We start from the raw sequence: 72,089 nt of genomic DNA, 5'->3' as shown, positions 1-72,089 counted from the left end.
CTCTGGATAATCCCGAACAATCGGAATATCATGAATACTCTTACTCTTGTCTTTCTCCTCGGTGACATGTGCTAGAAAAGCAACATATCCTTTTCTCAAATAACTCTGGGCCTTTGTACACGACATAAGCTTCAAACCGCCAGATGGCTTCTCGCCACGAACTTCCAAAACATCGCCAGACGGAAGAGGAATACGAACAATCTTATCGAAACAAACCACCTCAGCGTGGTGTTTGGTTAACCAATCCATTCCAACGATAATGTCGAAGCTCCCCAGTTGCATTTGCGTGAGGTTAATAGGAAAAAGATGGTTATCAAGATTCAACTGACAATCACGAATAACAGAGTCGAGGACAAGAGGTTTACCAGTAGCAACTTCGACAGATAAGGGTTTCCTCAATTTAGTTCTAGGTATCGCAAGCAAAGGTTCAAAAGATAATGAAACAAAACTTCTATCGGCACCAGAATCAAAAAGAATAGATGCGGGTCGATTGTTAACAAGAAACGTACCATTGACAACAAAGGTACCACTGACAACAAAGGTACCACTGACAACGAGGTTTTCAACTCGAGCCTCGTTTGCATTCAATTTGTACGCTCGTCCACGGGCGGGATTCACATTCGCGTTTGCATTCGGATTTGCATTCGCGTTCACCAACCTTGAGCAGCTGTTGCAGAAATGACCCATTTCACCGTAGTTGTAACATGAACCAGGTGGGAATCTAGCAGCATTCCCCTAAACTTGTGCTGGACTCTACGCAGTGACAGCAAAATTTTGGGAAGCCTTGCACTTCCTCGACTTCTTCGACAACTCACCTTTCTTACCCTTGCCCTTATCTTTGTCTTTCGCAGAATCGGTCGATTTCTTCTTATCACCCTTGCGGGTGAGTTTACCCTTCCTGACTTGAGACTCAGTCAGGGTAGCAGACAACTAGATCGTGTGACGCACAACGACAAATCAAAGCAAATGGGTCAATATAGTGTATCGCCGAAGACATGCTCGCCTATAAGTGAACACTCACCCCAAGAGTTCCCAGGTAAGAGTGACTGGTCCGATTATGTGGATTTGTACGAACACTCTAGCCTTAGATAGAAAACTCAGGGTACAGGCATTCACTCTTCCAGTTTGCACGTGTTCACATTATTTAGACCCAAACTTTGACGAGATTTTGAAAATTCAAAAGGCACTAAGCCAAATATGAATCAAACTGGAAGGGTTCAAAACCATATGACATAGGGTTCAAAACCTAGTAATCAATCATCCTAGAACGGATGATTAATTTTCGAAGCAGATTCGGATTTGTGTTCTCATTGTGGTTATCACCTAAGGATAGGTGACGGTATTGTTTTAAAATCTAAACACAAGTAAACTTGCGTTAGGGTCCTAAAGTTATAGTCTAGGTCAAAGCATTACTAATAACCTAATTCCCTATAACCATTGGCTCTGATACCAACTTCTTCTGTCACACCCCGACCACGTAGGACAACAAACTGTGGCGGAAACATCGGGGAGTGTTGCAACAGAAGCTATTCTTTCACAACCATGGATACAAAAAGTGCTTCGTTTTATTGATAAAATTAAACATTGCATTGTCTTAACATAGAATAAACAAGTTTACATCGTCTATCACTATTATTATGTCACTAAGGCCTCGTCCAGATCCTATGTGATGCATGCATCCTAGAAATCATCAAGCATCAACACCTGAAACATATGTAAAAACTTAGTCAGCAAAGAAATGCTGGCGAGTACATAGGTTTTATAGGAGTGTTTGATTCATGGCTAGTTTAAACGTTGCAATACTTTATTAAAAACTTAGTTTTAAAAAAAAGGGTATGATATTGCAACTTAAGTAACCAACTCAAATCAAGTTGATTATAGTTTATAAAATCTCGTAGCCATGCTTCTTAACCCCAAAAACATTTGTTTTAGAAAACCAACTTGTAAAATATCTTGTAAAAGCTCGTTAAAAACTCGTATAGTTTATATCTCTTAGAAAAACATCGTTGTGTGACATTGTTTCAAAATCGTTTACCCAAGTGAACTAAATAGCGCCACGATATGTAATATGATGAAAACACTTATATATAAGAAGTATCAGCGGCGTATCTACCATGTTTTCACCATATTACCCCTGTCTCGTTATCTATACACTTAACCAAAAACCAATCGTTTATTGAAATCGTTTAACATCGTTTCCAAATCGTTTCCATATCGTTCCCAAATCGTTTACTCATTCCCAAATCGTTTACTCGTTTAGATCGTTTAAATCGTCCTCGTTTTAATTGTGAAAACTTATATATGGTCGTCTCGCTAATAACATTCAAACCTTTGTGACTCGTCCATCGTTCAACTCGTTCTCCTATTAATAAACATCAGATTCAGTCGCTACCCACAACCCCCACACATAACCATGGGTGTAGTAAAGTAACGGGATTTGCAAGATCCTATGGTACCATAACCTAATACTGGTCTGCTTGATCAATGCTAATGAATGTCATTCGTTATGTAACTACAACCAACAAGTTCGTTCACTTTATCGAAATCGTTCTTAGTTTAGTAAAAATCATTTGAAATCCTCGTTTAAACTGTGAAAACATTTCGTACAAATGAATCACCCAAAACATTTAAAAACAGTAAAATAGGGGAACTATGTACTCACATGTAGTGCAAAGTATCCTTGATCAAATAGAATTCCAACAAACTCAAGCAAATCAGAGAAATCAAGTAGCACCTAGTAATCGAACCACTAGTCAAACAATAGACGCCTAAATCAGAAGATCGGACAGAATGAGGTCTTGTAAACCAGGTGAGTGTTGGAACTCATGTGATATGGTTTGACAAAGCCTACATTCTAAATCGGAACCTAACCTAAGTGCTTTCGACCCATCGCGACCTATTAAGGTAGCTTACGCTACTTTAACGCGTCGTGCACGCAAAAGCGCGTTCGAGACGTCTAACTAGTCCTATGACAAGTATTATATGCCCATACATGTTTAATTATGTTACATAATTAGTTACGTGTCAAAAGTTTAGGTTACATATGCTTAATTACCAATTATGTATGAAAAGGGTATTTTGGTAATTTACCAAAGGCATATAACTACCTATCATGCGACTAATTAAACCTAAGTGACCATAAGGTATAACCTCGAAAGGTTATTCCCTATGCTGCTATGGTCACTAAACATGTTTGGTCGGATCCTAATGATCGACCAAACGGGTCGTGTTCGAAAGTCTAAGCGGGTGTTTAGTCCGCTTGACTTACGACTCTACACAAGCACTAAACTAACAAGTGACGAGCTAAACATGTCGAAACATGTTTAGTTAAGTTAGAAAACAGGTTTTGATATCAAAACAAACGGTTTTGACATCCGACAGTAGTTTGGTTACAAAATACGCGAGAAAACGCATTTTGGCCGAAACTACGACTCGTCACTGAGCCTAGATAACGTGGTAATCCGTAGGTATAGTCACTAGGGACTATAACCATCGTGATTACGCTCACGTTATGAAGTTCAAACGAACTTCGCGTTGACCATAAACTGGTCAAAGCAGAAAATCAAACACAGTTTGACTTTAACGATAGAAACGAATGAAAAGAACGAAAGAATACTTACAGAAGGTCCCCGCAAGCTCTTGATCCGATTTACTCTCAGGTATGAAGCATAAACTTCAACTTAGAGAGCCAAAATCAGATTCAAGTGTGCTTTGGGAGTGAAATGGGTTTGGGTATTTATAGGAATTCAAGAACCGTTAAGATCGTTCGTCGAAAAATGTGCTTTGATCTAGACCTTACATGTGGGCACATGGTTTTCAAAACCATGGGAATACTTAAAACCATCAAATGGTATTGCAAAACAAGGATCAAAACCATCCATGTGTGGCACATTGTTCTAAAATACCATGGATGCCTAAAAAAATGGACCAAGTTCAATGTATCTGCCAGAATTTTCAAAAATGGTCCATGCACTTGTAAAACTTGATTTTTTTGGCACTTTTAAACCCCTTTAACCTCATTTCAAGGCTCTAAAATGATATTAAAGTATAGGGAATTTAAAATATGCTCAAAGACATCACGGATGTCGGTTCGTTTGGCCGTACGGTTGCGTTATTCGGTTAATTACGACGGAAGTCGTAACGAACGCAAAAACGATCCAAATTAAGCGACGAATGGAATTTTATCATGCCAATCACTAAAATAAAATATTTTAATGATTAAATAAATTTTTGGATGTCCGGATATATTCAGAACGTAAGATATGCGCAAAAATGCAAACTTATGCACTTTTGACGCTTTTACTCTTTATTGATCAATAAAGTTTATTTTAGCATACCGAACCCTTCAAAGCCTATTTCTAAGCTATGTAAAGGATATTTATGGTATATTTAACTTATGATCAAGTTCCGGAGTGTTCGTTACTATACAAATCGGTGTAGTTTCGCAGTTTGACCCAAATAGTCCCTGCGATCGAACAAGGTTGATTTTAACACACCAAACCATCCAGAACTTATTTATAAGTTATGTGGAGGTTATTTAAGGTATGTTAAGCCTATGTCACTATTCCGGAATGTTTGTCGCGTTATACTGACTGCGTTTACGCACCAGTTCGCGTATAAATTTCTAGAAAGCGATTTAAAGCTTGAAATTGGAATCGAATCGAATTGTAAAATCACCAAACACAAATACACACAAAATAACACCAAAACACATTGATTTAATAATCAACATTGTTTTACATCATACAGAGATTACAGAGCACAGTTGTCACACATTTCCTCTTTTTCACAACAAAACTCATTTTTAGATTTTATCATGTTTTTGGCTTTTTCAAATTTTCTAATGTTTTTGGATTTTCTAAAATTTCCTACTCCCCCTAAAATGCAAACACATTAAAGAAATTTGAAAAATATCTAAGCTCTAGACACACTTGAACACAAAACAAACTGTACAAAACTTGACAACCGATATCGAATTGCATCAAGCCATTCACTAGCGCATAAACAATCAGAATTCCCCCTATCAACAAACTATTTTCCCATTTAGATTTCAAAACACTTAAGTTTGTTTTAATCAAAATGGTTTTTTCGGAAAATAAGTTTGATTGATTTTACCACTTGTAGATTTATCAAACATAGATTCGGGGATGTAGTTCATCATCTTGTCTCTCAAACACTTGTAGGAAAAATCAAGTACAAATTAATGTCCTTGATTTACCATATGCAACCAAGCACCATCAACTCTCCTAACCACTTGTAATTGTAACCAACAAATACCACTTAGAAAGCAAACACAAACAAAACTTTTACCGTTTGAATGATTGACATTACCGAATAAAACTCAAGAAAGATGTTGATTCATGCTCCACGCTTACCAACCTGGGAGCTCCGGCAAGTCCTGAAGCTTACTGTTCATAATATGTACCATCCCAGTCACAAACCAGGGATGGTTCAACCTTTTCTTTCTTTGTTTTCTTTTCATAAAATTCTTTATCCCCATTGACTTTTCGATCAATCATTTTACCAAAGATATGTTGAACTTTGGGGTTAAAGACCTTCTCAGCATCAAATTCCTGTTTATCATTATAAAATTGGTTAGAAATTTCAACTTTACCAATTTTCTTTTTATAATTCTCAGCCCGAAGTGATGGAAACTCCTCATCATTCACAATCGGAACTGATTTTTCATCTTTTAAAACAGCTTCACATTTTGAAACATCATGTGACTCAACTGATTTTATGGAATCAGTTTCATCGCCAGAAGATAGCTCCTCGGATTTTGACCTATCAGAATCATCGCTAGAGCTTTCATCAACCTTCTTAACAACCCATTTCTGGTTGTCAGATTTAGCTCTCTTCTTGTAAAACTTGTTCGAACTCTCACCAATTTCAAATGTAGAATCTTTAAACAATTTAGTTCTATCAATTGGTGGTTTCAACTCAACTACTCTTACCTTGAATTTACGAGATACTCCCTGTTTTGATTGTATTGCCTTAGAACAATCTCGGGCAATATGTCCTACAGTGTTGCACCGGAAACAGGTTCTCGTATCTGTATTCTCCTCAGCCATCTTCTTCAATTCATCTTGCTTCTTTGCAAGGAATTCATTGTTTGACTGCCTCCAGAAATCTTTCTTTTCTTCTTCTTCAGATGACGTTCCTGAAACAAAAGTCATTTTTTATTTAAAATTACGAACATATTTTTCATTTTTCTGTTTTTCTGTAGGAGTAAAACCAAGACCTTTCTTTTTGAAATTACCGTTATGGTTTGATTTCTTTTGGAAATCTGAACCAGAACTGTAATTCTTTTCCTTGTTTAATCTTTGTTGTACTCTTGAGGTGTATTTTTTAGGTTTTTCATTAAGACATAAGTCTTTTATTTCAGAAATATTAATTTCTGTGAGTTTGAAAACCTTGTTTATCAATTCAGTTTTGACACCTCTTATTGGAAATTCCTCATCAGAATATAATTTGTCAGAATCATTCAAAGTGTATGCAACTTTGAACAATCCATCATCCAAATTAGATTTTGATAACAAAAATTTTCTATCATAAACTATTTTGTCCTGTTTTTCTGTTTGACATGGAGTGCTTGACCCAGACTTTGACTCTAACACGAACTCCGACTTTGACTCCTCTATTTCATCGTTTTCTAACACATGATCCACGACTTTCTTCATCAATTGAGACTGTTGATCAGTGTCAGACGATGTAAACACAACATCAATACTATCTGGCAAATTTACTGACGACTCTGACTCCCACTGTAAATTTGTTGCCTTTTTGACTCTTTCATCGTTTGGATTTCTAGCCAGATATCCATTTTCCAGCGGGGGTGGGCATCTGTTGTAACTGACACCTTGGTTCTTACCAGATGACGTCTTTTCAGTGTCTTTCTTCTTTTTAATCTTCTTCACTGGAGTCTTTTCTTCAACCTTTTCCTCAGAACCTTTCTTTTCTTCAGTTACATCATTGTCCTCAAATGCCTTCAAGCTTTCAGCCATCGGATAAATCCTGTCAATGACATAAGACGAACATGAGTAACTCTTTAATAAACGGTTAACTCATTCAGTTTCAATTCTTTGAAGTTCCAGTTTCTGTTCGAGTTCAGCACACTTCTCAATATAGTTGTTTACAACTTTTTGCTTGACCATGAAAGCTCCTTGAAGTGTTTTCATTGCTGTAGCCTGCTCTTCACTTGTGTCGTTATACATGTTCATCGCTTTGTTGAGCACATCATAAGATTCCTTTAATCTGTTGATATTGTGAATCAAAGAACTATTTTGTTTCTTTACAACTTCACAATTTTCACAAATTATTAGACTCTTTTTAGCAACAGCTTCTTCATCAATCTTGAACTCTGGAACTCTCACTTTCTTTCGAATCACCGGAGTTGTTTCATCATCACTACTCAATGGTGTTTTCACCTTCTTCTTTTTCTTCTTGACTTTCTCATCTTCACTATCAGTTTCTGCCATTTGTTTCAAATGTTCAGCCATTCTTTTTGCATAATACTCAGTGCCATCATCACTATCACTGTCATCTTCAATTCTGGCAGTTGTATGAGCTGTAGCTTGATCAGGAATATAGTTATCCCAGGAGAAATTTTCCCAGCTAAAACCCTCTGGTAGCTTTTCATCTTCTTGATCAATCAAACAAGCTTTTGCATTATCTGGAATATATTTATCCCAGTTGAATGACTTCTTTTCATCTTGATTAACCACACATGCTCTTTTTCCAGTATCTTCAATCACATCTCTTCCATGTGCAGTTTGAGCTTGATGTTTATGTTGTTGAGATGATTGTTGACCAACTTGGTGATAGATGGCTTTTCGATAGTAATCATTGTTGTTGTTGAAAGGATTCTGAGCTCCACTTGCTTCACGGTTAGTGCACTCTCTCTTGAAGTGACCTTTCTCCCTGCACCGAAAACAAGTAACTTTAGATTTGTCAAAACCTAAAGTAGAAACATTAGCCTCACGAAGATCATCTCTCCCCGTGATCTGCTTGAATTTCTCAGCTCTCCGTAACACGCTAGCCAAACACCACTTTATGTCCATCAGCTCCATTTCTTCAGCATCTATCTGGTCGTAATCTTCCTTGGTTAGCATTGGATTTCCGATATGACCTGCAACAAAACAACTATAAGATTCTAAAACCATTCCTAACAAAGACATTTGACTTTTTGCAACTTCCTCAGAATAATCTTGATCACTCTCAAGATTTAAAACAATATTGCACTGAAGTTTTCTCCCATTTTCGTTGCTGAAATGTTTGGATCAAAAGACGGAAATGATGTGAAACTTGTTTTGCTGTTTGATCCTGATGATGAACCTCCAGGAGAATTCTTGTCATTGAAAGCAGTCTCTATTTTTGGAGATAGATTTGTAGGTTTCGCGCTCACCCCTGCTTTGTAATACAATCCAATATCTTGTTCACCATCAAAATCTTTCATTCTAACAATCTTTCTCTGCTCCATTTCCTGAGCTTCCAACTTTTCAATGAATTTGCTCAATGTCAAATCATTAAACCCCTTTTTGTTTCTCAACATCATCAAAAACATTCCCCAAGTTTCATAGGGTAATGCATCAGCCAATTTTTCAATCAGTTCATCATTTGTTTTTGTGATGCTTAATCTTTTCATGCACATTACCAAATTACAATATCGTTCAATGAGTTCCTTTGTAGTTTCATTCTTCAATCCACGAAATAAATCAAATTCTTTCTTTAGAAGTGATTTCTTGTTTTTAACCATCTCTTCACTTCCTTTAAATTTTGATTTTAACGCTTTCCAAATCGAATATGAACTCCCATTATGCTGCAATAACACCAAAATATCTTCCTTTATGGCTTGTTGTAGCAAACTTAGCATCATTTTCTCGTTTTTGTATTTCTTCCTATCATCTCCAATCAAATCTTTAATCGCAACTTCCTCATCATCATCGTTCTTTGGTCTAACATACTTCGTTTCCACACATTCCCAAGCATCCAAGTAGTTTGCTTGTACCCAATTTTCAAACCGTTCTTGCCATCCTTTATATTCCTCGATATTCAATAGTTTGGGCGGTTTTTGCATTGTTCCCGTTTCATTTCGTTTTCCAACATCGTGTTTTGAACAATACTCATTTGGGTAACTGGTGTAGCAAATGCGTTGAAAAATTCCTCGTCCATTTTCAAAAATTTTTAACAATTTTCACAACAGCCCTTATAAGCGAACCAGATTGTTCACAAGAGCGGAACTGAAAGTTGTTCACTGAAGCGGACCTACTTGTGTTTAAACAAGAGGATCTAACTGTGAAGTGTACACAAAAGCGGAACAGTTTGAACTTTGGAGCGGACCTAGGATGTTTTTGAAGCGGATCTCTTTGAACTTTGAAGCGGATCTCTTGAACTTTGAAGCGGATCTCTTGAACTTTGAAGCGGATCTACTTGGTTCAGATAAGCAGAACTATTTGGTCCAAATAAGCGAACCTGCCTTGACACAAGAGCGAAACTAACTAAACTTGTGCAACAATAAGCGGAACTAACACGTTCACTCAAGCGAAACTATGAAGTGTCCGTATAAGTGGAACCAACACGGAAGTTCATTTGACCCATTTTTAATGCGAATTTTAACACCAAACTTTCCAGGGTTTGTCTATATCCTATTATGCACAATCCGTGAAATTTTGAGCTAATTTTGACCGGTGAAAATTTCTGAATTGAAGAAAGAAGGTGTAGAAGTAAGAAAACTTGATGAATTCCAGCTATTTTCTTTAGAACTCCTCCTCCTTAAGCTCTAATACCACTTGTAGGATCGTGTCTTGACCCGAACGAGTCGTTCAAAGGAGTTTTCGTTAATTACAGGTGCGGAAAACAAGTAATCAACGTAGAAACAGCTTGCAAATCACTTTAAACATCTTTTTGTATTGAATAATGACAGTTTACATCCAAATCTCGATCCGGCAGCACTTCGGTACGAGTTACACGACTTTTTTTTAAATATTTCGCTTATGGGACTATTTATAGTTGCTGAGGTTCGCTTGTTTGTACATGTCAAACAAGCGAAACCTTTAGCTGACATCCAAGCAGAACTATACAATGACAGATAAGCGAAACCTTCCTATGTCACTATAAGCGAAACTATTTCCTAAAATACATACATACAATCTCCTGTTTTCTCGTAAAACGTGCCCTGATCTAACAATCTAAGACTAAGACTCGATACAAGACGAAGTCGACAGATGCATGCACCAACAAATAGTGTCCAGATGGATGTTAATTTCCATCTGTTTATCCATGACATTAGATTTTAACAATTTTGTGGCTTTATCATTTTCAAAACTTTCTTGTTTAATCATCTTGATTGATATTGCCAACGTGTCATATGTTTCTTTTATCTCACTGAGATAAAATTTTGCTTCATCAATAAAATTTTTCAATTCTTAAAATTTCTTTTCTTTTTCAAGACAATCCATGCATGGTTTTGAATAGTTTTTTCATGGAATTTCAAGAATCAAAACAACCTCCTCAGAAACCTTTTCTTCTTGATCAAATTTAATATATGTGTTACCAAAACCATCAGACTCTGACTCAGACTCGTTTCCTGATTTGATCTCCTCATATTCAGATTTCTCCTCAGACTCCATTTTGACCTTTTCGACAAACATGCTTTCAACTGACTCGGTTTCGACAGACTTTGATTCAACAGATTCTGTGTCTACCTCTTTCAGTTTTCCCATCAATGCTTTGTCAGCAATCTCTTTAAGTGTCTCTTCATTCATTTCTTTTGAGACGTCTATTATCTCTTTGACTGGTTCTTTTTCAACATCGTATCGTGCACAGAATCCAGTGGTTGGCTCATTGAAAAAACCTGCAAAAGATTCAAACATATTAGGAGGCATAATTGATTTAAATGAACTAGCAATAACCTCCTGTTCAGACTGGTAATAATAGACTTCTGCAGCAATTTCTTCAAGATCAGCTAAACTTTCTTCATATGTCACTTCACTGACTTCTTCTGTCTCAACTATGCATTCTGGTTCTTCCACAATTTCTGCCATCAATGCACTACCGGGGATATACTTGTCCCAGCTAAAACCTTCAGCAACCTTTTCATCATCTTGGTTGACTAGGAGAGCATTTTCTGGCTTATTCTCGATCTGAGGTCTTTGGGTGAAAGGTTGTTGATTTGTCTTATGGTAGATCGCTTGTTTGTAGTAATCATTTGAGAACGGGTTTTGATGACTGTTGACTTCTCGATTAGGACATTCCCGTTTGAAGTGACCCCTCTCTTTACATTTGAAACAAGTGACTTTCGATTTATCGAACCCAAGCTTTTGATCTGGTCCTGACAAACTGTTCCGACCAGTGATTTCCATAAAACGTTGAGCTCTTCTCACCAAGCTAGCCATTCCCCATTTGATGTCGATCAACTCCAGCTCCTCTGGATCGATCTGATCATAATCTTCCTTCGTCATAACGGGATTTCCAATCCTCCCTGCAACCAAGCTTTCATACGACTCAAGCACCGAAGCAAGAAGTGCTATGTGCTGCTTTGCTGAAGATTCAGTAAAGTCTTGAGCATTCTTTATGTTCACTGCAATGTTACATAGAATTCCTGGACCCTAACTTTGACTGTTTGATCTAGATGAACTTTGAGTGTAGGATTGATCAGGTGAATTTTGCACTTTTGGATTTGGCTCAAAACTTGCGAATGGTGAGTTGTTGTTGCTTGATGTGACAGATGATACTCCAGATGTTGAATCTGCACTACAGGCTGTCTGCACTTTTGGGCTTAGATTTGAAGTTGCTGGAGTACTTCCTTTGTAATACAAAGAGACATCTTGTTGAACATTGGAAGAATTCATCTTTCTAATCTTTGTTAACTCAAGTTCATGTGCTTCGATCTTCTCAATGAACGAGCTAAGGTTGAATCCAATATACTCTAAATTGTTCTTCAACACCAGCAGATAAGTATCCCATTCATCGTACGGCAATACATCCGCCAATTTATCGACCCATTCCTCATCAGTCTTGGTTATACCCAACCTCTTCATCTCAACAACTAGATGGCAGTATCTTTCAATCAATTGTTTTGTAGTTTCACCCTTTATACCGGTAAAGATGTCAAACTCTTTCTTCATCAAAGCAGTTTTGCTTTTGATCATAGACACGCTCCCAAGAAACTTTACTTTTAATGAATTCCAAACGGACTTTGAATTGTCCTCATGCTGCAACAACACCAAGATATCCTCTTTAATGGCCTGTTGTAGAATACTCATCATCTTCTTTTCTGCCTTGAAATCATCTTGTTCCATTGGAGTCAAACTACCAATTGCCTTCTCAATTCCAGAACCATTCTTTGGAGGAACATATTTTGATTCTATTTTCATCCAGCACTCGAAATGGTTTCCTTGAACCCATGTCTTAAACCTTCCAGACCAACCCGCATACTCGTCAATATTCATCAACTTAGGAGGTTTCTGCATCGTGTCGAGTTCATTCTCCATATTCACATTTTGCACGATACTAGTTGGGTTTTATGCTGTCGTCATTCCCCCACCGGCAAAGAAGTTATAAAACTCTTGATTGTCCATTTTACGAAAACAGTTTACCGAAAATTTTTCAAGTTTTGAAAACAGGTCTTTTCAAGCGAAATTAGTTTCCACACGAAATTAGACTTTCAAACGAAATTACGAACAAGATGAACTTTCAAATGAAATCAGATCTTCTCACACGAAATTAGATTTTCAAACGAATTACCACTTTTATGCGAAATCACCTTTCACACGAAATTAACTCTTTCAAACGAAATTACACCTTCAAACGAAATCAGGTGTCATTTCAAACGAAATTATTAATTTGGTGCGAAATTAGCCAAACAAAATTACAGTTCGAATGAAATTAGTAATTTCGTGTGAAATTACTTCAACTTTTCAAACGAAATCAGTAATTTCGTGTGAAATTACCTCAGATTTTTCAAACGAAATCAGGTGTTCGTTCAAACGAAATTAACTGTTTGGCCCATTTTTGTCACTTTTACTTTGAATTTTGATCTGATTCTTTCAAGGGTTTATTAAAACTATATTTTACACACAATATCAAAAGTTCAGTCCATTTTGTCCGTTAATTTGTCCAGAAATCCAAAAATGAGAATTCTAAGCACTGATTCAAGTGTATTGACTCGTCCTGAGCTCTGATACCACTTGTAGGATCGTTTTGACGATCAAATGAGTCAATCAAATACAATACACAACTGTTTGAGAGGCGGAATCAGACAAACAACCTAGAATCAGTGAAAGAAGGTGTAGAAAACAGAGTATATACTTAAACAAATCTTCTCATTGATTATAAACGTGAAATCACGGTGAAAATCTTACAGCACTTCGTTACACCCAACCTAATTCCGTACCAAATGAGAAACAAACATGCCCTATTTATAGGCATGTAATTCCGCATGGAATTACACATTCCATTTCAAACGAAATTACCATAGGTAATTTTGTGCGGAATTACACTATTACATTTCATGTGAAATTACAATAAACAACCCTAAACTTTACATATTTGACATGTTTGACCCCTATACATCATGACCTAGACTTTAGACGTAGGCTATAGACATTATGCACTAACATCTCATAGTTTAAGTATCAAGAATCAAGCTTCTAGAATAAAGAATCAAGTATCATAGTGTTAAGCATCAAGTATCAATAAGATTCACACCAAAATTGCCAAAGTATCGACATCACATGACCACAGGGACCAAGGGTGACAATAGTTTAAACTTCAGGGACTAATCTTGACAAGATCCTAAAATTTAGGGACGCTGGGCGTTACAGGTGGCGGCGGAGGTGGGTGACGGTGGTGTGTGGTAGCAACGGCGGTGGGTTGTGGTGTTGTTCTTGAATGGTGAAGAGGGAATGGAATGGAAAAAAAACAGGGGGTCGGATGGAATGATTTTGAGGGAATGGAATGCATTTTGGAATGGACGATTCCATTCCATCGACCAACCAAACACTCTTTTCTTCATTCAATCACAATGGTCAATTCCATTCCACCTCTCATTTCTGCATACCAAACACTACCTAACCATTTAAGGTAGCAAACACTATTAGTTTTAATTTTTTTTAAATCCCCTTTGTTCTTTTGTCACCCTTATTCATAGAAGATTTGTTATAGTTATGATACTAACATGTGACAGAATATTTCTAAAGTGAGTTAAACTTAGGCTAATAAATAGCATATATGTCTAGTTATTTTTAACTTTGTTAAATAATATCTATACAAAATTAGAATATTCATTCTAATGTGAGTTAAAACCATGCTAATAAATAGCACATATCTAGTCATGTTTTACTTTGTCAAATAATATCTATACAAAATCGAAATATTCTCATAGGTTATTAGAGTTTTATAATCTAACTAATAATACATTTTATAGTTTGTAGTATAATCAAATACAGATATGACACAACTATTCAATAATAGTAGTAGAACCAATAAATTTAACTCTTAAAATGATTACATAAGTTTATTTTCTTATTCTACTTCTTTGTAATTGTAGTGATCACTTGCACACTAAGACATTATCTACTTGTACATTTTAATCCACACGTCAATATTAACCAATACAAACATTGAAACATTGACAAAAATGAGCAAGTTGTCACGGTACCTTCGAATGTTTTTAAAACACCACAGTTTAAAAGATATTAAAAGAATACATAAAAGAATTATAGTGGAGGAGGAAAAGTGTAATTACTACCTAATTATCCATATTTTTTGTTAAAATTGAATGATTAAAGTGTAATAAAGAGAGGATTAAAATGTAATTAGTGGTGAGAGTTTGTTCGTTGGATGTCCTTAAAAAGATTAAGTGTCTGTTGAATGATATGAAGCTTGGGGAAGGGGAAGTCCGATGTCTAGGTTGGTTTGTTGTTCTGATCTCGTTCAAAACTAGCGAACACGCTGTCATGGTGAAGGATGAACTAGTGGGTAGAACAGACTTGTTTAGTTCGGTGGACTTTGGGAAGGGAAGGTGTCATCCTATGAACGCATTGTGTGGCTTAAAGTGTTAGGGATTCCTATGTGTGTTCTAGATGATCATACTCTTGACAATATCGGAGGTTTCTTTGGTTCGGTTGTTAGAAAACCTTTGGTGGAGAGGATAGAGATCGATTCCACTTTCCAGTATATCGGTGTTCTCATTGGTCATGGTGCACGTATTCAGGAAGTGTTATTTCTGAAGTGGCGTGGGAAAAATTTTAAAGTTTGGATTGAGGAAGATGATAAGGATTGGATTTCGGATTTTATTGATGAAGTCAGTGATGTTGACAGTGATATGGAAGAAGATGATCGGAAAGAAGTTCCGGAGGCTGAGCCGGAGTCAACGCCGGTGAATGCTACTAATAAGGAAAGGGAATGTTTTATGGAAACTATTAATGATAATATTATTATTCCAAAAACTGTGGAAGTAATTGAGGCTGATACTTCGGGTGTACTGTTGGATGGTTTAAACAAAGGGGTCAAGGAAGGTTTTAATGATAGTCAAGGGGCCCCAGCTAAACTTTTGAAAAGGAAAAAGTCAAAAAAGAAAAACTTGGATGTGGGCTGTACTTCAGGAGGTAACTACTCAAGCAGTAATGACAGGCCCGCTAAGGAGCCCAAGACAGGTAGCCTTTCAGAGAGATGACCCCTTCAATTTAGACCCAATCATACTGGGCCTGGATCAGAATGTTGTTAAAACAAGAGGAATGGACCCAATCTAGGTGTCAAATTCTTTTCAGAATCTAGTCGATGAGCACGATGATTCAAGTGAAGAGTCTGAGCAGGAGATTGCAATGAAGGACGAAGAACTGGGAGCTTCTCTGGCTGATAAAAGACTTGATAGTGAAAAGGAAAAAGAAGCGACCATGGACTTCGGAAATAGGCTTGGAGTCGAATTAAAGGGGTTCGAAAAATTAGTCTCTGGTATCATTGAAGGAGAAGGTTTTCAATCAGGTATGCGATGAATTTTCTGACGTTGAATATTAGAGGGGTAGGGGCGGTTGGGAAAGCCTCTCGGGTTAAAGGTTTGGTTTCGAAGTTTAAAGTTGATTTTTTAGGGCTTCAAGAATCAATGTTAGTTGATTCAGAGAAGTTTGATTATTCTTTGGTTTGGGGGAACGGGAGTCTGGATGTTGATTTTGTTGGGGCTAGGGGAGATCAGGAGGTCTAATTAGTATTTGGAATCCAAGGAAGTTTAAAAAATTTAATTCAGTGTCAGATCAGAACTTCTTATTAACATCCGGGAATTTGGTCGAAGACGGGTCTGTGATTCACGTGGTTAATGTGTATGCTCCGCAGAAAGTGGGGGAAAAACGTGCCCTGTGGGAACGTCTTTTGGCGTTGATGCAGGGTATGATGGGGATGTGGATTTTCTTAGGAGATTTTAACTCGGTTAGATGGGATAGTGAGAGGAAAAATTCGAAGTTCAATAACAGGGCGGCGCGGGATTTTAACAATTTTATTTATGATGCGAGTTTACAAGAATTTACTATGCAGGGCGGTAGATTCACTTTTTTGACAGGTATTGGAAAGGCCGTGAAGATGAGTAAAATTGATCGTATGCTGGTGTGTCAAGATTTTTTTAATAGGTGGCATGGGGCTTGTCTTAGGGCTCTCCCAAGGGAGTTGTCCGATCATTGTCCTTTACTGTTGACTATTACTGATTCTAATTATGGTGCTAAACCGTTCAAGTGGTTTAACTCCTGGTTAGATAGGGAGGGTTGTGAGGAAGTGGTTCGTGAAGCTTTAAGGAGCATTATTGTTACTGGGCCAACAGATGTGACTATCTTTAGAAAGCTCACGGTGGTTAAATTGGCATTAAAAAATTGATGGAAAAAGATATATAGGAAGGAAGACGAGGATATGAAGATGCTTAAAAATGACGTTAGGCGTCTAGAGTTGATCATGGAGTACCGAGACCTTGAGGAGGATGAAGTTTGGGTGTGGGAGGAAAGTAAGAAAGAGTTGGACAGATTGGTACTTTTAAAGAATAAAGATTTGAAACAGAAGTCACGGGTCAACTAGGCGTCCCTGGGTGATGAAAATTCTGCTTATTTTCATCGGTGTATTAATGGGAGGAAAGCGGCGAATGTCATTTCGGGGGTTATGGTGAACGGGGAGTGGATTTCTAAACCTCCGTTAGTGAAAAGAGAAGTTCTCCGTTTCTTTAGAGATTTGTTCCGAGAGACTAACTCTAGTAGACTGGTTTTATTTTGTGACAATTTGAAATAGGTGCCATTGGAGAAGAAAGAAGACTTGATTGCTCCTTTTTGCAAGGAAGAAATCAAGGAAGCGGTGTTCGATTGCGGGTCTGATAAGGCGCCCGGTCCAGACGGATTTAATTTTCAGTTCATTAAACATTTCTGGGCGGTGTTGGAGGAAGATTTCTTGAGACTTTTTGAAGATTTTTATGACATGGGTATTATAAGCAAGGAGTGTAGTTTGTCTTTTATTACGCTTATTGCAAAAAATAAATCTCCATTGGGGTTAAAAGATTACCGCCCTATCAATCTAGTGGGAGTTATTAATAAAGTTATCTCAAAAGTGGTGGCCGCTAGAATCAAAAAAGTGATGGGGGATGTCATTTCGGATTCGCAATCAGCTTTTCTCAAGGAGATGTTCATTTTGGATGGGCCTCTAGTTCTTAATGAGCTCATTGGGTGGATAAAGAAATATGGAAAACAGGCGTTCTTATTGAAGATTGATTTTGAAAAGGCATATGACAACGTGAACTGGGATTTTGTATTGTCCATTCTGGAGCAGATGGGTTTTCCGCCTAGATGGTGTCTTTGGATCAGAGGTATTGTAAGTTCTGCCAGGTCAGCGGTTCTGGTTAACGGGTCGCCTACGTTTGAGTTCAATTGTCAAAAAGGGCTCAGATGAGGCGATCCTTTATCCCTTTTTTTATTTTTGATTGTGATGGAGGCTTTGGCTAACATGATTTCAATGGCTGGTCGTTTGGGAGATATAGAAGGGATCAAGGTGTCTGGGGAGGGGCCGATTATCTCACACATGTTGTATGTCGATGATGCCTTACTACTTGGTACTTAGTCTTCTAACAATATTATTATGACTAATCGGCTTTTACGTATTTTCCATATGTGTTCGGACATGAAGATTAATGTGCATAAATCTCATTTATTTGGGTTGGGTGTTTCCCCTTTGGAGGTGGCCGGTATGGCAGAGGTTTTAGGATGTAAAGTAGGAGATTTCCCATTTAAATATCTTGGTGTTAAAATTGGTGCGAACATGAATCGGTCGGCTCATTGGGATTCTGTTTTGGAGACCATGCGAAATAGGCTTCAATTGTGGAAGGCTAAGGTGTTATCCATTGGTGGGCGCTTAACGTTGATTAAATCGGTTCTGGCTAGTCTCCCGGTTTATTACCTTTCGTTGTTTAAAGCCCCAAATGTGGTGATTGAAGAGATTGAGAAGATGATGAGAAAATTTTTATGGGTAGGGGGTAAAGAAGGTAAAGGTATTCACTGGGTCGCATGGGAGATAGTTACGAGACCAAAGAAGTTTGGGGGTTGGGTATATCAAAATTGTCCGATGTTAACTTGGCGCTTTTGGTGAAATGGGCATGGAGGTTTAAAACTAATCATGAAGGTCTATGGAGAAAGGTGATTATGAGTATTCATGGGGGCCGTAATAAATGGGATTTTTTACCAATTAAAAATGCTTTGCTGGGAACTTGGAAGGCTATAGTGAATCTCTTGGGAAAGGTCCGTATAAATGGGTTGAATATTAACAGTTATATTACCTATCAGCTCGGGAATGGTGATAAAATAAGGTGCTGTTTGTTTTTTCAGAGGTAAAACGTCTGCAGTCTGCGGACCACATCTGCAGACATCTGCAGCTGAAGAGGTGGACCAAACCTCTGCAGTCTGCAAGAAGAAGACTGTTTGTCTTTTAACTTAACAAAGCAAAGATCTGCTGAAAATTCCAAACAATTCTCACAGTTTAACATGATCAATTTCCGAACAATTATCACAGTTTAACAAACTTATGAACCTAAATTATAGGGCTGATGATCAATCTAGATTATAGAACACAACAGAAAATTCACTTGACAATTATATAATTCATGACCCAAAATTTATCAAAAAGCTTGGAAAAATCAAACCATTTCATCATAAATAAAATAACAGCCACTAATCTTCACTAGATTTTCATAACCATATTCATCCATCTTTAAAATATCCCAAACCCATTAATCAGCAGAGCCTCCAAATCAAAAATCCCCAAAAAGATAAAACCTTTTTCAAATTTCACTACCCAGAAGCCAATTTGAGCAACTAATCACCATCCCATTCCTAAAAGATTAAAAATTTAAAATCTTTAACACCCATCAGTCAACTAAACTACACAATTCAAAACAGTAATAAAAAAAATCCCTCAACCAAAAAAAAAACAGAAACAATACAAGCAAAATGACAATCAAAACCTTCAAGAACACAAACAATCCAACAATGAAACAAAAAAAATAAGACAAACAAAATGCAAACCTGTGTACTGAACTGTCGAGAGTCGATTGAGAGTGGAGAAGAAGCCTGTAGGGGTCGACGGTGGCAGAGAAGAAGGATGTGGGGTCGACGGTGGTAGAGAAGCGACGCTGGCGGAGAAGAAGGATGTGGGGGTCGGCGATCGATGGAGGTGAGGGCTTCGACGGAGATCGATGGAGATGAGTTTTCGACGGCGATGGAGGTGGAGATCGATGGAGGTGTCGGCTGGATGGAGGTGTCCGCTGAATGGAGGTGAGGGTTCAACGGAGGTGGAGATCGATACGTGTCGGCTAGATACCAGGGTTATGAGGGTTATGAGACTTATCTTGAAAGAGCAGAGAGGAAGAAGAGGGTAGAAGACCCTTGAAGACACTAGTCCACATCTGTTTGAGGAAGAGGTCTTGAAGACCTTTTTTAATGAAAGCACTTCAAGAAAACAAACGCACTGCAGACTCAAACGTCTGCGCGTGGTCTGCATGGGGCAGACATAAGAGGTTCTGAAGTGCTTTTGATAAAAAAAACAAACACCTAAGCTTTTGGAAGGATGTTTGGTATGGGGATCAACCTTTAAACACTAGATGGCCAGTTCTGTTTGCTATGGACAAAGACATAAACGGTTCTGTTAGCAGTCGTATCAAGTTCGATGGCAATCAAAATCAGGTGGTGGAAAGCTGGGAATTGGGTGCTCACTCGGTGGAAGGAATATCGGAAGTTCAAGATGTTATGTTTATGTTGACCAAGGTACAGCTCAAGACCTCTAAAGATCGTTGGACATGGGATAAGAATCCGAATTGGGAGTTTTCCGTTGCTGCTGTCAAAGATTCGATTTCTCAGAATTTATATGGCCAGCAACGTTGTAACTTGTGGTGGGTCAAATAAGTCCCTGTGACATTTGTGCTTGTAATCATTGTAAACAATTCCGTTATCAATGAAATAAAGTTATTTGATCCCAATGTTTGTTTATTTATGTTTGATGATTTTCATGTTTTGATTTTTATTCGATTTTAAACTCTATATCGCTTTCTGGAGAATTATACGCAAACTGGTGCGTAAACGTAATTAGTTTAACGCGACAAATACTCCGGAACATTATTTATTTCTTAACATACCTTAAATAACCTTTACATAACTTAGAAATAAGTTTCGAAGGCTTTGGTATGGCAAAATCAAGTTTATTCGCTTACAGGGACTAAAATTGACAAACTCCGAAAGTATGCCAATTTGAACTGTAACAAACATTCTGGAACATAGCCATAAGTTAAACACACCCTAAATATCCTTTACATAGCTTAGAAATAGGCTTTGATGGGTTCGGTGTGCTAAAATAAACTTTATGCTCATTCAGGGACTAAAAGCATCAAAAAGTGCATAAGTTTGCATTTTCGCGCATAACTTACGTTCTGAATACATCCGGACATCCAAAAATTTATGTAATCATTAAAATATTATGTTTTAGTGATTGGCTTGCAAAAATCCATTCGTCGCGCAATTTGGACCGTTTTTGCGTCCGTTACGACTTCCGTCGTAATTAATCGAACAACGCAATCGTACGGCCAAACGAACCAACATCCGGCATATTTTTTAGCACATTTTAAGTTCCCTATACTTTAACTTCATATTTGAGCCCTAAAATGAGGTTAACGGAGCTTAAACGTGTCAAAACGCATTAAAAATCAAGTTTGGAGACACAGGGGCCTGTTCTACCATTTTACCAAACTTTCTGCCAGCAAGCATGGTCCTTACGGACCGTAAGGGACCCCATACGGTCCGTAAAGCTTGCCCAGATCAGCAGAAAGTTGGTTACAGCTATTTCCAGCTTGATCCCACCCTTGCACATGGTTATGGGGCATTTATAGGGGCTCCCCTGGTTTTGTAAATCTATGGGCTTGAGGTGTAAGGCTAGGATTGAATCTCGGATTACGAGGAACGATCTTAACGGCTCTACCAAGTCTATAAATACCCTCCCATGCCTTGCACTTTTCCCTCACATTTGAATCTGATTCTACACTCTCTAAGTGGAAGTATATGCTTCCTACCTGAGAGTGAATCGGGTTCGAATCTTGCAGGGACCTTCTGTAAGTATTCTTTCGCGTTTTTCTTTCGTTTTAGCGTTAAAGTCAAACTGTGTTTGACTTTCTGCATTGACCAATTTATGGTCAACGCAAAGTTCGTTTGAACTTCCTAACGTGAGCGTAATCACGATGGTTATAGTCCCTAGTAACTATACCTACTTATTACCACGTTATCTAGGCTCAGTGACGAGTCGTAGTTTCGGCCAGAATACGTTTTCTCGCGTATTTTGTAACCAAACTACTCTAGGGTATTAAAACCGTTTGTTTTAATACCAAACCTGTTTTATAACTTTACTAAACATGTTCTAGCATGTTTAGCTCGTCGTTTTTAGATTTGTGCTTGTTTAGGGTCGTAAAGGTAAGCGATCTAATCAATCGCTTATGCTTACGAACCCGACCCATTTGGTCGATCATTAGGATCCGACCAAACACATTTGGTGACCATAGTGTATAGGGAATAACCTTCCGAGGTTATACCTTATGGTCACGTCGTTTAAGTAGTTGTATGATAGGTAATGTATGTGCCTTAGGTAAAATACCAAAATACCCTTTTTACACTAAAATTCATTGTAAACCTATGCAACATAATTTTTGGTATCTAAACTGATTTAGCAACAATATTAAGCATGTTAAGGCATATCTTGCTTGTCATAGGACTAGTTAGGCATTCCGAACGCGTTTTACGCGAACGACGCGTTAAAAGTAGCATAAGCTACCTAAACGGGTCGTAACGGGTCAAAAGCACTTAGGATAGGCTTCGTTTTAAGTATGTAGGCTTTGTTAAACCATATTACATAAGTTCCCACACTTATTTGGTTTACAAACCCTCGTACTACCCGATCCTCCGATAGGTCCGTTTATTAATGTAGATACCTATATTAAGTGCCGTTTGAATCCGTGATCTTCTAGCTTGCTTGGTGGATATCTAAAGTCTATTAAGCAATCTCAAGTGAGTACATAGTCCCCTTTTTTACTGTTTTTCAAACATTTTGGGGTGAAACACATGTGCCTACTTGTTACTTTCGTGCTTTCCATGTTTTATATCATATACTTGCTATGTTCATTAGTACACTATTAGTATATGATTTCATTGTGTTTTGCTATATATGCTTACTTAGCATGCTAGCACATTGATTTACATTATATTACTTTGCTATATATGTTTACATGGCATATTAGCACATTGTTTTACATGACTTTTTCTGCTTTGTATGTTAACTTAGCATACTTAGTATATTGTTTTCATATAACATGTTTACATTTGGTATAACATTTGGTTTGAACATACGGGACTTATATACATGGACATTATACATTGGTGGTTTGTTTAAGTGACTTAAGTAACGATATGTGTAGTATGATACAAGCATGGTGGATACGCCGCTGATACTTCCTATATATAAGTGCTTGTATTATATTACATATCATAGCGTTATTTAAATCATTTCAATTTGGACTTATACATTTTACACAAATAACATACTTTTCACAAGACTTTGTTTTACAAAACATTTTATTTTATACAACCTATTTTACTTGGTTATTCATTTAACCATACTTTATATTTTATTTATACATATCATTTTATCGCTTTTCAAATGATTTACAAAACAAAACATTTTACAAGGTTTATGACTGACTTTTGTTAAACAACTTTTTCTAAACTTATAAGTCATGAATCCTATTTTCACAAAAACCTATGTTACTCACAGGCATTTTTATGCTGACGTACCTATTTTCACATGTGTTTCAGGAGCTGTTGCTTAGGGTGATGATCGTGACACTAGGGCGGACCTGTGCCTTAGAGACTTAAAATAAAGATAGACTTAGTTTAACTATGTGATGTACTCTTGTTTCTTTTGATTTAAGACAATGAAACTCGTTTGTTTGATGAATAAAATATAACTTTGTATACCATGGTTGTGAAACAATAATTCTGTTACAACACTCCCCGACGTTTCCGCCACGATTTGATGTTTTACGTGGTCGGGGTGTGACAATCCCCATTAAGGTAAATGTTTTGGCATGGAGAATTGATAAAGGCAGACTTCCTACGCGGCTGGAATTAGTTAAAAGGAATGTTGGTTTGCCTAATACGAACTGTCCGATGTGTAACGTTGTCGATGAGGCTGTTTCTCATGTTCTCTTTGACTGTGGGTTCGCGTCTGGAGTATGGAGACAGGTCTGGAACTGGTGCCATTTGGATCCAGCTAGCTTCGGCTCTATTGAAGATGTTCTGCAATGTACGGCTATTGTTGCTGCAAACGGTAAGAAAATAGTCCGAGGGATCCTTGTGGTAACGTGCTGGGCGATATGGAAAGAACGTAATAAGGTTGTTTTCCACAATGCTGATCCGAAGGTGGTGGAAGTGGTGTCTTTGGTTAAATCGATGTCCTTTATTTGGTTAAAATATAGATCCAATTGTAGTAGGATTGATTGGCACGACTGGGTCAAATACCCATTGTATTTGTTGTAAATGGTGGTTTTGAGTGGTCCTTCTGTTGAGGGCCTCTCTGTGTTTTGAATGAAATTTTTGTTTCAAAAAAAAATGTAATTAGTGTTTAAAATACTAATGTACCCTCATTTTAGAGTTGTACCTTATGCATTAAGAAGAAAAAAAATTCTTTTTTTTTTTGGGTATTTTAAATTGTCCCCCCTTCATTCATTATAATATAGTACAGATGATAATAGTGATATCAACATATAGAGTGTAAACTGGACAAACGTGAAAAAGGTACTATTGCTTTAATCACTTGTACACTAATGTATCATCTACTTGTACATTTTAATCCGCACAACGATATTGACCAAGACAACTATCGAAACGTTGACAAAAATGAGTAGGTTATCATGGTACCTTTGGATTTTTTTAAAACATTAAAGTTTATAAGTTATGACACGAATATGTAAAAGAATTATAAGTTTGTTCTGGAGGGGGAAAAGTGTAACTAATTATTCATAATTTTGGTAAAACAAAGGGATTTAAGTGTAATAAGATGGGGACTAAAATATACTTAGTGTTTAAACTACCAATTTACCCTCATTTTAGGGATGTATTTATAAATGAAAGCGGGGGGAGATGTTTTTATTTTTTGGATATCTTAAAATGTCACTCACTCATGTATTGTAATATAGTATAGATACCTAGTTACCGCAAGTAGGGTGTAATCCAGGTTAATATTAGATAGCTTTTTTTGAATTAAGTTTGAATTTAAAATTGGAATTTTTTTTGGCTTAATTCAGTTTGCTCACTACTTATTATATATTTTTATAATATAATTCACTATTCAAAATTCCGTTTTTATTGGTCAAGTCTTGTTTATGTGATTTCCTTTTTTTTTCTCTCTCTCCAAGTTTAGTTTTTTAATTAATTTAAATTTGAATTGTTTGAATTAATGCAAATTGCTTGGAATCGGTTTTTTTAGCATCTTGTTCGAATTCACAATAACAAGATATTAAAAAAAACCGATTCAAAGCAATTTCCATTAATTCAAACAATTTAAATTAATTCGAAAAACTAAATTTGGAGTGAAAGAAGAAAAAAGGAAATCACATAATAAAAACGGAATTTTGAATAGTGAATTATAAAAATATATAATAAGCAGTGAGCAAACTGAATTAAGCCAAAAAAATTCCAATTTTAGATTCAAACTTAATTTCCATTCTTCAGGTCACCTATTTCAATTCTTCAAGTCACTAATTGGGAAGGTTATTATTTAATTAATGAACCACTATATTATTTATCACCTGCAATAACGGAAAAGTCAAATAATTAATAATAAATAATTTAAAAATTAAATAAGAAAGAGAAGAGAAAGTAGCCGTTTAATTCTTCGCATACGTTATCACTTTATTCAATCAGACCGTTGTGGTTTCACAATACTTGAACTCACCCTCTCACCAACACCTGTTTCAAACACACCCACCCCCACAAAAACACACAGTAACAATGGTGGCCAGAACCCCACCAAAGCTAAGGAAGAAGATGTTGGCCCCACTCGACCCAAATCAACTCAGGGAAACCCTCAACAAGGTACCGAGTTGACCCGGTTCAAAACCTCTGATGTTTCATTGTTTTTCGGGTTTTTTTATTGATTTTGTTCTGTGTTGTTGAAGGTGGAGAAATGTTTGAACCGGTTGCAAGAGCTCGAGTATGTTACGGGTGGGACGAAGGTGAAATCCGGTGCGAATGTTAGTCCGAGGGGTAACAGAGGGTACTTGAGAACTATCAGGTGAGTTGTTAATGACAAATTGATGAAATGGGTTAGGGATGAACATTTGGTACTGTGTACTGGTGCCGTACCCGTACCTATACCGAATTTTTTCGGTACTGGTACCCACTTTTTGGCATTTTTGATATCGGTACCAGTTCGATACGATACGGACCGGTAACAACCGAATTTTACTTTCAAATACCGGTATTTCAAATATAAGGAATTCCGGTACCCATATTTTCGGTATCGGTATCATGCTCATCCCCAAAATGGGTGTTTGACTTTAAGGTTTGAATATGATTTTGTTTTTTATTTTGGATTCAGAAATGGAAATGGTCAGAAAACCTCACCTGGAAAGTTACCCACACAAATTGGTAAGTTTGTTTTAGAGGTGTGCATGCGTAGGTTTTGGATTTAGGGGTGCGAATGGGTCGGTTTTCAAGAAAAAAAAACCTGAACCATAAGTTTCGGTTCAGTTTTTGGAACAAAATGTAGCCTAAACTGAACCGTAGTTTTTGATTTTCAGAAAGCAAAAACTGAACCATTTTTTGTAATTTTCGGTTTCAGTTTAGTTAATCGGTTTTAGAACAAAAACCGAACCATTATCGATGTTGATTGTTGGTTTTTTTTTTACGGTATGATTTTAATTTTTGAGTTTTGGTGATCATTTTAATGAAGGGGAATGGAAGAGAATGTCATTGCCGGCGATGATATTAGGCGAAACAATGGGCGAAATACTCCAAGCAAGCCGATTCGCAAAAGAAATCGTGGCGACCGCCAACACAGCCGACCCGAAAACTCCTGTGACGGATTCGCGGCGGAAGTCGAGGATAAACCCGGAAACCACTGAGCTTAGAGCGCGTCGAAAGAGGGAAAAACAGATCATCCGAGCCGAACCGCACTCCCCATTACTTCAAAGAACCAAATCGCGCATTAACTTCAAAGTTTCGGGCTCGCCCCCGAAACCAGAGCCCGAAAAAGAAAACCGCATGTTTTCAGCTAATCGGGTGTCCCCGAAGAACCGACCATGGGCCCGAAAAACCGTGATCTTCCCGAACCCAATGTTCAACTCGTCGTCAAATGCACATAACCAAAAGTTTTGTAGAACAAATTCACCCGTGATTCCTAGAAACCCGCCGATAACCCCGCATAAGTTCTTGATCAAGACACCGCCTGCAGCTGCACGAAAAGCGGCCCCATCCTCCTCCTCGGCCTCGGTTGTAAAGTTTCAAGTCAAGATAAGGAGTCCACCGGTTTCCCTATCTCCAACCCGACCCACCAAGAAGGCGGTGGGGGGATCACCGCCGAAGAAAGTATCAACGGCCGCCAAGCTCAGGCGGTCGTTTTCGCCATCGCGATTGGCGAGTAGATTGGTTTCGCCGTTGAAGAGTAGAAAATCATCAGTGCCAAAGAGTGTGGATGGTGGGATGATGATGATGAATATGAATATGAACATGATGAGTGGATTAAAACAAAGACCTGTATCAACACCTCGGAGGATTTAAGGTTTTTCAATTCGGAGGAGTTAAGGTTTCATTCTTTCAAATGATATTTTCCTAATGTCATTAATGTCATATGTGATGTTCTTCAAGGTACCTAACATTTGTGTATCATAAAACAGGAATGACACAGTTGAGGTGTTCATTTACTACATGTTATTAATTTTTGTTTATATAGTTCAAAACATTTGTACATTTATTAAAATAAAGTGTCATACATAACTCATCACTAGAGTCTATTTTTTCTCTACACGTTAGATAATGTTTTATCTTTTCACTTTTTACTAAAACAGGTAGTAGTCACCTTACACAGTTAACCACAACTTTTCTGTAATACGGTAAAAAGATCACTTCTCATTTTTAGAAGAATAGCAGTGTTGTGTTAACCACTAACTTTTCTCTAATACGGTAAAGATCACTTCTCACGTTTAGAAGAATTAATCACTCAATAATACGTGTAGAGTTTTTTTTTTTTTTTTTTTTTTTTTGGAGTTATGTAAAAGGCGGCGATGATATGGTCTAACCATGCATAGATATGGTGAAGGGAAAAAACATAAATGTTTGTTAGCGCGCAAAAGGGCGGCGATGATATAGTCTAACCATGCATCGACCTTGCTTGTCGGTAACTCTGTTTTGAATTTCCCCTACATTTTGTTATCCGTTTTAATAATTCAAATTGCTAAGGATACAAAGAACTAGAGTAATTATGTCAAAATCAAAGTAATTATTTTTACTCTGTAACTAATATTTAATAGTATATGATCTCACCTCTTTATCTCAAAACTAAAATACTGAAAGAAAGTTCCCCAACAGGATATTATTGCACTTTCATGACATGATTTACTAAACAGGATATCTATTTATTTTATACATTTATTATCTAAAAAATTTTATATAAAAACAAACGTATACCTTTGTAGACACAAGATTTGGGAGTCGATTTTGAGACCTCGTCAGGAGACTTAACGGATGAGTTTTAATTTGTTCCTATAATTTTGTTTTCTCGTCAGGCTCAGACTTAACGGATGAGTTTTAACGTTGCTTAGCAATTGAGATAAAATTTAGTAAAGACGTGATCTCATATATGCAAGTTAGTTAACCTTGTTACAGTGATTTAATTTTTTTTTAATAATAACAGTTCCGTAATATTAATCCACTATTGTTATTTCAACTGTTAAAAGAGTTCAGAAATTATAGTATAACTTGATTATATAAACTACTACCATTTATTTAAAATTAAAAAAAAAAAAAAAAAACATTTTTAAACTATACTTTCATTCCCTTTTTGCCACATTTGAAAAGGGGCAAAAATGACAAATGGATGAAACTTCAAGTGTGTTGTCTTGTAGGGAATGTGAAGATGAAGAGACAAGTTAAAAGGGTCAGTAAATCTGCATCTATATTCATTTAATGGAATTACTAAAATAACCGTGGTTCATGACCAAAATTCTCCATCTAAATCTGCATCACACTCGCGAACTCCCTTCACCCAGATTCAAACCCGCACATCCCGACAGCACCTCCTGCATTACATACCAAATTTAAACATGAAACCGCAGCCAAAGAAGCAAAACTTAAGCTCAGATTTACATATACATGCTATGACAACAAGATGATTACAATTAATTCAGCTTTTTGCCTACTGGATCGAAGAAAAGTCCACGTTTGACCTTTCAGTGTCAAATGAGTTTTTTTTTTATTTATAAATTATAACTCTGAGAACCCGTTACCAAAAAAATTCATGGGACCCGCCAAAATTAACCAACGAGAACAGATAAATTGGGCAGGCGCCCTTACATAACACCTTGACAAAAGGAATACTATATTCAGGTAGTGATCATATAACTTTCCTTTCAAAGAAGCTCAGTCTCATGTGAACTTATGAACAATGTTCATGGCTCAGGCTTGCGCTAGCAGGTTGTTGTTGACTCCGGTTTTCCAGATTCAAAAAAGGAAACAGCGACATTTTCTTTTTATGGGATGTTTTTAAGAATAAATTACTTATTTGGGCACACTATCATTACAAATATAAAGATGTTGTCCGATTGGGTCTATGTTTCTATCGGTTTAAGACACTTACAAAAAGTCAAAACTGTTTCGCTTACAACTGTTTAATTGACACAAAGAACATACCTGGTATTGTATTGAGCAATCGCCACACTCAGTCTTCTGTTTTTCGTAAAGTTTAGCTTGATCCAATGCGGTTTGACCCAATAACTGCTCATGCACAACCTAAAACACATGCATTTTTAATACTCGGATAAAAGGGGAAAACTAGATTGTGTTGAGCAAAACAATGGTTTGTGCCCAAAAAAAAACTGTCAGATGAAAAGACGTTACTTGTAGCAACTTCTCAACCGAGGTTTGATGCAAGAATTGACTAGCTCTGTCTTTTTCTTGGTTCAAACAGTTTTGGGCCTACAAAAGATAACCAAGAATATTTTGTTAACAGATCGATACGATGCACAAATGACACTGAAAATCTACTCGAGTGGATTTCCTGAATAAAAAAAGAAAAAAACCTTCATAAAAATATCAATAGGTGGGTAGTACAGAAGCCACTGTGGAAATAACCGATTGTAGTAATTTGCACTACTTGCTAGTATTGCTGTCTCAAAGTTGTCATAATAATGCATTTTCCCACTACCAATTTCAATAAACAAAGTTGAAACGTTCTTTAGCAAATCCCGGCAATCAGAGTTATCCTCACGGTCCTGATTGATCTGTATGCATACATATCAGCCAAATTATATCTCAACGGGTTGTGTTTTATCTCTAATAGGTCAAATTACGAAAATGTGGCTAAATTGGAAACTGGTCTAATGGGTTGGATGGGTCAAACAGGTTAATAGTTTAATTATATATAAAAGAGTAAATGCCATTTTTGTCCCTGAGGTTTGGCCAGTTTTGCGACTTTCGTTCAAAGGTTTGTTTTCCGCATCTTGCAATTTTCATCCGGCTCGTTAAATCCATCCTTTTTTCTCCATTAATTCAGGGGGTATTTTCGTCTTTTTGTTAACTTAAAGGGCAATTCAGTCTTTTTCACTTTATGTAACAAGACCAAATACCCCTGAAAAAGACTGAATTGCCCTTTAAGTTAACAAAAAATATGAAAATACCCCTAACTTTTTTTAGAACCACAAATTATCTACATCGACTCGTCACACTTCCCTATTGGAAGCTCGGTCCGACTAAGGCCAGACAGTCATTCATTACAACAGGGCCCACGCTGGCACAGAGAGTGACACGATGTTCAACTGGAGAAAACCCCACAAGACCACCAAGCCAGTTGAGTGCCCCCACCCAAAGTGTAGTGGGTGGGACTCGAACCCGGGCTCCTGGGGAAAAACCAGGATGCCTCAACCATGTTACCATAGCATCATTGGCGAAAATACCCCTAACTTAACGGAGAAAAATGGATCGAGTTAACACGCCGAATAAAAATTGCATGATTTCAAACCTTTTGGATCCAAATGCGAATAACAAATCTTTGGACGAAAGTCACAAAACTGGTCAAACCTAAGGAACAAAAATGGCATATTATTCTATACAAATGGATTGTGTGTGTTATAGTAAAGAACGAGCCGTTTAACTCAACCCGTTCAATCCACCATCTTGCCACCTTTAGTATTTGTCATGGTTTTAAGAACGTACTAGTGATATTGCTGCTTCCAAAATCTTGGGATACAATTCACTAAACACCTGACACAATTCAATGAAGGGGAATTTATTATAAACAGAAACGTAGAATTGTGTGGTGAAAAAAGCACAAAGAAGCATATTTACCAGGTCCCGGAAACAACAAATCGAGAGTTCGTTAAGAGAAGCAGTATTCCTATCCTCGGTAAAATGTCGATCAAGGTACAGGAAGAAACCTCCAAGAAATTTTGACATGACCTTGTATTTTGTCCACATGTTCCAAACTTCATATAGAAGAGTTATTTGTGATTTATCCTTTAGAGCTGGCATGACCTGACTTCATCGTGTTTGAGAAATATGTATGCTTGTTAAAAAGCGTATTATATGAAATAAATACTCCATGACAAGTTTCAAGTGTCATTAAATATAATGGTATAGACTCTTAAAAATATTAACTCGTAACAAAGAGACAGACCAGCTATACAATATGTATAATCGTGTATGTCTCACCCTTGAAGTAATGCTCTCTTCCAAAGCTTTCTTGAATATTTCATAGAGCTCTGCACAATACTCATAAGGAGGTTGCTGAACACACATATGATACACACAACTATCAAGAGTAAAGGATATACATACAACTGAAATTGCTGATGGTTTACTCGCACTAAGAGCATTCACATTCAATCCCTTATCCTCATTCCTATAATTACACTAAAAATCAATACTTTTTCAATTAAATAATACTTTTTATACATTTATTTTTTATGCATTTATCATTACCTTTTCTCTCTCCTCCACTCACAACCACTTTAAAAAAAATATTAAAAAATTAATAAGGGTTAACAGTGTCCTCCCAAATATATAGATGAACAGTAACATTTAATCTCTCCTCAACTCACAACCATTTCGTATAATATAAGGACTCCATTCACATATATATATATATATATAAGGGATTGAATGTGAATGCTCTAAAGTTTATCACCAAAAAAAGACGAAAATGGATAACCATCCAAGACGAAAACTGGTAAGAAATAATGTTTTCTAATCTATACTTTTAACCTGAAGTAACCTTTCAACTCACTTCTAAATACACTTATCACTGGAACAATAAAATTACTCTTCTAAAATTCTAACTGCATCAAAATAACATAGCATTAAGATTATAGTTCTATATAATCTAAAACCAGATTATGTTTGACACATGCTAGTCAAAGGCGCACAAAGCGCATGAATCAAGACGCTCAGTATCCGGTCAAAATCTGCAAATTCTGGCCAAATTCAGGTCTGAATAGCGAAAGCCGGTCTGAATCATCCCATTATGACCTATATTCAGACTAAAACTAGCCCTAAACTAGCCTAAACCCCCTAAAAATGGTTTGTTTATACTATGTGTCTTGCTTAAAAAAACTCGCTTGGGTGCGCCTAGCGCCTTCAACTACCTAGGCTGTGTACATATTTAAACCAATCATTTAGGCTTTTGCCTAATCTTCGGTTATCAAGTTTGGGTCAGAATGCAACAAGCATGACAGCAAAGAAGAACAGCATGTCATAAACTACTTCTCACCAGAACATATAGCTATATAACGAAAAAAACGATATCAAAGCGCTAAGCTTAACAAACAACAGAACAATCATTCGATATCAGAAGGATACTCGTAGAGTTTCATGTATTCCTCACAAGTGAACAACGAGCCGGTAGGGTATCCATCCAGTATCAACATAGCTTTTGAAATACCTTCTTGCAGTATACTCATTCCTTCTTCCAGCGTCAACTTTCTCTTCATCTTCAAATTCTAAAATCAGTAAAACAATAACTTGATTTACAAACAGATCAATCGAAAACACAAACAATCCACAAAAGCGCCTTCTCTAACAATTGGCCCAGATTCGGTAGATACAAACACAAGAAAACACATTTGATGTGAACACCAGACTAAACAAATAAAATTGAATACATAACAGTCTCTTCATACTATAACCTATAGTCTATACTGATTCTCCCACAACTCAAAACTCTATTCAAATAAACTTAACAAATAAATCCAAACATTTAAAAGAAACCAATTTATTTAAATCGTCTACTTTATCTCCTCCTTTTCCTCATCTTTATCTTCTCATATAAACCGATCAGAATTATCTGCCAACACCGACTCCATCTTTGGGATGAGAGATTTTAAACTGTATACCGCTGGTACTATAACTCACGAACATATATGGTACGTAATCGTTTTAAAATTTAGCTCAATTTAGGTATCGGTACTATATGGTAAGGTACCAGTCCGGGACTTTTAACGGTACTGTACCATATCAATACCGACTGAACATATACGATATGGTATTCGGTTATGGTTTTAGCTAAATTTTGGTATTTGTCCGGTACTAGTACTCATCTCGTTATTCACATCAAAATCCAGTTTATTAGCAACAACGGCATCCAGCAAACATACACGTACCAGTTTGTGCACTAGCGTGTCCGTGTGTTCTTGCTCAAATTATCGACTAATCCTAGGGTTTAAGCGATATTTTTCAATTTTCATCAAAATTCATAAATTTTGTAGCGTTGACGAAAATTTGCAACTTAACCGATAAATCTAAACATTTGAACTAAACAACTCATTCAAATCTTCTCATATAAACTGATCAGATTATCACCAACATTAGCCTCATCATTCAACCTAACAGATATTTAAACTAAACAATTTATTTAAATCTTCTACTTTTATCTCTCATATAAAACCGATCAGATTATCTCCTAACATTATGAGGATGTGAAATTTTGTACCGAGAACATATACCGGTTTAATATTTAGCTCAATTTCGGTATCGGTTACCATGCAGAACATTACCGGTTTGGGACTTTTAACAGTACCGTACCATACCGGTACCGACCTAACATATATGGTATCAAAATCCAGTTTATTAGCAACAACAACGGCATCCAGCAAACACACACGTAGCGGATCATACATTCGTAGTGAAATTATGAAGAAATTCTAGGGTTTTAGCGAAAGTTTTCATAAACATTGATGAATTTTGTGTTGTTGATCGTTAATATAGCAAAATCAGTGATGGTAGATGAGTTTCTAGGGTTTGGAGTGCTTACTTTTGAGTGATTGAAACTGGAAATTGAGGCTCGAAGATGAGAACGGCGTGTGTGGGAGTGAAATGAGGGTGTCGACCACTACGTTTCGCCTTCTTCAATTTTGCCTTTTTGTTCCTACTTGTAAAGAATGAAACGCTGCGTTTTGGTACTTGATGTGTTGTTGTTACCTCTTCTCCCTCCAAAACTAAATGTTTATAATATTGGCTACATTGTTTTGTATATAAAATAATATTTTTTATATGTGTCTTTACTAGTTTATTTCAAACTATTTAGGTTTATGAAATTTTTAAAGTTTGTTACTAACATACTTTCTTAAACCATGTGTAGTGGTGGAACAAAATAATGCCCCCACCATGATGCATTATTCGACACATGTCATCCCAATCAGCATGGGGCATTATTGCAAAAATGGTGTAGTAGGGCATTATTCCAATAACGCCCATATTATTTTTAATGCAAAAAAAAAAACAAACGAAATACACACTGCTGCTCCAAACCATTTTCAAAAGTTGTCAGAGACCATATGGGTAGCTCAAAAGTCATTGGTGGACAAAAGTGATTGTCAGAGACCACAAACCAAATTCAGCGTTTTAAATAAAACGCCAACAACAAATTTTTCCAAAAATAACGCCGGAAAACGCCGGCTGTAATGGGGGTGGGGGCATTTCCGGGCTTTTTTTTCAATTTTTTTTTTAAAACCACGCCCCACTACGGGTGGTCTTAGGCCCTGGGGTGTACTCTAACTTAATTGGTATTAAAGATGACATGGCAAGCCAACATGTCTTTCAAACCACTCCCTCCTCATGTTAAGGGATGTTAAAACCTTCATTAGTTAACATGTTAACATAGGCAAAAATGAATATGAATTAATGTCATTTATTATAATTGTTTATTTTAGCTAAGAAGTTAATGAAATGGTATTATTATTTATTTTGTAGTTAATTTAAATATTTAATATTAAAATAATTAAAAAATGGTGGGGTGAGGTAGAGTTAACAAGGTTAAACCATTTCTTTAGGATGATATGGAGTAAAAGGGAAACAAACGGGTGATGTGGCGCTTATATGGAGTTAAGAATGGTTAAAGTATACCTCATGGCCTTAGGGGAGTGGGGGTGGTAATCACTCATCACTCACAACATCCAATCAAGTTTCGCCATGTCATCAACCATTATTCCATCACTCACAACCTCTTTTTAGTGGCGGTGGTCATCATAGTGATGGAATTCCATCACTCACAACTTTTTTTTAATTTTTTTTAAATTATAAATTAACAATAAAACACTAAACTTATAAATTATAAATTTCATCTAAGGCATCTTCCAACCCCATTTTTCACATATCTTGCGTTTGCGTTGAAGTACGATCGACTTAAATGGTTCGTCGAGATTGTTGTGCGGTTGTAACAAGACGTTTAAATCACTATTTTTTTCGTTTTCGGGCAAGTGTCGAATATATGTCTCTTCACGTTTAAGTTTTAATAAATAATTGAACAGTTATATAAAAAAAAACCAGTCAATATTGAAAGAAAAGCTATTTATTATTCTTTTAGCTGGCCACCCTTTTCAAGCTCAATTACACATGCCACCTCAAGCACTGCCATGTTGTCAACATCACATGCACAATGATAGTTTTTGCCAGTTTTCCACGCGTGATATTTAACACGCGTTATAATGTTAACGCGTTATAATTTACGATGGCGGCGGTGCGCTAAAGTTTTTCACGAGCGATGTGGTACACATCACGTACCACCCTCAGTCCCCTTAAATAGGCATGACATATTTTTATAATGATAGGTTTTAATATTTTTATAACTAAATTGCATCAATGTTCTTAGATAATTTGCGATGGAGGTTGTGAAGTCATCGTTTAGTTGGCAATGACAAGAACGAGAGAAGCTAAGGGCTTGTGTGTTCCTGAGATGAGAAGTTTGTCTATTGATCGTTCGTAAAGGAAAGGATTCCTATGGAGAAGAAGAATAGAAGGGTTGTCGTTTTAGCGAAAGTGACTAGTTAAATAGCTTAGTAAGAGGCTGAGTAAACTGCCATTTTGGTCCCTGAGGTTTGGCGAGTTTTGCCACTTTGGTCCAAATTTCAAACATGTTGCCATTTTGGTCCCTGTAGTTTCGTTCTGTTGCCATTTTGGTCCAAATTTCAAATTTGACCAGATTTTTCAACTTAAAACCTGGTTTTTTGTCTTTATCCTCAAGGGCATTTTGGTCATTTTAGGTTTATTATAACCTAATATTGATCAACACCATTAATATATAAACCCCACCATCACTGAAGATCCATCTTCTCAAACAATCACCACCAAATTAAACCTCCATCTTCTCAAACAATCACCACCACCACTAAAGATCCACCACCACCACCGTCGCCCTCACCGCCTCAACCATCACCGCCGCCACCCCCGACACCCTCACCTCCTCCACCTTCACCTCCTCCTAAATCGGATTTACTGTTCTTGTGAATCACCTCTGTCAATCACCACCACCACTGAAGATCCACCACCACCACTGTCGCCCTCACCGCCTCCACCATCACCGCCGCCACCCCCGACACCCTCACCTCCTCCACCTTCACCTCCTCCTGAATCAGATTTATTGTTCTTATGAATCACCTCCGTCAATCACCACCACCACTGAAGATCCACCTCAGCTACGCCGCCGCCTTCATCTCCGTCGTCGATCTGACGGAACCCCTTCATCTCCGCGGTTTCTTCACTGCTGATTTAACAGGTTTGGTCACCGATTTGATTGTCGGAGATTTTGAAGCCATAGGGTTAGGACAATTTGCTTTGGCGGTGGAATTTTGTGGCTGCTTTGAGTTATGTGAGGATTTTTGAGGGTTTTGGGTTTGGGAGGGTTGGCGGCGGTGGGATAGTGGTGTTGGCGGCAGTGGAATGGTGGTGGTGGGGGTGGTGGTGGTGGTGGTGTGGTGGTGGTGGTGCTTGTTGTTGTTGTTCTGGCAGTCACATTATTGTTGTTCTGGCAGTGGCATTATTATTTATTAAATTTGAGTTATAATAAATCTAAATAACCAAAATACCCCTGAGGATAAAGACAAAATAGGGGGTTTAAGTTGGGGAATCTGGCCAAATTTGAAATTTGGACCAAAATGGCAACAAAAACGAAACCACAGGGCCCTAGATGCAAAAAGTTTGAGATTTGGAGCAGGCGATGAGCACGGCACCCAGATCACCATTGAGGGCCAGGTGGTTCCACAGGCAACTAAGTTCAAGTATCTAGGATCGTTTGTTATGAGCAATGGAGAGATAGACAGTGACGTAGCTCACCGTATCCAGGCTGGATGGTGTAGGTGGAGAGCAGCCACAGGGGTGTTGTGCGACAAGAGGTTCCCTGATAAATTAAAAGGGAAATTTTATAGGGTTGCAATTAGACCCTCTATGTTATATGGAACAGATTGTTGGGCCATCAAGAAAATCCATGCACGAAAGCTAGAGGTAGCAGAGATGAGGATGCTAAGATGGATGTGTGGGCACACTAGGTTGGACAGGATAAGAAATGAGGTTTTTAGGGAAAAATTAGGAGTTGCTAGTATTTCAGATAAGATAAGGGAGGGGAGACTGAGATAGTTTGGGCATGTCAGGAGGAGCCAGACGACAGACCCGGTTAGAATAGTTGAAACACTCGCGGTAGATGGAAGGAGGAGTAGAGGCAGACCGAAAATGACGTGGGATGAGCGGATTAGGCAAGATTTGCTAGATTTGCACCTCTTTGAGGACATGGTCGAGGACAGAACTTCGTGGAGACGTAGGATTAAGGTTAAAGATTTTTAGGAGTTTGGCCTGGTTTTTAGCTTAGGTTCCTATCTTATGAATTCATTTTTTTCAGTTTCTATGAGGTGTGATATAGTTATATATATATATATATATATATAGGTTTTCACCTTTTCTCGGTGTCGTAGTTTTACTAACAAGCACTTACTTATTTATCCGTTTATTATTATTATTTTTATTTCTATCTTTTGTAGTAGTGGCGTGCTTATATATGTTTTTTAGAAGCTTATGTCTTGGTTATGGTTTTTGGAGCCGGGGGTCTCAATGGAAGCAGCCTTCTATCCCTTGGGATAGAGGTTAGGCGTGCCTACATCCTACCCTCTCCAGACCCTATCAATAGCTTCGCTATATGTGGGATTATACTGGGTATGGTTGTTGTTGTACTAAAGTGGCAAAACTGGCCAAACCTCAAGGACCAAAATGACAGTTTACTCTATTTGTACTACATTTTCAAAATATAGTGAAAAAATATAAAGAACTTAGCTGTTTGAGAGCTCCATCAAAATCTCTTAACCAGAGATTAATATTAATAATTGTACATTAGTTCTCAATCTATTATGAATGTTGTAGATCTTTACTTCCAATCCTAAAACTATCACCCTCCTTTTTCTCTCCCACTTTGTTTCCTTTCCTCCCATTTCAGAAACTCACAAACTTAGACTATGGGGTATGGGGCTTGGGTTGGGGCGTGGGTTGGCTGAAAACGTCCAAGCCACACCCCGGGGGCTTGGGTTGGGGCGTGGCCCAAGGGGCGGGAGTTTGAAGCCGGGCGTGGAGCCAGCTAGCGATCCTATGTGGCGGGCTCCTATTCGCTTTGTTGGCCATGTCCTATTTGTTTTTTTTTAATAAACTGCCAAGCCATGCCCCAACCCAAGCCCCGCCATACCCCACGGACACGTCACTCACCAGTGGGGGGGCTCGAACTCCACGTGTCAACTCATGCCCCCAACCCAAGCCCCACCATACCCCACGGTCTTAACTTGCGAAATCGACAATATATACTTTCAATTGATTCATCCACACTCCATCAGAGTGTGATTCATTCAAATGTTGTATATGTTTGATGCATCTCGGCAAGTTTTGTTATAAAACATTTGAATGTTGCTATATACTTGATTTTGTTCTAACATTTGTTTTATTAGTGTCATTTTCATGTTTGTTGGGTAACCCGGCCTGATTAAACTGGTTAGGATTTACCCGAAAATAAAAATTAGATATAGTCAAACTTCAATAAAAACTTATAAGAAACCGATTTTAGAAAAAAAAAATAATAATAATAAGACGAATTAGTTAATAGTTAAGATTTAAATGGAAGAAAGAGGAGAAATAATAAAAAAGAGTAAAACCCATGGCATTATAGCCTAGTGGTATCTTGGTGGTGGGATAAGGCTTATGACCATTAGGTCATGAGTTGGATTCCCACAAAGGGGGTTTTCCCAGATTTATTGGGTTTCCTCCTGAATTGGTGTATAGGCATTATTGCCTAGTGGAGATGGATATGATCGGGTGGTTCTGCTGGTGGCACGATGATACTCCAGTGGTCCGTCAGTGATCCAAATTTGCCGTTCAAAAAAAAAAAAAATAAAAAATAAAAAAGAGTAAATTGCCAAAATCCTCCTTAAGGTTTAAGCATATTTGCATGTTTCATCCAAAACAACTTTTTTGTTTATTGTAGTTCTTAACCTTTTTTTTTCATTTTCATCCTTAAGGTTGGCAATTTATTGTGACTTTCATCCCAAGAAAAATGCCCTCAAAGATGAAAATGACAGGATTTCAAACTTTTTGGATGAAAATGTGACACATTAAGGACGAAAGTCACAAAAATGGACAAACCTTAGTGACGAAATGACATTTTACTAAAAAAAATAATATATAGGTCATGGTCCGTATGGATGGAGAATGAGTTGCCGGAGGTTTTTAGTAATAATAAGAGTTAAATCAAAAAGCAGGTGCTTTTTAGTTAGGATTATAGAGGTGGATATTGAGAGTTTGGATTGTTTTTAAGTTGAAAGTTTTGTAATGGTTGCCCGTTTTGGTCCGTTGACTAATTTGAGATGACCAAATGAACCCATACATAACTTTATACATAGAAAACACATGTAGTGTCAAGTTTCAAAAGTGGAACCAAAGATGATGGGAGTTGAAACATCTTTCCTTTGTCCATAAGCCAAGTCACCATATGTGAAGAGAAACCTCCATACTGTGTTTGATCATCCCACAAATCCAAAGAGATTTACATCATTAATCGACTTGCATGCCCTTGCCTTTGTCCATATGAGATGCCGGATTGGACCTCATTATGTGTTCGCACCTCCTAAAGAAAATCACGCGCATAATAAATAGCAGACAAGGTGACAACTAAGCTAATCGTCATACTTGAAGTTTGAAACTAACCTCTCTAAAGACTCCACGGAGAATTTAACAAATTCGGGCCAGAGTAAGGGGTCAATATTATTGGGAGATGAATAATGTTGAGGAGAGTGATCATTCAACCACTGCTCAGCTTTACCGCATTCATTGTTGACCTGCCAGCACGCGAGAGACTGATATCTTAACTCGCTAATACTCAAACGAGTTGCAACTTGGTTCTATAAGTACTAATTTATGAACAGGGATGAAATATAAAATATATATATATATTTAATACCTCCTCTTTCAAGCCAGGGGGCAGCGAATCAGCAATCGAACGATAATCTGCAATACATGTTAGCAGATGTTCCGTCGCTTGCGCTCTAGCATTTGGATCCTAATGAAACGTTTACCTTGTTATATGCATTCATTCTCTTAGATAAAGATATGTATAGTTTAACTCATCATCATCATCATCATACTCAGTAAATCCCACCAATAGCAAAGCTAAGGTATGGTCTGAGGAGGGTAAGATGTAGACACCCTTACCTCTACCCCGTAGGAACAGAGAGGCTGCTTCCAGTGAGACCCCCGGCTCGATAGTAGTTTTGCATCAAGCCTTGGACATAAGGCACATAACACTCAGCAATTGAGACAACTGCCGATTAGTGCATGTACCCCCTTGTCTTTAGGCTATCAACACCTATGGTATATTCTAGATAGCTGATTACCCTAATGAAACGTTTACCTTGTTACGAGTGTTGTAGACAAAATTCCCGGCGGTGTTTCTTTGTTCTTTAGCATGCTCAGCCTTTATATCCTGCTCTGCCAGCATCTGTTCTCTATTTTGAGCTTCAGCTAGCTCTTCTTTTGTCATTGACACATAGAGATTGTCAATTATAACATTACTCGCCAAAACCTTTTCTGTGGGAGAAAAAAAACTCCTAGCACCTAGATCTTCTAAAAGCTGAAGCCGAAAACACAATTGAGATCAGTATCATATTGCTTTAAGCCATTTGGGTAAGAAGCGGTACTTACCGACGCAGATTCAATTTCAAAAATTCCATGATCGTTAAGCTTCACTCTAAGTTCTGTCTTCACCTTTTGATCTGCAATATAAGGTAGACCGATCTAAAAGAAACATTATAAGTTAGAAGGATAAGTATATGAAGAGTATAGAGAGGGTAAGTCCTGAGATACTTACCATGAACTGACCAACTTCAACTGGAAAGTCCATCTTGTTAGTGTAGATGACTTCAATACATTGTGGTATTCCTGGATACTGAATCACGCGGTCACTTGGAAATGGGCTGCCTTTTGGAAAGAGCGTAAAATCTTGTTGTGTTTTGTTTACGCCTTCGACTAGAATGAATCCTAGTGTGTAAGGAAATAAATCCTGAACCTGATACCATAAAAAAGCTTAAGAATAGATACTCACATCAAGTTTTGTCTTTGCAAAAACAAAAGTATATATCGGCTACTTGTTGAAAATCAGGAAACCTCTTCAACAACATAATGGCATGGTCAACCTTCATTTCCGATTCGGATTGACCCACCCAGGTCCGGTTTATAGTCCACAATACACCAGATTTTTAAGTTACATGGTTTCTCGTATACATTCAACACTTTCCAATCTAAATTTTACGAGTTAATTAAATTTTTAGGTACACATAAATCAATCTGTATACATAGAGTTGCAAACGAACCAAACATTCGGCGAACAGTTCGTGAACCGTTCGGCGGGAAGTTCGTTTGTGTTCGTTCGTTTATTAAACAAACGAACACGAACAAGATATTTCGTTCGTTTAGTTTAGTTAAATGAACAAACATGAACAGAGGTTGTGTTCGTCCATTTATGTTCGTGAATGTTTGGTAACGTTTTCGCTTGTGTTCGATAGTTCATTAGTGTTTTTAGTTTTTAAATTTATTTAAATACTTCAAAATTCTGACAAATTAAATATCTAATAAGTGTCAGTGTATTATATATTCCGTTCATGAACGATTGTTTGTATTCATTTGTTTCCATTTGTGTTCATGAATTAGTTTGTGCTCATTTGTGTTCGTCAACGTTTGTTTTTGTACGTTGCCTAAAATTAACAAACAAACACAAACGAACACGAACAAGTTCATTTCCTTAACAAACGAACACGAACATAAAATCTCGTTCGATAAGTGTTCGTGAACGGTTCGCGAACACATATATTTGTTAACAAACGAACACGAACAAGGTCTTGTTCGTGTTCGTTCGGTTCGTTTGCAGCCCTATACAGTATACATATACACTGAAGACTTGTAAAAAGTAGTGGAGACGTATGAACCTTATAATATCTTAATTGGTGATTTGGCCGGCTAAGCATTGCACATTGAAGTGCACATCCTCTAGCAACACATTCGCTAACGTTCGGTATTCTCCTTGGTTCTTTCCATAAAACGGAAGTTAGTTTTTTTGAAATCGCTGGTATGTGAGATGCAGAACCCGAAAGCTCAATAGCGTATATCTTATCAACACTTAGGCCAGACTCCTTTACAGCGTTAATACAAGGAGCGGTAATGCTTTCTAGCAACTCCAATGACAATATCTCAAACTCTTCCCTTGTTATGAGTCCGCTAACATCTGTGTCACCTACTAAACCTCTAATACTAAGTCGTGCTTCTGCATTTTCACTCAAAACTTTCTTTAACTTCTCACACGACGCTCTAAGTCTCGTAAACGAATGAGCACTCGAGCAAGCATCGATATTGTATGCTTCTTTAAACTTTGATGCAAAATGTTTAAACAAAACGTCATCAAAATCTCGACCGCCCAAGTTGTCATCAAAAGAATGTGACAGTACTTTCATTTTCCCGGTTTCAAAAGCCACAACCGACACCTGAGTGTCGCAGTGCCCGATGTTGACAAATACAACAGTAGTTGGTCCTGATCTAGGGAAGTCGGTCTTCTTCACACCGTAACCTAACGCAATGGCAGTACACTCATGGATCAACCTCAAAGGTCTTAAACCAGCGATAGATGCAGCGTCAAGGTACTCGCGCCTCTGCAGGTCCGTAAAATACGACGGAATCCCAATCACACAGTCGTTGATAGGGGAATCAAGGTTTATCTCAGCTATTTGCTTCAAATGCGCAAACAACATCCCCAAAATCTCCACCGGCGTGAATAACCATAGCTTGTTCAAGTAGTTAACATGAATCAAAACGCCACCCAAAGGGCTCTCGCTAGTCTTGAAAGGTAAGAACCTAAGATCATTCTGCACACTCGGTTCCTTATACTTCCTGCCAACTAACCTCTTAACCTGAGAAATCGCTAATTCCGGATTGTTGTTATCAAATGCAGCCGCTGCAGAACCGAAATACCTTTGATTTTCGCTAAATGACACCACCGCGGGCGTCTCACGCTTCAACCCATAATTCAACAGTACATCAACTCCACCATGCTTTTCAGCAGCAATAACGCAGCTCTCGGTCCCGATATCAAACCCGATCGCACTCATTCTCGCAAAAACACCAGTATCCTTTACTCTTACAGATTCAACTTACCTGTCAAAAACCTTAGAAGATAAGTAACTAGCAATCAATATGAAATTAACAATCTCTCTCAACTGACAAATACAAAACATATGGGACTAGTATACCTGACCGGTATACCCGAAAAATATGGGACGGTTATGGGATTAATTTTCGCGGGTATGGAATTAGGTTAAGACAACTTAGTCTGGACAGATCTTGGCTTTGGCTAGGGCCGCCGTTTAGGCGGTGTGTCACTCAAAAAAAAAGTCATTGTTCAAAAAGAAAAAAGTTGATACCAGGCCAAATTACCCAAAACTACATACCCTTTTACCCAAACTATATGCCCGGTCATATGCCCGAATCTTTTTTTCTAATTGACAACCACAAGGACTTGATTGGCTGCTTTTTTTCACACGAGGGTTGTATGTGTGATTGGGTGTAAACCCAGGGACTAAAACTATACTTTACTATACAACAATACAGAAATGTATTTGGAAATCCCAATCGGAAGCCGGGGTATGGAACACGATTTTGGAACCGGCCAAAACCCCGCCCATTGCCATCCTTTATTTATGATGAATCGGAAGGAATTCATTCTCGAAAAAAGAAAAGACGAGTATAATACTCGTTACATATTCAACTTATGTGTCAAAAACCGTAAAAGATATTTATTAAAAGTAACTGGCAGTCAATATGAAATCAACGATACTTGCATTAGAATCACGTGTAGACTAAGAATGTATACCGAGAACTGGTGAAGAAGATGAGCGAATTAGTAACCCTAACCCTAGATCTTTCTGCACGCACAACAGACTTTTTAACAAGCTCCTTTGAGTGTGTGTATAGCTTTAGACTACAAGCGTGGCAAAAATCTTTGCATCTTGTCAAATGTCAATGGACGTTTGCTTTTTCAAAAGTTTGTAGTTTTTTAAGTATTCTAATGGTCGTTTGCTTTTCCAAAAGTTGTCGTTTTTTAAGTATTCTAGTTATATATTAGTAGCTTAATTATATGTAATTTTTACGGCAAATCACTTTATCTATACTATATTATAGGGGTATTTTAAGATACCCAAAAAATAAGAACTTTTCACTCCCTTTATTTATAGAAAGACTCCTAAAATGAGAGTAGTTTGGTCTTTTAAACACTATTTATTTTTTAGCACCTAAACTTATTACACTTAGATCCCTGAGCTTTTAACAAAATTATAGATAATTAGTTACAATTCACCCCTCCACAACAAACTTATAATTTTTTACGTATTCATGACATATCTTATAAACTATACTGTTTAAAAAAATCAAAAAATAGCATGACGACCTACACATTTTTGTCGACGTTTCGGTAGTTGTTTTGTTCAATATCGACGCATGGATTAAAAGGTACAAGTCGATAATGCTTTAATGTACAAGTAGTTAATACTTGTGATCTAATGCGCCTAATCTAAAAAGATAGGTTCCATCTATGCAAACAAAAACAAAAAGAACTAAAAGTATCGTAACATAAAATGTAACATAAAATGAAGATATTATGTGTCACATTTAATTTTATTAAAATTGCCTAACATCTATACTTAAATATATCTTATAAAAACTTAAAACTAACCATAACAAACTTCCTAAATAAAAGGTTGGCAAATCTGAAATTAAACCCTAATGTACTTCTATAGTTACTACTATAAATACATAGCATGACACCCCTATATCTATAGCTAAACAAAGTTTAAAAAAATGGATCCAGTTTTGAATTCAATTGTTGCGAAAAACCAAGTATGTAAGATTGAAAATTCTAAGGTCAGTTCTGTTATATCGCAGCAGTGAATAATTGTTTTCTTTTATTTACTTTTATGTGAATGTTAACTTATTTGATTTTTCAGATTCAGTTGCATGATGAACATGCCAAATTAAACAACCCAGTTGTCGAACAAGCTTCTAAGGTATTGATTTTTAAGTATTATTTTTGTGTATATCTTTCATATTAACATGTTCGTTATGTTATTATATGTGTGTTTTATTGCAGGATGATGGTGATAAAAGTGTTAATATTATTTCTTATGGTGCAATGTTTAGTCCATACAAGTGTAATTTTCAACGTGAATTTAGTGAAGATGTAATTTTAAGGTTTATTTAATCTTTTTTTTAACTTTTGTATTCAATTTTTGTCCTTTTTAAGGATCAGAAATTTAATACTCAAATGAAGAGATCCAGGAGACTCTCTGAATGGAAATGGAGTGAGGTTATTAATTTAGATGATTCCGAGGACAATGACAAAGAAGAGGAATTAGAAGATACTGTTGATTCAAGCATAAACCAGAAAACCCGATTAAAAATACCTTGAGTGTCAATTCAGAAGTGAAACAGATTTCATGTTGTTTAATATGAAATCTATCAAGTGTTTTTATGTTTTTTTTTTATTTTCAGTTGTTATGTTTGATCTAGACGTATGAATAAAGTTATTTTATATTTGAAATTTATTTTTGGTGTTAATATAATGTAGTTATTTACCATATTAATAAAGTTCAATTTACAACTCAGCTGAACTTATATAAGTTAATATTCCTAAAGTTGCAATAAATAGATATTGTAGTTAGATATAGTCAAGCTGAAATTATAAAATATTGCATTTATTCTTGGATATTAATCTAATAATTTGTATTTCTTAATTAAAAAAATAATAAAGTAATAAACTTTGAAGCTAAACTACAAAACTGAACTCATTACGATATGTTAATAAAGATATAAACTCTTAACATCCTATTTTTTTATAAAAACTGTTTTTAAAATTTTATAAATATATAAATTTTTTATATATATAAAAACGAAATTTAACAATTAAAGTTAAAGATGTAAAATGTACTTACGAGACAACTTCTATTTTTTATTTTTGTAGAAACAAAAATTTTAAACTTAAAGTTTATTGGATGAGTACCATATGGATATTTAAAAAAAAATTATGAACTTTAAAGAATAAAATTATAAAATTTATCATTTAACCAACAAAATAAACTTACTTTACAACTATAACCACTTTTCTTTTATTTTTTGTCATTTGATTGTTATTTTTTTATTAAAACACAAAACTTTTCATGTGTAAAACTGGTTTTTACTTTATTTATAAACAAAATATTTGTTTTTATAAAAAAAATAATTATTTTATATACATTTTTTGTAACAAGTAATATAAATAAAATACTCTAGAAATTTACAATCTTTACTAGATAAATACTAAATTGTGTTGCAATTTTTTAGGAATTATAAGTTAACTATATTGTTATAGATAATATTAGTTAGTTTCAAAAGAATTCTTTATCAACTTGACTAGATACATAGTAGATTGTGTTGCATATTTTTAGTGATTATTAGTTAAAAGTAGACTAATATAGATAAGATTAGTTAGGAAATAAAATATGAACTTAGTATGATATAAACTCTTAATATCCTTTTTTTTAGACAGTTCTTAAAATTTTATTAAAATATAATTTTTTTATATCTGTAAAAAACGAAATTTAACAATTTAAGTTAAAGGTCTAAAACGTACTTATGAATCAAATACTATTTTTTATTTTTATAAAAAACGAAAATTTTAAACTTAAAATTTATTGGATGAGTACTATGTAGATATTTAAAAAAAGATTATGAACTTTAAAGAATAAAATTATACTTTATAATTTTACCAATAAAATAAACATACTTTACAATTATAACAACTTATCTTTTATCTTGTGTCTTTTGATTATTAATTTAAAGAAAAAAACAATTTTTTTTTGTCTTTTGATTATTAATTTTTATAAAAAAATACAAAACTGTAGGATTGTTTGGCGACCCGAATGAGTCGATCAGAGGTGTTTTCGTCAATTACAGGTGCGGAATAACAAATAATCAACGTAGGAATAGCATACAATTCACTTTAAACTCTTTCTGTATTGATTTGACGGTAAATACAACCAGTTCTCGATCCGGCAGCACTTCGGTACGAGATTCAACCAACCGTTACACATGAGATCGCTCTTGGGGTATATATAGGCAATTGGAACCGCTTATTGGACAGGCCCAATAAGCGGCCCACACATGTAGTTCGAGCGGTCCAAGACATTAACCTATGAGCGGTCCATAACTCTGTCACTCGAGCGATCCTAACATTGTCACTCGAGCGGTCCTAACATCTAATTGACATATAAGCGATCCAACTATCTAAACTCTATACATTTTCACATTTTCTCGTATATTGTGCCCAGATCTAACATCTAAGACTTATGACTCGATACAAGACGGAATCAGCAGATGTAGTGCACCAACAGACTCCCCCTCAGATGTTGATGGAGTCGACTATCGAGTCACACCAATGCTGTGTCTTCACATCTTCAGTCTTGATCAGTCTTTGGGCTTCTCTCTCACTATCTTCAGACTCCCCCTCTCGATTTGTTGGCATTCCTTTGATCTTCAGCAACATTTTCAGGATCGACGCCTGGCTATCCTGCATAAACTCTACCTCAAAGTAAATATCTTTCACATAAATTTCAAACCTATATCACTGCACCAATTTAGTCTCTTCTTCAAAACAAACACAGATTTTGATGAACCACTTGAAAAGGTTAGATCATGAAAATATTTAATTTCACACAAACACTCCCCCTCAAGCTTTGCTCATCCTGTTTAGCACTCGGAATTTTGAAAATCAGCTATCCAACATCAGTTGTCGAAAATCTTTTTGACTTTTCAAAATTTATGCTAAAACTCACCAAAAATCTTTTTGTATTTTTCTGAAAGAAAATAAAATGCAGAAATAAACTATTTACAGACAATATTTTTGTGAGCTCGTGCAAGAGGATCATATCAGTTTTGAGACAAATCACCAACACCATTAAGCTTTAAACATTTTAAGTTCTAAACAATTTACCTAGATTGTCAGTATGTTTGTCCATTCAAATTTTCACACAAAGTTCAATCGATTCGAGATACGAAATTAATGTTTTAGAGACTTAAACTTAATTGTGTATCACTCCACTTGAATATACTCCCGTATCCAGATCCCAAATATTCAGTCTTACAGGTGAGTATACCACAGATGATATCTATAAAGGGGTTAAATGCGAAACCGTGAGAGCTCAGGTCAGAACTTCCGTTCAGCAGAGAGATGACGGCTCGACTTTTGGTGGGTCCCCTTTAGAGGATCTTTTGCATTTCAACAGCAACGACTATCAATTTTATTGTTTCATCAGCATGCTGAGGGCGGCGCTTTTTCAAGCATTTGCAGAAAGTATTATCCGGGGACTAGGTCAGTACTTCCATACAGCAGAAGTCCCGGGATAATACCCCAGATATCACTGAGTATAAAGACCTAGTATCTCAGAATACGGGACCTTTCAAACAAGATTTCGGGGGTTACCCATATATTCAAGAATAGTTACCCACGAATCAAGCAAGTTTGATTTAGGTTTATATCTTGTTTCAATTTACTACATGTGCGAAAATCTACTGACACATCCGCAGTAAGATAGTTTATCACATTTTGACTTTCCAATTCTTTAGCGTGCCATGATAGTCCACTGATGTACTATCATTTCCTCTTTTATGCAAATAAAACTCATTTTTGATTTTATCATGTTTTTGTCTTTTTCAAATTTTCTGATGTTTTTGGATTTTCTAAAAAATTCTTACTCCCCCTAAAATTCAAATACATCTAATGAAAACTGAAAACAAACTGTACAAAATATGACAACTGATATCGAATCTCCTCAATTCGCCATTCACTAGGCATAAACAATCAGAACTCCCCCTATCAACAAACTATTTTCCCATTTAGATTTCAAAACACTTAAGTTTGTTTTAATCAAAATGGTTTTTCCGGAAAATAAGTTTGATTGATTTTACCAATTGTAGGTTACCATTTGTAAGAATATCCAACAAATGTTCGGGGTTGTGGTTCATCATTTTGTCTTTCGACCAATGTAGGAAAATACAAGTACAAATTAATGTCCTTGATTTACCATTTGCAGTTCAGAAACCTCTGTACCACTTGTAAAACACCAACAAACATAAATAAACCTCTTTTACCGTTTGCATGATTGACATTACCGAATAGAATTCTGAGAAAGATGCCGATTCATGCTCCACGCTTACCAACCTGGGAGCTCCGGCAAGTCCTGAGACTTACTGTTCATAATATGTACCATCCCAGTCACAAACCAGGGATGGTTCAACCTTTTCTTTCTTTGTTTTCTTCTCATAAAATTCCTTAACCCCTTTGACTTTTCGATCAATCATCTTGCCAAAGATATGTTTTACCCTGGGGTTAAAGACCTTCTCAGCATCAAATTCCTGTTCATCATGATAAAATTGGTTAGAAATTTCAACTTTACCAATTTTCTTCTTATAATTCTCAGCCCGAAGTGATGGAAACTCATCATCATTAGCTCTCGAAACTGAGTTCTCAATTTTTTCATCAGCTTCACATTTTGACACAACTTGTGGCTCTACTGACTTTGTGGAATCAGTTTCATCGCCTGAAGATAGCTCCTCTGATTTCGACCTATCAGAATCATCGCTAGAACTTTCACCACCCTTCATCACAATCCACTTCTGGTTGTTAGATTTGGCTTTCTTCTTGTAAAACTTGTTCGAACTCTCACCAATTTCAAAAATAGAATCTTTGAACAGTTTTGTTCTATCAAGTGGTGATTCGAACGCAAACACCTTTTCTGAAATTTTGCGAAAAACTCCCTGTTTTGATTGTATCGCCTGAGAACAATCTTTGGCGATATGTCCAACATTGTTGCACTTGAAACAGGTTCGCGAGTCTTTCTTTAGTTCAGCTTGTTTCTTTTTCCAAAATTCACTGTTCTTTTCCCTCCAGAAACCTTTCTTTTCTTCTTCATCAGTTGATGTACCTGAAACAAAGGACATTTTGGATTTAAAATCACGAACATATTTTTCATTTTTCTGTTTTTCTGTCGGAGTAAAACCTAATCCTTTCTTTTTAAAATTACCGCTATGGTTTGATCTCTTTTGGAAATCTGAACCAAAACCGTAATTCTTTTTCTTGTTTAATCTCTGTTGTACTCTTGAGGTGTATTTTTTAGGTTTTTCATTAAGACATAAGTCTTTAATTTCAGAAATATTAATTTCTGTGAGTTTGAAAACCTTGTTTATCAATTCAGTTTTGACACCCCTTAATGGAAATTCATCATCAGAATATAATTTGTCAGAATTATTCAAAGTGTAAGCCACTTTAAACAATCCATCATCCAAATTAGATTTTGACAACAAAAACTTTCTATCATAAACTAATTTTCCCTGTTTTTCTGTTTGCACCGGAGTTTTTGACTCAGATTTTGACTCTGACGCGGACTCCGACTTTGACTCGTCACTGTCATCACTATCTAACACATGATCCACAACTTTCTTCATCAATTGAGACTGTTGATCGGTGTCAGATGAGGTAAACACAACATCAATACTTTCTGGAAGATTGACTGACGACTCTGACTCCCACTGTAAATTTGTAGCCTTTTTGACTCTTTCATCGTTAGGATGTCTAGGCAAATATCCGTTTTCCAGTGGAGGTGGACATCTGTTATAACTGACACCTTGCTTCTTACCAGATGAAGTCTTTTCAGTATCCTTTTTCTTGTCACTCTTCCTCTTGTCAGCAATCTTTTCACCAGCATCAACTCCAGCTGCTTTTTCTTCAGTTATCTCATCTTCTTCCCAGACCTTCATGCTCTCAACAGTCGGATAAATCCTGTCAATCACATAGGAAGTACATGAGTAACTTTTCAACAACCGATTTACTCTTTCAGTTTCAATTCGTTGCAACTCAAGCTTTTGTTCTAAAACAGCACACTTTTCAATATAGTTGTTTACAACTTTCTGCTTAGTCATAAACGCTCCCTGAAGAGTCTTCATTGCTACAGCTTGCTCTTCACTAGTTTGATTGTACTAATTCATTGTCTTGTTCAGCACATCATAAGACTCCTTCAGTCTGTTTAAGTTGTTAATCAACGTGCTGCTCTGCTTTTTCACAATCTCACAATTTTCACACTTTACTGGAACTTCTTATGCATCAACTTGTTCTTCAACTTTAAACTTAGGCACTTCTGTCATCTTTTGCCTTCTCACCACCGGCACTTCTTCATCATCACTACTCACCGGCGTTTTGATCTTTTTCTTTTTCTTCTCCTTTTTCACTTTTTCGTCTTCGCTATCACTTTCAGCAAGCAACTTCATGTCTTCTCTGTATTTTCTCGCCCAATACTCTGTATCATCATCACTATCATCTACAATCTTTGCTGTAAATGCAGTGTAAGCTGTAGTTTGATCAGGAACATAATCATCCCAAGTAAACTTTGCCCAGCTAAAATCTTCTGGTAATCTCTCATCATCTTGATCAATTATCAAAGCACTACCATCTCTTCTTTTTCCACAATCATAACTGCTCACACAAGCTCTCTTTCCTGTATCTTCAATCACATCTCTTCCATGTGCAGTCTGAGCTTGATGTTTCTGTTGTTGAGATGATTGACCAACTTGGTGATAGATGGCTTTGCGATAGTAATCGTTGTTGTTGTTGAACGGATTTTGAGCTCCACTTGCTTCTCGGTTTGTGCACTCTCTCTTGAAGTGTCCTTTTTCCCTGCACCGAAAACAAGTAACTTTAGATTTATCAAAACCTAAAGTAGAAACATTCGCATCACGAAGATCATCTCTCCCCGTGATTTGTTTAAACTTCTCAGCTCTCCGTAAAACACTAGCCAGACACCACTTTATATCCATCAGCTCCATTTCTTCAGCATCTATCTGGTCGTAGTCTTCTTTGGTTAGCATCGGATTGCCGATACGACCTGCAACAAAACAAGTGTAAGATTCCAAAACCATTCCTAATAAAGACATTTGGTTTTTGGCAATTTCTTCAGAATAATCTTGATCATTCTCAAGATTCAATACAATATTGCACTGTAACTTTCTCCCATTCTTAGTTGCTGAGATGTTTGGATCGAATGATGGAAATGAAGTAAAACTGGTCTTGCTGCTTGATCCAGATGATGGGCTTTCAGATAAGCTCTTGGCACTCATACCAGTCACAATCTTTGGAGATGAATTCGACGATTTCTCATTTACCCCAGCTTTATAATATAACTGTTGGTGCAGTTGTCTGTCGACTACATCTTAGTTCGAGTCTTAGGGCAGAGCTGATTGTATTGTGAACAGTAAACGAGAAATCTTGTATTGTATAGGATCGCTTATTAGTCCAATTAGGTTTAGGATCGCTCGAGCGGACATGTGGATGGACCGCTCGAATGACATGTTAATGGGCCGTTTATGTGACATTATGTATATGGATCGCTCATGTGTCATAAAGCTTGGATCGCTTTTATGACATAGTGAGTGGATCGCTCATATGGCATGTCCATATAAGCGATCCATAGGATCTATATATATAGAGTCCATATGAGCGGTTCCAGTAGTCAGTCAGTCCGTAGGTGTGTGTGAAAAGGCGAAGCTCTGCCCGTTTGTCTCCAAGTACTTGTAATTTGACAATTGATCAATAAAGGAGACGTTAAGTAGTGAAATCAAGCTTTACGAAGACTAATTCAATGAATTCCGCCTCTGAATTAGTCTAAGCACTCTTCTGAACGACTCGTCAGGTCAGAAAACAATCCTACAAGTGGTATCAGAGCTCAGGAGGAAGAGTTCTTACCGTTTAGCTCGATTTTTGCTCGAAATTCTCACTTCTACACCTTCTTTTTCTGATTCGAAGAGATTTCACGGTCGAAATTTACTGAAAATCTCAGGGATTGTGCGCAATAGTACCGTGACAAACCCTGGAAAGTTTCAGATCAAAATTCGAAGTTTAAGTGGGTCAAAATTGGATTTGAAATTGTGGACCGCTCGACCGAACTGATCTTGGACCGCTCATCCGGACGGATCTTGAACCGCTCATTCGGTCGGATTGATCTTGGACCGCTCCAAATCTTCTCTGTGAACCGCTCGAACAACAGTTGTGAACCGCTCGTTCGAACTTAATTGAACCGCTCCAAATCTTTGGATCGCTTTTCCGGACTTGGTGTGAACCGCTCATTGATACAAGTTGTCTGAACCGCTCGAACGTGTATTGTTTGAACCGCTCATTCAGACATTGTCCTGGTCCGCTTATTCAACAAATTTATTGGACCGCTTTTGGGACAGTTGTTTGTTCGCTTTTGTGATTATTTGTCTGGACCATTCATCTGATCAATAGTTGGTTCACTTATTAGTCAACTAGCTCGTGTTGGATTTGCGGAAAAATGGCAATGAGTTTTGATGTGCAGGAAAACAATGATCTTGAGAGAATGAATAGTTGGTATCGAGGATATCTTAGTAGTTCTTATCAGAAAATATCAAAAGAAATTTGGTATGAACGTTTCAAAGGCTTTTTGAGTAAGAAAGATGAAAAATTGGATGATTTAGAGAGACGTTTTGATCGTTTGATAGACTATTTGAAGGAAAATCAAATAGTGATATCAGAAGCTGAGATGGTATCAAAGTTCGCTAATGGTTTATCAGTTGAATGGGATGATTTTTTGAAAAATTTGAAAGAAAATTCTAATTTTTCAAAATTAACTATGAATGAATTCATCGGCGAACTTAAAAATCACGATTATGAAAATCATCAAAAGAAGAGAGAAATATTGGATAAGATAAAAATAAATTTGGAAGATTTGAGTTTAAAAGTGATCAAAGAAATAAACAAAAGAATCAATGTTTGTTTGAGAACAGAAAGAAATTCGGTGTATGATATGAAAAGAGGATGTTATATTGATGATAATAGAAATCCTCTTGATCTTGTTACAATCTTTGGTGCAGGTATATATAAGATAGAGAAAGAACAAGTGCCGAAGGTTGAAGAATCTGTGAAGAATGAAACTTCATGTTCTGAAACAGTATGCTTCGAATGTGAAAACTTCAAGACTAATAATGACAAACTCTTGAAGGATGCGGAAAGTTTGACATCAAAAGTCAAGAAGTTGGAAGACGAGAAGCAAGCTGATATTAAACAGATTCTTATGTTACAAGAAGATTGTGAGAAAATAAAAATTGAAAATGACAAACTGTTAAGTAATCTGAACAGTTTGACATTGGAAAACAAGAAGTTGAAAGAAAATGTAAAGGTTTTTGAAAGCAAACAGAAATCATCAGAAAATGAAGATTTCTGGATAAAATTGGAGAACAAAAATCTGAAAGCTAATGAAGTGAAACTTCAAGAACAGATAAATGTTTTGGAAAATGAAAAATCTGTTCTTGAAAATTTGAAGATTGATAATGAAAAAACTATCAAGTCTCATTTTGAGAGAATATCTCAGCTTGAAAGTGAAGCTGAGAATTCGAGGAACAGAATTGATGAACTTGAAAAGAAGTTGATTGGTTTTGTGACTTCATCTGACAAGTTGAATATTCCTTGTCGAAAACCAATTAACTCTGTTCCATTGAGTGACAAAGTCACAAACTTTGACAAAGTCAAAGTTAAAGATTGTGATGAAAAATCTGATGATAAAAAGGAAAAATTTCAAAAAACTGTTCTGCAATCAACTGAAAAGGGTGAATGCTCAAAGCAAAAACCTTTGAAGAAGAAAGCAGAACAGAATCAAAAGATTAAAAATGAGAAAATTGTTCAAAAAGATATAAAAAATTCATCAGATCGTTCATCCAATCAAAAGATAAAATTAAAAAATGTAAAAAATGAAAACTCAAAAAATGTTGGTAATAAGTGGTGCAGGTCGGACCACAGTGCTTCAAAGCCAAATCCAGCAAGTTTGAGAAAAGAATATCACCAAGCCAAACAATGCTTTGATCTGAGCGTTTGGACTAAAAATGGTGATTGGTACGATAACAGAGTGTGTTACAGCTGTGGATATCACGGACACATTGCTGTTAACTGCCAGTATTGGAGTTATGAGAATAGGAGGTGCTTTAACTGCAACATCAAAGGTCACGTTGCCAGAGATTGCCCAAGGAGGTCGAATGAAAGATTGAGGGCTAATTCTCAGAAATCGGCAAAGATTCCAGTCAAAGTCAAGCCCCAGGAACAGAAGGTTCTGAAACCTAAAGTTCAAGAAAAGTGTGACATCTCGTATTTTCAATCTTTCCATTTTTGGCAAGTCTACTTGTACTTTCTATTTTTGTAAGTTGTACCTTTGTCGTATTTGATTCTATTCCAAAATTGTACTCGAGACTTGAAATCATAATGAAAGTGCATGATTTTATTCATATTTGTGTTTGAATGCTAGGTATTGTCAAAACAATTAAAAACATGATAAACTATGTTAAACACGTAAAAACAGGGAAATTACATCTTAATCTTAGCTCTTAAATTCATCATTTCCAAGAGATTACCCTAAACCGTACAAAAATTGGGAATTTATACGTCAATTCGGTAAAAATATCAAAATTTGGGTTAAACTGATTTTTATATTATTTTATTAATATTTTAAATAAGTAAATTAATAATTAAAATTAAATAAATAAATACTTTAAACTTAAATTTTTATGATTTTTGTTAGTTTGGTTAGTTAAACTAACCTGGTTAGCCAATTCCTATTTAAATCAGCTAACCAGGTTAAGTTTACTAAAGGGCAGCACTAACTGAGTTAGAAAACTCAGTTAGTTACTAACCTGGTTTGTTAATTAAAAAGACAGTAAAAAGGGGGGGAGAACCGGATTCGAACCCGCGACCTCTTGATTAACAAACGACGAACTAACCACTCGGCCGGGCATGCCACATCCGACAAACATTGAACCCGTAATTCATTTAACATGACATTAAAGGCTGCGAATTTAAATCAGTAACCGCCTAAACCTTTCACTTTCTCCGGCCTTTGAACTGTTACCGGAAAACCGCGACTGATCATGATCTCGTAACCGACCTGCAACCTCTTATTTAAACACCACCGATCCTTCATCATTTCTCTTCCTTCACATCGATCACCCGAAACCGAAACCGAAGCAAACCGTCGACCACCACCTCGCCGCCGGAACCACTTCTCCGCCGGAATCCTGCAACCACCGCACCACCACCTTCACCGCCGTCTGCCGTATTGTTATTATTATTATTATTATTATTATTATTATTATTATTATTATTATTATGATTATTATTATTAATATTATTATTATTTTTAGATATTACTATTATCAGATTAATTATTTTATTTTAATCAGAAATTATATTTTAAAATCAGAAGTATTATTTATTTAAATCAGAATTTATATTTCAGAATAATTATTTTACTAAATCAGAATTTATATTTCAGAATTATTACTTTATTAAATCAGAATTTATATTTCAGAATTATTACTTTATTAAATCAGAATTTATATTTCAGAATTATTACTTATTTAAAATCAGAATTTATATTTTGAAAAATCAGAATTTTTATTTATATTAAATCAGAATTAACATTTTATATGTATGTCAGATTTATTAGTTTAATTTATTTAAATCAGAATTTTTATACATAATAAACAGAATTATTATTTTCTGATTTATTATGTAAATCAGAAATTTATCAGAATTATTATTATTTTCTGATTTATTATTTAAATCAGAAATTTATTTTTAAATCAGAATTATTTTCGGAATTAAATCAGAATTATTATAAATAGTTTTACTATTTTATTTAGATTGGAATTATTATCTTATATATATATATATATGTAATCAGATTTACTATTTTAAATCAAAATTATTAATCTATGATATTTATATATATATATATGTATATGAATTGTTATTTTAAGTGCATAATAATCAAGAATTATTATTTATTTTAGAACTAGTATTTATAATACTTGGAAAAATCAGTTATAGTATTTTGATAGTATATACAAATCAATATTTATTTTATTTACCTATTTATAAATGAATTGTCATATATTTTATCAAATATAAAAGTATGAAAGATATGATTATTATATTTGAGAAATGTTAGTATTCTTTTTTATAAAATGCCTTGTTATTTAATAATCTATAAATTCCCAATACTTAACAAATCCTCAAAATTAATAGGGTAATCCTCTTGTGCACATCCTCTTGGGAAATTCCCTGATTCTTAATATATTTCCAAGAAATACGCAACGCAACCTAAGGTGAGTATACATGACCCATTTTCTATTTTACACTTTTGGGTGTAGTATGCATTTCCTATATCAAAAACACTATGTTAAACATTTTTGCACTATCTATCCACATTTCTTGTGAATCTATTTGACTCATGTTAATCATGTTATGCTAATGTTAAACATTTATGACTGTGTGTTCATTAACTTTGCAAGCCTCCCCTAACAATGGCAGCGCTGTAGGTTGTAACGCCCCTCCCATAATATTATGGGTATTGTTAGGATTATTCTATGTTACTCATGTTACCACCCTTCTAGGGTTAGGCTATGTTAATTGTGTTAAACTTTGGTTTGAACACATAGATTTCATCGTTACGAGTATAACTGTTAATATGAACTCATGTAGTCACGTGGATTTGATCATGTTAAACTATTTCAAACATATTATACTATATTCAAACTTGTATACTCGCCAACATGTTTTGTTGACTTTATTTTAAATGCATACTGCAGGATGAGGAATCAAGATTTGAAGAAATAAATAGGATGGCTTAGAAACCCACCTTGAAATAATCTATGTTTGATGTTTTGTTATTTCCTTTTATGACAATGTATGAAACTTTGGAATTTTAATAAATGGAATTTAATTATATTGTCACATTTAGTGTTATGATGTCTTTGAACAGTTTGTACGTCTCATCCCGATGTTTCCGCCATCGGTTGGGGTATGCATTTAAAATAAGATCATCCCCTCCCATAATATTATGGGTATTGTTAGGATTATTCTATGTTACTCATGTTACCACCCTTCTAGGGTTAGGCTATGTTAATTGTGTTACACCCCAACCGATGGCGGAAACATCGGGATGAGACGTACAAACTGTTCAAAGACATCATAACACTAAATGTGACAATATAATTAAGTTTCATTTATTAAAATTCCAAAGTTTCATACATTGCCATAAAAAGGAAATAACAAAACATCAAACATAGATTATTTCAAAGGTGGGTTTCTGTCACACCCTGGCTTTGCGGAAGCGTGGTTAATTTGGTGTGACTTCTTAATACCATAGCTTAATCATAACAAGCTATATGAATTTAAAATATGCAAGATCATCCATTGATAATAAAAATATTAAACATTGTCTTAATGGGTTAACACCCAACAACCATAACTTGTCTAAACATTACAAATGCAAACTTAAAGTAAACATGGTTCAGGGACTGTGACTTGTCCAGGAAAGAGTCACAAGTCTCGAACCCTGGATGACCTTGGGCCTAATGCAGCGGAAAACAAGCCATACCGCGCCAGATCGTTAGTTTCCTGAAATACATGTAAGTTGAAAAATCAACAATAATGTTGAGCGAGTTCATGCGAAAGTACGTAAACAAACCTTTATCTTTATCAAAAACCTGGTATGTAGCAAATAAGGAAAAAGAGATCACCAATGGTTTGCAAGGCCATTGATATGTGTGAAGTGCAAGTAGGGATGACTCAAACCTAGCGGATTTATGCGTCGGGCACTAAGTCACCCCGAGGTCCGTTCAGCTGGACCTGGGGCTGGGCTCGCTACACCCAGATAGATCTATCGCTCCTGTCCCTCGGTCCTACCATGAGGATTAATGGCCTCAAGTTTCCGCCTACCCACTCACATGATCTAAGTAACAAACCTCCTTACGCTAACCATACCATGTATAAACATATTCATAATCATAGTAACATGTATTTCACCCCCGCAGTTTATAAAACTGAAAACAGTTAAGAGAAAAGGGGGACATGAACTCACAGTCAGTGCGTAGCTAAATCAAGCACTCCAAATGTCCGAAAGCTGTGCAACGACCTACATGTGCTAATTCTATTAGACGGATGGCCGTGCTTTAGCTTTATAGTTTAATTTTCGGGAAACAGTTAGACAACCGTTCCTTGTATATATTTGGTAGTAAATCTCCTTCCCAAGGATGGGGGAATTAATACATGCGTGTTTATAATATTAAGTCTCACTTAATATATTTTATTTCTCATTCCAAAATATAATTATTTTTCTAAAAAATAATATATTTTCTCTTCGCATAATACTTTCCAAAATAATACGTTGACAATATCCGCATTTATGAATATTTCCGGATAAGGCGTAAGTTACGTTTTGGCGATTAAGCGGTAATAGTAATTACCGGTGTAACTTATATGTTTGTCGTGTAGGCGTTGGTATTATTTTTGGGTTCGACAAAGTTTGTAAATATTATTTTTACTCTAAAAATAATATTTATATATTTTCACAAAATAATCATAAACAGTGTGGTGAAAAATATATTTATCGAATAAATATTTACCACGTTTAGTTTTGTGAAAAATCCCACCTCCGATTATTTAATAAATAAAGTCATGGCGAAATATATTTGAAAACATTTCAAAATAGTTTAACACTTGCAAATAACTCTAAGTGTTAGATTTTAGAAAAATTTCGCCAGAGTTTCCCCTGTAACTGGAGGTGGCCACGCTTTCAAGCGTATCATTTTCTTTTACAAAATCACTTCAACAATTTCTTTAAATCAACCAATCAATTTCCGATACTTCAAACTAGTTTCAACACATCAAACTTGTAGACTAGTATGTAAAATCGCATTATTACATGAACTTGTAGTTTTTCCGAAAGTCATAGTGTAGATCACCTTATATTTAGTGGATCTATGTATAAAATAGTTTAGTCTTGTAAAAACCCCGTTTTTAGAACAAATCATCCTTTACAACTTCCCGACAACTTTTGTAAAAATTGTTATTTTGTCGGATCTTTCGTTTCACAAGTGTTTATACACTTGTAGTTTGTAAAAATCATACTTATTAACATGTCATCCGACTTTTATAAAACATGATTTTTCTTGACACTTGGTTCTACGAATATACCACTTGTACATACGTAGATCGGCTCGTTTTAAATACTATTTTACAAGTCAAAATACTTTTACACAAGTTCATGTTTCTCGTGTGGTGGAGTTTCACCTTTTAACCCTTGTACCCATAGAAACAAGCGTATGTCAAGATTCGTGATCTTAACAAAGTCGGGTTAAACGATGATAAGAGCCACCACATCGTAGATCGGGCCTCAATAATCAACATATTCGAATACTACGACTTTTACACGCGTTATAAGCTTTTAACCAACAATATTCGAGTTTTAGTAGCCTTTAAAGATTCAAAACGCATGATTTCGACTTTTAACCGTTAAAAATCATATTAACCACTTTAGATACGATCAAGAGTGCGTTTTAAACATTATACCTCTAGCTCGGGGCTAGGGAAGAATCTAGTTGGAAAAGGCGTGGATAAAAGCAAATGAACGAGGTCCTTCAACTTCCGCTTGCTTCAAGCTTCCTCGTACGTGACCCGAATGCCTTGTATGTGCTTGGAATGGCAAGACAAGAACCGAAAGATGGATGGTTGTGGGTGGGGGGTTACGGCCGAGAAGAGAGGGAGAGCAAGAGAGAGTGAGTTGGTGATTGGTGGTGGATGACAAGTCTTGTGTGGTGGAGGGTATTTATAGAAAAATCAAGCTCCTTCGTCCAACGGTTTACAAGTCCTCTAGATATCCACGAAATCTAATATAATAATCGAAAAGTGTACTCCTCTTGTCCCATCATGTTGGCCGAAATCTTTAGGGGGGTGGGGTATCCGGTTGGATCTCAAATGTTCAGTTAATGTTTAGTTACGTTAAGTAGGTTAAGTTTAGAGATTAACCCCGTTAGTTGCATGACGCGTTATAAAGCGGGTGTTAGGGAAATCAGGGACCCTAACTGGCTCAGAAAAAGACTAATAACATTTCTGGCAATATTTTTATGTTCCGGCTATAGTCCGGTTGTTCGGTTGGATAGTAATCCGTTAAAGTGCTTAAATAATCCTTTAAGCGGCGTAAATAATATTTTTAGCGACACAGTTTATTCTGCAAAGTGTCAGGAATATTTCCTCATGTTTTGGCACTTTATTAATTAGCTAGAAGCTAGTATGTTGACAGAAGTGCTGTGTTTTGTGCTTAGAATATGTTTTAGGCACATCCAATCTCTGTATCTTATTCCTAGAGACGCAGTTATACAACCCTTGTATCCTTACACACACTATGGGTGTAGTAAAATATTTCTGGCTCATTCAGGCCTTTAGAGGCAGTGTTTGCCTGATGCTGGCTATATCAGCATGTTCAATAGGTTATCCGTTCAAATGCTACTGTGCTTTTGTGCATCATGTTTGTCACTAGAGTTCAGTAAGCAAATAATGTAGTGACAGAAATCAAAGTATGACGCAGATATGTACAAGTATCAACAATCAAGTAGCAGTTTATCAGAAATCTCAGTTAAGCACAGTAATTAGGCAACAATTAATAGTTAATTAAGTCGTACGGATACCTGGTTTAGTGAGGATTGTCACATTCTCCCCCCGTTAAATAAATTTCGTCCCGAAATTTTAAATTCTGCTTGTAGAAGCAGGGTTCTCAGGAAATAAGTGGGGGTATTTCTCCTTCATTCGGTCTTCACGCTCCCAGGTGAACTCAGGACCATGTCTAGCATTCCAGCGAACTTTGACGAGCTTGACACTGCTCCGGCGGGTCTTGTTCACTTTCCAATCCGTGACCTCGACAGGTTCTTCAACGAAATGGAGTGTGTCATCAATATGAATTTCGTCGGTAGGAATGGCAACGTTAACTTGAGTTGGACTTCTCTTCAGATTGGATACATGAAATGTATCATGAACATTATTCAGTTCGGCAGGTAGATCCAACTTGTATGCTACGGTCCCAATTCTTTCCAAAACCTTGAAAGGACCAATGTAGCGTGGATTCAACTTCCCACGCTTCCCAAAGCGTGCCACACCCTTCCAGGGTGATACTTTTAACAAAACCATATCCCCAACCTCAAACTCCTAAGGTTTCCTTTTCAGATCTGCGTAGGTCTTCTGACGGTCGCGAGCCGCACTAATGCAATCTCGGATCTGCGCAATCTTATCTGTAGTTTCCTGAACTACATCGGGACCTAACAATTGTCTATCACCTGCGTCAGACCAACAGAGCGGCGACCTGCACTTGCGTCCATATAAGGCTTCGAATGGCGCGGCACCAATACTGGTGTGGTAGCTGTTGTTGTATGAAAATTCAACCAGGGGTAAATGCTTATCCCAGCTACCGCCTAAATCCATCACACATGCTCTCAGCATGTCCTCCAATGTCTGAATCGTCCGCTCACTTTGTCCGTCGGTCTGCGGGTGAAAGGCAGTACTCATATTCAGCTTTGAGCCATATCCTCGATACGAACCTCCCATCTCTATCAGAAATAATCGAGAGAGGTACTCCATGGCGTGTAACAATCTCTCTCATGTAGATTTCAGCCAATTTGCTTGTATGATCCTTCTCGCGGATGGGCAAGAAGTGTGCTGACTTCGTTAAGCGATCCACTATCACCCAGATAGTGTCATGGCCTTTTGGCGTTCTTGGCAACTTCATAATAAAATCCATGGAGATTTCTTCCCACTTCCACTGGGGAATTTTTGGTTGCTGCAGAAGTCCCGAAGGCTTCTGGTATTCCGCCTTAACTTTGGCGCAAGTTAAACATTTGCTCACGTAAATAGCAACATCGCCCTTCATCCTAGGCCACCAGTAGTAATCCTTAAGATCCTGGTACATCTTATCCGCTCCAGGGTGGATAGAGTACCGCGATTTGTGAGCTTCATCAAAGATAACCTCTCTTAAACCACCAAACAGAGGAACCCAAATCCTTTTCTCAAAACACAACGTTCCTTCCCTGTTTGGCACCAAAATCTTCTCCATCCCACGGAGATATTCTTCCTCAAGGTTTCCCTCCTTGAGAGCTTCCTTCTGTGCTGCACGAACGCGCGAGGAAAGGTCGGTTTGAATTATCATTTCCATAGCCCTAACCCTTATGGGCTTGATTCTCTCTTTACGACTTAGGGCGTCAGCGACCACATTCGCCTTCCCTGGATGATACTTGATCTCGCAGTCGTAATCGTTCAACAACTCGACCCATCGCCTTTGCCTCATATTCAACTCCTTCTGATTGAATATATGCTGGAGGCTCTTGTGATCTGTGAAAATCGTACACTTGGTACCATAAAGGTAGTGTCTCCAGATCTTCAAGGCAAAAACCACTGCGCCTAGCTCCAAATCATGAGTGGTATAGTTCTTTTCGTGCACTTTCAGTTGGCGTGATGCGTAGGCTATAACCTTTTGACGTTGCATCAACACACAACCCAACCCTTGACGCGATGCGTCGCAGTATACCACGAAATCGTCAGTACCTTCTGGCAGAGCTAAGATTGGCGCGTTGCAAAGCTTGTCTTTCAATATCTGAAATGCTTCGTCCTGTTTGATTCCCCAATCAAACTTCTTATCTTTCTACGTGAGGAGTGTCAACGGTTGAGCGATCCTTGAAAAGTTCTCGATGAACCTTCGATAATAGCCAGCCAAACCCAAGAATTGCCGAATCTCGGTTGGCGTCTTTGGCGTTTCCCAATCTTTGATCGCCTCGATCTTGGTTGGATCCACGTGGATTCCATCTCCATTCACCACGTGCCCAAGGAATTGCACTTCCCTTAGCCAAAACTCACACTTAGAGAACTTGGCATACAACTGTTCCTTCTTTAGCAGCTCCAGAATGGCTCTAAGATGTTGCTCGTGCTCAACCTTTGTCTTCGAATAAATCAAGATGTCGTCGATGAATACAATCACGAACTTATCCAGGTATGGCTTACAAACTCGGTTCATCAAATCCATGAACACTGCAGGTGCGTTTGTCAACCCAAACGGCATAACGAGAAACTCGTAGTGTCCATATCGAGTTCTGAAGGCTGTCTTCGGGATACTCTCCTCCTGTATCCGTAGCTGATGGTATCCAGATCGAAGATCGATCTTTGAATAGAAGCTTGAACCTTGAAGCTGGTCGAACAGATCATCGATTCTTGGCAGGGGATACCTATTCTTGATCGTCAGCTTGTTCAACTCTCTGTAGTCAATGCACATACGGAAACTACCGTCCTTCTTCTTCACAAACAAAACTGGAGCTCCCCAAGGCGAGAAGCTTGGTCGGATAAAACCCTTGTCTAACAACTCTTGAAGTTGTGTCGACAGCTCTTGCATCTCAGACGGAGCAAGTCTGTAAGGTGCCTTAGCCACAGGCGCGGCGCCTGGAACTAAGTCGATGCGAAACTCCACTTGCCTCTGAGGTGGCAAGCCAGGCAAGTCTTCTGGAAAGACTTCCGGGTATTCCCTCACGACAGGGATGTCTTCGATCTTCGGCTCAGCAGCCTTTTTATCCACAATGTGTGCTAGAAAAGCAACACATCCTTTCTGCAAACACTTCCTTGCTTTCAGGCAGCTAATCATCCTTAACGGCGTCTCACGCTTCTCCCCATGAACAACAATGGTCTCACCATCATCGGTCGGGATACGAATAATCTTCTCGTGACAAACTATCTCCGCTTTATTACTCGATAACCAATCCATCCCTACTACCACGTCGAAGCTTCCCAACTGGACTGGTAGTAGATCGAGAGCAAACTCACGCTCTCCCAGTTCTATTACGCAACCTCGAATCACCTCGTTAGATTCTACTAATTTCCCATTCGCTAATTCGATCGAGTATGGAATATCTAACTTACTAGCGGCTAAACCAAGCATGTTTCTAAATTCTAGCGATACGAAGCTATAATCGGCACCAGTATCAAACAAAACGGATGCATAGCGTTGGTTTACAGGGAACGTACCAGTGACAACATTGGGATCCTGGCGCGCTTCCCTGGCCTCCATGTTAAAAACTCTTCCGCGTGCCTGGTTTAATTCTGGGCAATTCCTCTTGTAATGCCCAACATCACCGCAGTTAAAACATCCGGGCCTCTGCCCGTTCCCACCATTGTTTCCAGCTTGATGGTTTCCCTGGTTCCGATTCATGGCGCCCGCTTGGTTAGCATTATTGGCGCGGTTCCCATCACCTCCCTGGTTTCCTTGTGGGCGGTTCCCATTACCACTACGGTTATTCCTATTCCCAGATCCTCCCTGGCCTCCCCGGCCAGCACTAGCCCAACAAAAGTCCTTCGTATGACCAGTCTTCCCACATGATTCACAAACTCTTAGGCTGCAACGACCAGAGTGATGTCGTTGGCATGAGTTGCACTTGGGTTGTGCACCCATGTATCCCTTCCCTTTCTTTTTACCACCAGCTGTATCTTGGGCTGGCGCATTCGATTCCCCTTTCTTAACCACCATCCCGGTGCCCTGCTTGAAATTCGAAAACTTTCGCTTGTTTCCACCTGACGACTCCACGTGAGTCTCTTTCTTCTTCGGCTCGACTTCATCAAACTTGTTCAACCGAATTGCCTCTTCGGTGAGAGCCACACTCAGATCAATGGCTTCAGTGATAGTTGCGGGTTTGGAAGAAGTCACCATGCTGATTATTTGAGGAGCCAATCCCCAAATGAAGCGTTCAATTCTCTTGAACTCAGGCGTAACCATGTAGGGTACCACGTGCGACAGATCGTGGAACCTCTGAACATACTCAGCTATCTTGGAACCTTCCATCTTCAGGTGCCAGAATTCGGTCTCTAACCTCTGGATTTCAGCGCGAGAACAGTACTTCTTGCGCATAAGTTCTTTCAACTCAGTCCACGTTAGTGCGTAAGCTGCGGCTTCTCCAAGGGTCTGGACCTGTAGATTCCACCAGGATAGGGCTCCATCCACAAATAGCCCTGAGATGTAAGTGACTTGTTGATCTAGCGCGCATTTGCTCATGCGAAGTACGGACTCGGTTTTCTCAGCCCAGCGGACGAAAGCAACAGCACCTCCCGTGCCATCGAAGTTTATGGGCTTGCACTCCAAGAATTGTTTGTAGGTACACCCATGCGGTGGATTGTTGTTGTTGCCCGTGTTGCCGGAGTTGCTTCCGCTCATTCCTCCCTGAGAGGCAGCATATTGAGCAATAGCAGCAGCAATGACTTGCTGTAGTTCGTCCTGAGTAGTGGGCATCGGCTGAGGTTGTCGTCTTGGCGCCATCTTCTAAAGATGTGTACGTTGGTCAGGCCATAATAAAACGTACGTATATAGTAATAATAATAGCACATAACATCTCATGTTATCAACATATCACACACAACATCCCATGTCCCAACATCCCATGTCACAAATATCATACATACAACATCCCATGTCCCAACATCCCATGTTGCAAATATCATACATACAACATCCCATGTCCCAACATCCCATGTTACAAATATCATACATACAACATCCCATGTCCCAACATCCCATGTTGCAAATATCATACATACAACATCCCATGTCCCAACATCCCATGTTGCAAATATCATACATACAACATCCCATGTCCCAACAATATAAATAAGAAATCAAGTGCATCAGATATGGTGAGAATACCGCGATTGCTACATATATCGAGACCATAATGTGTAGTAAGTGTGTCATACAACCATCAACCAAATAGGGGCTACATCACCCCTGTACAAAACTATATCATATCAGTATCACATACATCAGGTACATCAAATAAGTATCAACAAAAGTCAGAAATCATCAGATGGTCTCCAAAAGGCTGTGCAGTCACAATCGCTGTCGTCTCACCATCGTCTACCACTATGGCACCGATGAGCTCTATGCGGATGGGGGTGGAGGAGGGGGAAAATGAGTGTAGAGTAAGCGGCGTAAATGAAGCCAGTCCTCCTCCATCGCCTGCTGAGTGCGAATAACAGAAGCGATCTGCTGCTCCATAGTCGAAAGTCGGGCAGCAAAGTCCGGGGGTAATGATCGAAAAGGTTGAAAAGATGAAGATGTCTGACCATGATGTGGACCTGTGATAACTGAGCTCTCTCGAGCTCCTGGAGTCGCTGTGTATGGGACTCACGCTGATGGACAAAGGACATCAAGACGTCCTCTATGGTATGTCCCATATGGAATGGATGATATGGATCAGTGGGTGGCATCGGAGAGGAAGATGACCAAAGCAGTGGCATGCTGGTGGGATCGAATGGTGCTACATGAACAGAAGATGGAACAGGTGTCATCTGAGGCATGAAAGGCATAGGCATCGGTATGTGCCCAAAAGGGTGGGCTGAAGAGCCCTCTCCAGGCCCCGTTGGAGGTACAAACGGTGGGCTCTGAAATGAAAAATCAGTATGATGTGCATCAGTGTGATGTGGTGGAAACGGTGGAACATCCTCGTCAGCAGGTATCCAACCGTGCTGAGCCTCATCATCGGGTGGATCCATATGCTCTGCAAACAGAGCGTGCTCAGGCTCGAGAGGTACAGGATCAAATGGAGCAATGACAGGATCAACGGGTGCAACATGCTCAACTGGGTGGTCAACAGGGATATCAGCAATCAAAGGGGGATCAACAAAAGGTGGATCAACAACAGGATCATCAGCTATCAAAAGAACATCACCAACAGGTGGGTCGGCCAAAACGGGCTCAACAGGAACGTCAGCATGTACCAAGTCATGCTCATGCACAGGATCGAGAGCAGCTGCCTGCTCTGGGGCCAAGGCAGGCTCTGGGTCATCAAAAGCTATGTCAAAATCAAACTCCGGATCAAAGGGATCGATAGGATCGACGGGATCAACAGGGTCCTCCATATGCTGGTCCATAGGAATATACTCAATATCGTGGTCAGGATCAAATCCTGGAGGAAAAACGGGATCAGAATCCTCAATTTCATCGTGCTCGAACACAAAGCTCGGGATGGGTGCGGCAGAAGATGCCTGATCGGGGTCCGAGTCATGTACAAAATGCTGCGTGCTCACCTCGTGAGACGGAGCAGATGCCACAGACTCAAAGGAGTCTGGGACTGGCGAATGGGCGGGCGAGTCCTCAGCTGGAGCACCAGCGATCATCAAAAGATCGCCAGCGGGAAGAGGGGCTGCATCAGGAATCTCGTCCTCGTAAGGCTCGTCCTCAAAGAGATCAATGTCACCGTCAGCCTCGGCGTCGGGTAGCAAGTCGTATGCTGGATAAGAAGCAAGAGGTATGAGAGCTGGAATCGCTACCAAGGGAAGATACTCAGCAGGTGGGTCATCGATATGCTCATCAGCGCCGTCGGGCAGAGCGAAGGGCTGGAAGTCATCATCATCGGTGCTGGTGAAGTCGGAGGTATGCACCTCGTGCTCTGAAGACACAATGTCGTCCGACACTATGGGTAATGGTCCAGTGGTATCTGAATCACCCGTGGCTGGTGAGTCCATGGGTCTGTAACATAAACACAAAATATGCACAAAAATCAGTAAATCAGGTAATCACACAAGTTACCAAGTAATAATCACATAATCCTCCTAGTCCCACTAGCCTCCCAGCCTCCCAGACTGTCCTTCCTAGTCCCACTAGCCAACTTTCCCAGCCTCTCAGACTGACTTCCTAGTCCCACTAGCAAACTTTCCCAGCCTCCCAGACTGACTCCCTAGTCCCACTAGCAAACTTTCCCAGCCTCCCAGACTGACTCCCTAGTCCCACTAGCAAATTCTCCCAGCCTCCCAGACTGACTCCCTAGTCCCACTAGACAACTACCTCGACCCATTAGATCGAGCCTCGGCCTCCCAGACCGAGCATCAGTCTCCCAGACCGAGCCTCAGCCTCCTAGACTGAGCCTAAAAATAATAAATAAAATATGCTCAACATTTGTTTATAAAAACGTTTTGGATCTGGACTTAAGTGGTATGCAGTAAAAATGTTTTCGTGAGAGCCCTAGTGATCATAGTCTAGACTCGAGAAGGAATCCTAGTTCGCTATGATCAGAGCTCTGATACCAAGCTGTCACACCCTGGCTTTGCGGAAGCGTGGTTAATTTGGTGTGACTTCTTAATACCATAGCTTAATCATAACAAGCTATATGAATTTAAAATATGCAAGATCATCCATTGATAATAAAAATATTAAACATTGTCTTAATGGGTTAACACCCAACAACCATAACTTGTCTAAACATTACAAATGCAAACTTAAAGTAAACATGGTTCAGGGACTGTGACTTGTCCAGGAAAGAGTCACAAGTCTCGAACCCTGGATGACCTCGGGCCTAATGCAGCGGAAAACAAGCCATACCGCGCCAGATCGTTAGTTTCCTGAAATACATGTAAGTTGAAAAATCAACAATAATGTTGAGCGAGTTCATGCGAAAATACGTAAACAAACCTTTATCTTTATCAAAAACCTGGTATGTAGCAAATAAGGAAAAAGAGATCACCAATGGTTTGCAAGGCCATTGATATGTGTGAAGTGCAAGTAGGGATGACTCAAACCTAGCGGATTTATGCGTCGGGCACTAAGTCACCCCGAGGTCCGTTCAGCTGGACCTGGGGCTGGGCTCGCTACACCCAGATAGATCTATCGCTCCTGTCCCTCGGTCCTACCATGAGGATTAATGGCCTCAAGTTTCCGCCTACCCACTCACATGATCTAAGTAACAAACCTCCTTACGCTAACCATACCATGTATAAACATATTCATAATCATAGTAACATGTATTTCACCCCCGCAGTTTATAAAACTGAAAACAGTTAAGAGAAAAGGGGGACATGAACTCACAGTCAGTGCGTAGCTAAATCAAGCACTCCAAATGTCCGAAAGCTGTGCAACGACCTACATGTGCTAATTCTATTAGACGGATGGCCGTGCTTTAGCTTTATAGTTTAATTTTCGGGAAACAGTTAGACAACCGTTCCTTGTATATATTTGGTAGTAAATCTCCTTCCCAAGGATGGGGGAATTAATACATGCGTGTTTATAATATTAAGTCTCACTTAATATATTTTATTTCTCATTCCAAAATATAATTATTTTTCTAAAAAATAATATATTTTCTCTTCGCATAATACTTTCCAAAATAATACGTTGACAATATCCGCATTTATGAATATTTCCGGATAAGGCGTAAGTTACGTTTTGGCGATTAAGCGGTAATAGTAATTACCGGTGTAACTTATATGTTTGTCGTGTAGGCGTTGGTATTATTTTTGGGTTCGACAAAGTTTGTAAATATTATTTTTACTCTAAAAATAATATTTATATATTTTCACAAAATAATCATAAACAGTGTGGTGAAAAATATATTTATCGAATAAATATTTACCACGTTTAGTTTTGTGAAAAATCCCACCTCCGATTATTTAATAAATAAAGTCATGGCGAAATATATTTGAAAACATTTCAAAATAGTTTAACACTTGCAAATAACTCTAAGTGTTAGATTTTAGAAAAATTTCGCCAGAGTTTCCCCTGTAACTGGAGGTGGCCACGCTTTCAAGCGTATCATTTTCTTTTACAAAATCACTTCAACAATTTCTTTAAATCAACCAATCAATTTCCGATACTTCAAACTAGTTTCAACACATCAAACTTGTAGACTAGTATGTAAAATCGCATTATTACATGAACTTGTAGTTTTTCCGAAAGTCATAGTGTAGATCACCTTATATTTAGTGGATCTATGTATAAAATAGTTTAGTCTTGTAAAAACCCCGTTTTTAGAACAAATCATCCTTTACAACTTCCCGACAACTTTTGTAAAAATTGTTATTTTGTCGGATCTTTCGTTTCACAAGTGTTTATACACTTGTAGTTTGTAAAAATCATATTTATTAACATGTCATCCGACTTTTATAAAACATGATTTTTCTTGACACTTGGTTCTACGAATATACCACTTGTACATACGTAGATCGGCTCGTTTTAAATACTATTTTACAAGTCAAAATACTTTTACACAAGTTCATGTTTCTCGTGTGGTGGAGTTTCACCTTTTAACCCTTGTACCCATAGAAACAAGCGTATGTCAAGATTCGTGATCTTAACAAAGTCGGGTTAAACGATGATAAGAGCCACCACATCGTAGATCGGGCCTCAATAATCAACATATTCGAATACTACGACTTTTACACGCGTTATAAGCTTTTAACCAACAATATTCGAGTTTTAGTAGCCTTTAAAGATTCAAAACGCATGATTTCGACTTTTAACCGTTAAAAATCATATTAACCACTTTAGATACGATCAAGAGCGCGTTTTAAACATTATACCTCTAGCTCGGGGCTAGGGAAGAATCTAGTTGGAAAAGGCGTGGATAAAAGCAAATGAACGAGGTCCTTCAACTTCCGCTTGCTTCAAGCTTCCTCGTACGTGACCCGAATGCCTTGTATGTGCTTGGAATGGCAAGACAAGAACCGAAAGATGGATGGTTGTGGGTGGGGGGTTACGGCCGAGAAGAGAGGGAGAGCAAGAGAGAGTG

At 37.5% G+C, this 72,089-nt stretch overlaps 3 protein-coding genes across 6 annotated transcripts; 1 reads left to right on the top strand and 2 right to left on the bottom strand.

The window, feature by feature from the left end:
* Positions 1-25,408: 25,408 nt before the first annotated feature.
* On the top strand, positions 25,409-27,497 carry LOC110877818 (microtubule-binding protein TANGLED). The gene is made up of 4 exons (XM_022126031.2): positions 25,409-25,640; positions 25,724-25,839; positions 26,146-26,195; positions 26,500-27,497. The coding sequence occupies exons 1-4, from the start codon at positions 25,557-25,559 to the stop codon at positions 27,324-27,326; spliced, it is 1,077 nt and encodes a 358-aa protein (XP_021981723.1). The 5' UTR covers positions 25,409-25,556; the 3' UTR covers positions 27,327-27,497.
* A 1,077-nt stretch (positions 27,498-28,574) lies between these two features.
* Positions 28,575-34,221, bottom strand: LOC110877819 (cullin-1). Of its 4 annotated transcripts, none has more exons than XM_035977410.1 (9): positions 34,066-34,221; positions 32,616-32,755; positions 31,435-31,569; positions 31,107-31,296; positions 30,975-31,022; positions 29,843-30,043; positions 29,661-29,738; positions 29,454-29,552; positions 28,575-28,843 (listed from the first exon to the last, which is right to left on the bottom strand). In XM_035977410.1, exons 2-9 carry the CDS (start codon positions 32,744-32,746, stop codon positions 28,787-28,789), a joined length of 939 nt encoding a protein of 312 aa, XP_035833303.1. In that variant the 5' UTR covers positions 32,747-32,755; positions 34,066-34,221; the 3' UTR covers positions 28,575-28,786. The 4 variants fall into 4 exon arrangements, with proteins under 4 accessions (XP_035833303.1, XP_035833305.1, XP_035833306.1 ...); XM_035977412.1 differs by having other exon boundaries at positions 31,444-31,569; XM_035977413.1 differs by having other exon boundaries at positions 31,107-31,292; positions 31,470-31,569.
* A 5,625-nt stretch (positions 34,222-39,846) lies between these two features.
* On the bottom strand, positions 39,847-44,667 carry LOC110877820 (heat shock 70 kDa protein 16). The gene is made up of 8 exons (XM_022126033.2): positions 44,467-44,667; positions 42,533-43,751; positions 41,419-41,616; positions 41,253-41,345; positions 40,963-41,181; positions 40,513-40,611; positions 40,260-40,390; positions 39,847-40,179 (listed from the first exon to the last, which is right to left on the bottom strand). Exons 2-8 carry the CDS (start codon positions 43,703-43,705, stop codon positions 40,107-40,109), a joined length of 1,986 nt encoding a protein of 661 aa, XP_021981725.1. The 5' UTR covers positions 43,706-43,751; positions 44,467-44,667; the 3' UTR covers positions 39,847-40,106.
* Positions 44,668-72,089: the final 27,422 nt, after the last annotated feature.

This window comes from Helianthus annuus, chromosome 9 (assembly GCF_002127325.2).
Source record: "Helianthus annuus cultivar XRQ/B chromosome 9, HanXRQr2.0-SUNRISE, whole genome shotgun sequence".
Lineage (NCBI taxonomy): Eukaryota > Viridiplantae > Streptophyta > Magnoliopsida > Asterales > Asteraceae > Helianthus > Helianthus annuus.
The sequence above is the reverse complement of the archived record's forward strand: the minus strand, read 5'-3'. Positions and strand labels throughout refer to the sequence as shown.

What these genes read in the sequence shown, in the direction of transcription:
- LOC110877820 (XM_022126033.2), bottom strand. Translation starts at nt 43,705, where the DNA reads ATGAGTGCGATCGGGTTTGATATCGGGACCGAGAGCTGCGTTATTGCT. An exon ending in TTGAAATTGAATCTGCGTCG is followed by an intron (nt 41,182 to 41,252) that starts GTAAGTACCGCT and finishes TTTCGGCTTCAG; the next exon opens with CTTTTAGAAGATCTAGGTGC. An exon ending in TCCGTGGAGTCTTTAGAGAG is followed by an intron (nt 40,180 to 40,259) that starts GTTAGTTTCAAA and finishes GATTTTCTTTAG; the next exon opens with GAGGTGCGAACACATAATGA.
- LOC110877818 (XM_022126031.2), top strand. Translation starts at nt 25,557, where the DNA reads ATGGTGGCCAGAACCCCACCAAAGCTAAGGAAGAAGATGTTGGCCCCA. An exon ending in GGGTACTTGAGAACTATCAG is followed by an intron (nt 25,840 to 26,145) that starts GTGAGTTGTTAA and finishes TTTTGGATTCAG; the next exon opens with AAATGGAAATGGTCAGAAAA. An exon ending in AAAGTTACCCACACAAATTG is followed by an intron (nt 26,196 to 26,499) that starts GTAAGTTTGTTT and finishes ATTTTAATGAAG; the next exon opens with GGGAATGGAAGAGAATGTCA.
- LOC110877819 (XM_035977410.1), bottom strand. Translation starts at nt 32,746, where the DNA reads ATGAAGAGAAAGTTGACGCTGGAAGAAGGAATGAGTATACTGCAAGAA. An exon ending in CTATTGATATTTTTATGAAG is followed by an intron (nt 29,739 to 29,842) that starts GTTTTTTTCTTT and finishes TATCTTTTGTAG; the next exon opens with GCCCAAAACTGTTTGAACCA. An exon ending in ATTGCTCAATACAATACCAG is followed by an intron (nt 28,844 to 29,453) that starts GTATGTTCTTTG and finishes TATGTAATGCAG; the next exon opens with GAGGTGCTGTCGGGATGTGC.